Consider the following 72,089-nt stretch of genomic DNA (forward strand, 5'->3'; position numbering starts at 1 on the left):
CTAGCTGAGAGCCTAGCACCTTTTAAAGACCTGAATGGGACACATTTACCGTCTATTGTCTCTAAGGGCAGCCATCTGAGGCATCACATACACCATAAGAACTTTCGTCTCCCTAACCCCTTATCTTAACCCAGACAGTCTTTCTGTTGATTCTAGTTATGTAGATAATAACTTAACTCTTTTAATCAGTTACCAATCAGAAAATCTTTGAATCTACCTATGACCGGAAAGCCTCTGATTTGAGATGGCCTGTGTTTCTGCACTGAAACAACATAAATATTACATGTATTGCTTTAGTTTCTACCTGTAACTTCTGTCTCCCTTAAACGTATAAAATCAAGCAGTAATCCAACCACCTTTGGCATATGTTATTAGGACCTCCTAAGGCTGTGTCATGAGTCATGTTCCTCAAATTTAGCTCAGAATAAATTTCTACAAATAGTTTACAGACTTTGGCTTTCTTCATTAGCAGTAGTATACAGAAATGAGAGGAGTTAGCCAGCTTGCTTTAAGCAGACAATAAGGGAAGAGTTCCTGGGGAAGCTCCAACCCACCCAGGTCATTGCCCAATCCATACATACTACAAATGCTTCCACCAAATGTTTTGTGCAGATAAGGGAACTTGCACATGGGGCTTCCCTAAACATGCCTGCAGTGGAAAATTCCATCTTTTGTCACATTCACAGTAAGGGAAATAAATCAATATGGAGTAACTCAGGCTAAGGGTGTGCATGCACACTGAAAGAATGGGGAGAAGCCAGCAGGAATTTTCATCTTATGCAAATAAGGAACCCAGCCCCATCAGCTTTTCTGCAAAAGCCCTTGTATTCAACTGTGAAATGGCAATCTGCTTTCAGGACCCCCTCTTTGCTGAAAGCTTTCATTTTGCTTAATAAATTCTACTCTGCCCTATTCACTCTCCAGTGTCCATGTGCCTCATTTTTCCTGGTGATGGGACAAGAACTCAGACTTAGTTGAACTAAGGAGCAGGAAGACCACAATAGAGATAGATATGGACTACCCAGAAAATAACGTCAATAACAAAGTAGTAGAAAAAAAGTGAGATCTAAATACAGTTATTTTGATTCAGTAAAACTGTCAAGAATACTAAGGTGATTGTTTAAGACAGAAGTTGCTACATTTTACATTTATAAAGATCTTCAGGAAGTATGGGATTTTAATTAGTTGAACATAGGAAGCAAGAGATTTTAATAGGATATAAAACAGGCATCTTTTGCAATTTTGGAAATTGAGTAAGTTAATTTCATTTTTACTGTAAATATTGGGATGAGTTAGTACCTGCAAATATCAATGTTCATAGTTGAAATATTTAAGTAAACACAAAGATATATACAACTGGATTAAATTCAGAAAATCATAATATTAAAATCAGAAATATAATCCATGGATTGTTTAAGTTGGAAAAGAAAATAGGAGCCTGAGTATGGATGAAGATGAAAGTGAGAAACTGCTGGGACCTCGGTCTTGGGAAAGGAATTTCCACATTTCATGAGTTTTAACCAGTAGGTCCCTCACCATTTCTCACAAGAAAGACCTGAGAAAAATACTTTTGAAACTCTGGCAAGGGAAGGAAGAGTAATCATTTTAAAACAATCCAAGTATGCTGCCTAAAAAAGGTCTACTCTTTAGGACAAAAGGCATTATCAGAACCTCATCCCCTCTGAGAGAAGGGCATTCTTTCCACTACAGCTCTTGCTAGCCTTCTTAGTCTTACAACCTAAAGGGGAAATAGAAGCAAACAATGCCTCTGGATAAACATTTGTGAAAGTCATATCCAAGATTCTATGTCAAAAAATAAAAAGAAAAGAAAAAAAGAAAATCACATCCAAGAGATGCTGGAATAATAAAAAAGAGTTTTAATCACAACATTTCAGAAAGCTTCCCCTCTCTAAAACCTTATCCTGACACCTGTCCTTTAATATAAGAACAATATATTATAACTGAAAGTCTTCCACAATGAAGACTCTTTATGAAGAGTAGTTAGAGAAGCTCAAAATTAATAAGAATGACAAAAAGCAAAAACGCTAATGAAATGTGAAGTGTCTAGCACTAATGACTACAATAAACATTTAACATAGTTCAACACCTAGCCAGATTTACATTTAATCTCAAACTAAATACCTATCTAACTAATTTGCTATTACCCAATACAGGATATCTGGCATATACGTGTGTGTGTAAACCACACACTACACTTACGCATATCATATATAAACTTCAAATATCCAAAGAGAAAATATGAATAAAAAGTCAAAGAAATAAAAAAATAAACACCTTACCTATAGAAGAACAAGTTTAAGAGTTATAGCAACTTTTTGTCTGAAATTATGCTAGAAGGGAGTGGAAGAAAATATTTTAAATGTTGAAAGAAAACAAAGAAAAAACAACAAAAAATGTCAACCAAGAATTCTATATCCTTTTAACTACAAAAGTTCAGGAGAAATAGTTAATCTTGATGTATGAATGTACTTGCTTGAGCTGTTTTGTGAATCTGGCCAAGCACACACTTTTTGCTGAGCTAAAATAACTGGAATCCTTATGTCAGATTCCTACCTGTGATAAAATCAGGCATAGCCTTTGAAATGGTTAATGAAATGTGTAAAACATTGCTCTATGTTGGTAAGAATTTTGGTTCCAATAAATGTGGAACTGGGCTTCACAGACTTTCTCAGAACATTGTTTTATTGTTCTGCCTACTTCTTGAGATACATGCATTTTTATTTTATTTTTTTTTAATTTTTGGTGCTCATCTTTGCTTATTCCATTTTTCTATTTTTCATAATTCTTTAACTTCTTGTGTTTTCCAAGCTTCTCTTATACATCTGAATATTTAAAATAACATCTTAAGTACCAAATTTTGCATCTTTGGCCATTTATCTTACAAACTTGCAATATTTTCCACTACTGAAATATTTTAAAACTTGATTTTCCCAAGATTACTCTGTCAGCATTTTCTCTTGTTTCCTAACCTCTTTCTGCCTATATTGCTTCATAGTATCTTCTTCCTTTGCTTACTATACAGATGTTGAAAATTTTCAAGGGTCTATATTTCCCCTCTTTTGAACTACATATATCCCCATGTATTATGTCATACAGTCATAGATTCAACTAATATGTGTATTACTATGATTCTGAAGTGTATATTTCAAATCTAAACCTCTATCATGAGTTATAGGACAATATACACAAGGCAACTACAAAAATAGACTAACTATAAATTAAATAAATATTAATAGAAAAAAATGTTAAGTCCTAATAACACAAATCAGAAAATTGAGATAGGATGATGCTATTCGTCCCAGATTGAAAAACTTCATGCAGAAGAAGGATAGTTAGGTGCATAAATACATTATTAAAAATATTAAGTAATATTAGAAATATATTTAGCATAATGGAGTATCATAGATTATATGTCCATGAAGTTTGCCCTCTATTGCCCTCTGCTCTAGCAAGGCTGTCAACTTAGTTACCTATAAAAGATCACAGAACTCTTATAAATCTGCATATAATATAAATTGATAGATGTTTCCCAAATTTATAGATTGTGTGTTAATGGACAGAGGGATGGAGTAGAAGAAGCCACAAGGAAGGCTGGAAAGGAAACTGTCCCAAATCATGGTGCAATTCAGGGCAGAACCAGGAAAAGGTTTTGTTTGTTCTAATTCATGTAGACATTTGAATTACTTTAGAGACTGCATCCCTGGTGTTGCAGCCTTGATGTATAATATTGTGAGCCTTAAGAGCTATGAACGGAAAACTCATGTATGAGCATACTATGTTGAGTGTAATACTGAGAAAGAAGAATCTTTAATGGTGTTTCTATCTTTTAAATCACAAAATTGATCTGTGCTGGCAGCTGGATCTGCAAGATTTAGCTCTAGCATGGCTCTGATTTGTTGGGCAAATGTTTGAGGACCACATATAATAGCAATACTGTGTGCCAGTAAGAAGAAATAGCTGCAGCAAAAGCAGTAGGATGATAGATATTAGAAATTTTCTTTCTTTGTCCTAAAAATTTGAGGCATTGTTTGGACTGCAAATGTTCATAAGCAGTAGAAACTCAGCCTTATAATAGGTTTATTTTTCTCTTTTAAGTACATTTTATATGACAAATAGAGCCATTCATACTGGATGTATATGTAAAATTAAAGAATCAGAGCATGCCTATGAATGGTGAATTTTGTTAGAGAAAGATTCACAGTAATTATGCCTGGCCGGAGGAGTTCTGAATAATTTATAGTATGTTTGCCAAGTGAACATGGTGGTAAAGAGTATGCTACTAAAGAGTAGGAAAACTTGAAAAAACGCATTAAGGTAAGAAACAGCATGACATATTGAAGGAATTTGGAGTTTAGCAGCAGTAAGATGTGTGCTTCAAGATAACAATAAATACATTTCTTCAAGTATCTATAGCACCAAAGCAGTTTCAAACGAAGAATAGATCATTAATAAATATATAATGAATGAATGAACGAATGAGCACATAAATTAATGGAAAGTGGTGAGGGGAAATTAATCAAGTAAAACAAATAAGAAAATGTTTATTTATGAAGTTTCTTATAGGGCATATTATTTTGGGCTTTATCCTATAGTAAGAATTGTTGAGTTGTGATCAAGAAAGTGCTTACTTTTTTTTCAAGTTTTCTATGAAGGCAATATGAGAGAAGGAATGCTGTAGCAACAAATCTTGTTGGGAATGGGCCACCCGAAATCTGACCATAAACTGGCCCCAAAACTGGCTGTAAACAAAATCTCTGCAGCACTGTGACATATTCATGATGGCCATGATGCCCATGCTGTAACGTTGTGGGTTTACTGGAATAAGGGCAAGGAACACCTGGCCCATCCAGGGTGGAAAACCGCTTAAGGCGTTCTTAAACTACAAACAATAGCATGAGTGATCTGTGCCTTAAGGACATGCTTCTGCTGCAGATAGCTAGCCAGACCCATCCCTTTATTTCAGCCCATCGTTTTTTTTTCCCATAAGGAATACTTTTAGTTAATCTATAGTCTATAGAAACAATGCTTATCACTGGCTTGCTGTCAATAAATAAGTGGGTAAATCTCTGTTCACCACTTTCAGCTCTGAAGGTTGTGAGACCCCTGATTTCCCACTCCACCCCTCTAAGTTCTGTGTGTGTCTTTAATTCCTCTAGCGCTGCTGGGTTAGGGTCTCCCCGACTGAGCTGGTCTTGGCAAAATCTCATAAATCCATTTTTTTTTCTGCCAATTGAGACATTGATAGGTGTCTTAAAAAGAAATTGATTAGAGATAAAGTTTATTTAAAATTGTAGAAATGTCACAAAATATCAAAATCACATATCTTAAGGATCATCTTTTTGATTCTTTAAATTTCTTAAATCAAAATGAAATTTAAGATAATGCAATCGCAACTTAAAGTGTTTTAGTCTCATTTACTTCAACATTAATTTTCTCATCTCAATTACATTTCAATTGCAAATAGCTTTACCTTGATTTGTAATACATATTATATTTATATTGTGATAACAAAAATTAGTGTTTCAATGACTAAATCGCTTAATGTAACAAATTCACTACATAAATTTATATAATTGCTCTGACCAAAACTTATTTGTACACACAGCTGAAGACAAAATTGTCTTTGGTGATGATCCCATTTTATTTTAATGCTGTACGTTTACAATAACTTCTAATTAAGCGACACTGATTGAGGAATAAAATATGCACACAGACCTACACACAATGAGCTTACGTATGAGTTTATAGAAATTGAAATTTATTAAATATATTTAAGATATATATTATCGACACAAAGTCTAATGCTTAGAGTGTTGACATTGAAAAAAAAACTTCAGTTTTAAGGTCTCAGTTTACTCACAAACAATGCATTGAATTGACTTTAAAAGAGTTAAACATCTTAGTTGTTATGTGATAAAAATCTACCATGATGAAAGAAAGTTGCATAAACACATGTGAATAGTGATTACTCTGTAGAGCTCCTTAGCATCAAAAATGGGCATTTATGTTCAATGCTCAGATTAATTATCATAGAAGATTTATCCAAAAATTAATTAGTGAAGTTCAGTAATGGTAATATTATTTTTACCCCATTTTATGCATGAAGTAAAGGTGTCTCAAAGACACTAAGCAATTTTAATGGTGCTTTCATAATTGTATATCACACGATTAATAGCAGGGAATTGATTTTAAGTTAAGTAGGTAGTGTGCCACATCCTATTGAGAAGACCTCCCTTGATCTCTGACTTCTCAATTAGTGCCAGTAATTTTCTTTGTGCAATTTACTTTTCAAAATAAAAAGTAAGGTTTCATTTTGCTATCTTCTACTTATAGTAAACTTGAGAATATGTGCTTTCAAAGTAAACAATTTTAATTCAATTTTGATACAAACTAAATGCAATTAGAGGAGGAAAAAATTTTAAAAAAACTAGTACATTTTAATCTAAATATAGTAATCCTATAACACTGCTTAATTCTGTAAAACTGTGGTCAGCTTACTAGTAATTTACTAGTAAAGGACATTAACATACCTTTTAGTCTTAGACTCTGAAACACATAAAAAAGATTTTAGGTTTACACACAACATAAAATGCAAATTTTCAAATTTTTATGTGTTCATGACAGACTTCAAAGTAGCAATTTTTGATATTTCAGATTTGTAATTTCTTGTTTCAGTCACTTATGTTGTTTTCACCATGAGTGTTCGTGCCAATATGTTTCATCATTGTTATGCCTGTGAAACGTAATGTAATTTGAATTATGAGACAATTTGTTTAAAACTCCAAATAACGTAAACCAAATCTTAAAAATTGAGTTTTAAAATATTAACTATTTCACTTTGATATAAAATCATATTAAAAAGTGAAATATTTTTATTAATTGTTTTAAACTATGAAAAAATGTATTAAAACATTAGCTGTTTTCTCTAAATTAATCTATATTTAAAATAAATCTGTCTCTCAAATGGAAGAGAATACTCCCTGAAACTGATGACGTAGCTATTTCTTCTTTTTTGCTATTTGAAATATCTTTTGGAAAGTTTTTGTCAAATTCCATGAAAAAGAAAAGAAAGGTAGGAATTTTAATGAAAATATGTGGAATTTACAGTTCAAGATTTTTTAAAACGTTGTTTTTTTTTTCTATCATAAAATATAACTTTCCTTATTTGTCTTCTTTCATACGTGTCAACTGATTTTCATAGTTTTCTCCAGGCATATATCTCTTGTATATTTTCTATGATATAATTTTAGAAACCTTAATTTTCTTCCCTTGTTATTTAAGTTAATTTCCTTTAAGTTACATTTTCTACTGTTTGTTGAAAATTAACCACACTTTTAAATACTGATTTTTAAATACTAATACCTTGCCTATCTCTTTTGATAAATCTAATAGTAAGTCAAATAATAGATATTTTGTGTTTTTCTTTGTTTTTGGTGTGTATTGATATGTGTGTGTAAGGCTGTTTCTGTCAAAACACATTTCCCTGTCCAATTGTTATATCTCTCTATACATAAAAAGTTGTGTACTTTTCTATTTTAGTTTAGTCGATAGAGGCTTCAAAAATTTTAAATGATTATTTTGAGTAACCTTATTTTAATACTGATTATGAGTATGCTTTTAATTTTTTTTACATTGAACCCTCTAGATTTTGTGCTTGCTAATATTTTTTACATTGAACCCTCTAGATTTTGTGCTTGCTAATATTTTTTCAAAGTGAGCAAGTTTTCTTCATTCCTTAAGTGTATTTTTATTCCATGAAAAGTTTTTGAATTTCCTAAAATATTTTTTGCACCCAATTAAATAATCATTTGTATGTATCTTTCAATCAGTTAATGTGATATGTCAGTTAATAGGATAACTAATGATGAAATGACCTCAAATTCCTGAAATAAACTCAATGTGGCAATGGTTTATTAACTTCACTTATGGAATGAGGTGATTAATATTTCATTAGCATTTTCTCATCTGAGTTAAAGTTTGAAACACATTTTTGTTTTTAATTTTGTCCTTATCTTGTTTCTATGTTTAATTTATACCAAACTCATAAAATAGTTTGAGTGGTATTCTTTATCTCATATCTTAATTAAATACTATAAAATGTAAATAATATATTTCTAGGGTATCTATTAAAATCAATCTCCTTGTCTATGTGGCCTGCTGTTTTGTTGTTGTTGTTGGAAGACACTTAATTACTCATGTAAATTATAGTAATAGTACCATTTAGTTTTCTGTTATACAATTTTGTCATTTATGCTTTTCTAGGAAATTGCAGATTAGCCAATTGTATTAAAATAATTTACAAAAGATTATTCTAAAATTCTTATTTTATATTTTTAGTGTCTCTGGATACATTGATGTAATCTTATATATTAATATACCAATATAACCTATATGTATCATTTTTATAATTATTTGTGTACTTTTTTATTTATTACTTCAGCCAGATTTTTTTTAATTGTTATTTTACACAGAACCAATAGGATGTATATACATATATGTAAAGATATAGATATAGATTTATTATAAGGAATTGGCTCATGCAATTACAAAGTCTTCTAAGTCCTAAGATTTGCAGTTGGCAAATGGGAGACACACAAAAAAGCAGATAGTATAGTTCTAGTCCAAAGGACAGAAACACAAACAAAAAAAGAAAAACAGTGTCTCAGCTCAAAGATAGTCGACAGGTGGCATTCCCTTCTACTCACAGGAGGACCAGCTTTTTGCTCTATTCAGACCTTCAATTGATTATACCCACTCAAATTAGGGAGGACAATCTACTTTACAAAGTCTACCAATTCAAAAGTTAATTTCATCCAGAAACACCTCATAGCTGTATTCAGAACAATATTTGACCAGATGTCTGGCTACGTCATAAACCAGTCAAGGTGACACATAAAATTAACCATCATAACTCTATTTGTTTTCTGATTTTTTAAGTTTTGGTACTACATTTGCTAATCATACCCTATTTTCTTTGGTTTTATTCTGTTTTTCTAATTATTTTTACATTGGATTGTTAACTACTTAAAACATTTTTTCCTTTCTAGTTCAATTATTTATTACTAAAATTGCTACTTAATATTGTTGCTCTTCCAGATTCTCAGATGAATTGCTTTTGAAATGTGTATTAGTTATCTATTGCTTATCTATTGCTAAAATAATACTGAATATCAAAAAAGCAAAATACGTCAGTGGCATAAAACAATAAATATTAATTTTTTGTGTATCTCTGGGACCACTGAGGAAACTCAGTAATTTCAGCTGAGCTGGTTCAGGTAATCTAGACTCAGCTAAGCTGGGTGACTGTGTTAAAATCTGTGGGTCAAGCACGGCATGGATCTTCACTGTGGTTTGAACTCAGGTCTGTTCTACATATATTTATCCTGAGACCTTGAATAAGAAAGGGGTACTGGCGAGGGGATCTCGTCTCATGATGATGGCAGGAAGTTTAAGAGGTAACCCCCAACTGCACGATGTTTTTCCATTTCCCACTTCCGTGCATGAACCATCCCACTGGCCAAAGCAAGTCCTAACGCTGAGCAGAAAGAATACAAGTGAAAAAATCTCTACCCACCATGAGAAGCAGAGGAAGAAAAGTGAAGTTTCTGAATTAAAGTTAAAACTAACCTTTTTTGTTTTTTAACCACATTTTTTTTTTTTTGTCAGGTCAATGAGTTTAGAAAAGTACATTTTTTAAAGTTTTAAATGTATGTGATTCACATAACTTATACTTCTGTTATTAATATTGAACAATTGAACTTTGGTCAAAGAATGTGACCATATGACGTCAATTCTTTGAATTTCTTAAGAGCATTTTGATAACCAAAACTATGGTCAATATATGTAAATATTCCACATGTGCTGGAAAAGAATAAGTATTCTTAAATTATTCATTCAAAAGTTTCATTAATGTCCATAGTCAAGCTCAGATTTACGCTCTTCAGATCTTACAAAGCTGTTTTTGTTTGTTTGTTTGTTTGTTTCCAGCTCTATGAGCTGCAGACAAAGTATGTAAAAATCTCCAAACAAGTTTCATATTTTCATTTTCTCCTTGCTGTTATCACGATGTATGTTTTGTGACTGTGTTATTAGAAACATGCAGTTTAAAGCTGATATATCTTCACATTCAATTATATTTTCTTCTATTGATTTGATGACAGTGCTGTTTTGCAAACTATTTAACTGTTAAAGTCAATGATCATCAATAGATGATGAAACCCTTGGCTGACAAAGAAACGGAGGATTTTGTGATCATGATGTACCAAATGGTAGTCACTGTTTATGTCCTCATTAAACAACAACAACAACAACAAAGAACTTTAAAATGAAGGGATAAGGTTGTAAGGTTGCAGCTTCCTGAGTTCATTGAACAATGTTAGCATAAATACCAAGTTTCAAGCTCTACTGATATAACTTATCTCATACACCCTGCTCAAAACATGACATGATTGACATTTGTGGAATTATGGTTTAGGTCCCAATGTTTATTGGAAGTCTACAAGCACAGGGCCTAGATGACACTTTTATAACCAATTCATTTTTTTAGGATATAGATTATGATAGCTTGATAAGTACCTAAAATTATTTTTTATTTCTTTTAGAATCACAATGAGTTAAAGTCTGATAGACTGAAAGCATAATTTATTTGTACAAGATTTATTTCAATTAACCTAAATTAATCCCCATTTTCTGACGAGAAACAAATAGAGAGGTTACTTGCACATCCCCCAAAATAGAAAATTGTAAAGCTGAAGTTTTAACACCAGTCTGGCTCCGCAGTTTTATGCACTACACTCTGCTACCTTTCTCATTTAAATATTTGTCTGGAAGAGTGACATTGACATTTTCTCTAGTCCTTTCTTCCTTTAGAAACTTTTCTAAATTCCCAAACTAAAGAATAACTATAATTCTCTTCTATGTCTCAACATTGCTCTGTCTTTTGTAATAAAATTGCCAAATTATGTTTCAACATTTAAAAAAAGAAAAATTTGACAGCTATCTCACACACGTCAGCTTGGAGGCAAATTATAAATAATTAACAAAATACCATTTTTAAGGACAGAGAATCTGTTACTTGGTATCCTTTTTGGTTGTTGATTATGTTTAATAGGTGAAATTGTGAAACACAACATGACATACTGACTGATAGCTGCTTAAACAAGTTGAAAAACAGCAAATTAATCATGGAATATTTTAATGTCCTGTTTCCTTTCAATGAATCTCATTTTCAATATTTTATGATAATTCTGAATTTATCTAATACTTGCATCAAATCACTAACTTTTTACAACTCTCATTTTTTAATTTCTCATTATCTGTTTTCTGTTTTTTTGAAATGGTACTTGCCAATACTGAGCTATTTTCAATCTTCATATGCATTAATTCTTACAAAGATAAGAAAATACAAATTATATCTACATTATGTGTATACACATGGACACACACAATGATTCAAGCATTTATTATGCACTTATACTCAAAGGTCATTTTAATATGCCTAAGTAATTTATAGATTATTAAATCAAAGTAATGTTAAATATTTGCAATCTAAATTTGGCCTATTAAAGAACGATTTAAGAAATTAGGTAACTCTTTTAAGCTAATTAAAAATCTTAGAATGTTTAACACTTGGTTTCTCCATCATAAACTACACATAATTACCTTCATCTATTTTACAACAATTAAGCGTACTACACAGTATTTTTTATACATTAAGAATCAAAAGAATCAAGTCTAGTTTTTTGTGTGTTTTTTTTTTTTTATTTTTTTTTTTCTTTTCATGATGGCAGACTGGAGGGAGTGTTAGCATGCTTCTCCCACTTGGAAAGATAAAATAGTATATAAAGGTTCACACCATAAACTTTTTCCAAGAAGCAATGCAGGAACTTAACTGGAAAATAGGAAGAAATGACAGACACTTTGAAAGAAGCAGCAGGCTGCAGCCTACACTGTACACCAGGAAAAAGCTTTAAGTCCCCAGAGTGTAAGAGACTGCCTCAGGGATATACACCCCCACCAGGAACCTGGCAATCCAGCCTACAGGGAAAGGCCTTAAGCTTTCCCAGCACTGGAAGTGATACAGAGAGTGGTGGGGAATATAAAGTAGAAGCAACAGTGCACATTCCCAGTCTGTAGTGCCAGACTGAAGGAAGCCATTCCTGATTCTACATCACAGGAGACCTAGCAGAAGTCTGCCAACTAACTTAGGCAGCAGTCACAGGCTGAGAGAAGGTCCAAACTGAAATTCGTAGTATAATCTCAAGTGGGGATGAACACCCTTGGCCAAAACTAGGGGGTGTGTAGGAGGTGTGCTGCAGCCAGGGATGCAGGAGCTGGGTGCCCAGGGTTTGCAGGTTGACTGAGAGGGACATGGCCTGAAAGCCACGTTCCTATCTCTGCAGGAAAGGCTTATGGCCTGGGGCAGTTTTGAGTTCTGAGTGTTGACTCCTGGAGTTTAACTAGCTGTTGCTACTGAACTACTGTGGGGGAAAGACCTTAAAAAACTAACTTTAATAAATGAAGGAGAAATAAAATCATTTTCACAAAAACAAATGGCTGAGGGAATTTGTTACTACCAGACTGCTCTATAAGAAATGCTAGGGCCGGGCGCGGTGGCTCAAGCCTGTAATCCCAGCACTTTGGGAGGCCGAGACGGGCGGATAACAAGGTCAGGAGATCGAGACCATCCTGGCTAATACGGTGAAACCCCGTCTCTACTAAAGAATACAAAAAAACTAGCCGGGCGACGAGGCGGGCGCCTGTAGTCCCAGCTACTTGGGAGGCAGAGGCAGGAGAATGGTGTGAACCTGGGAGGCGGAGCTTGCAGTGAGCTGAGATCCGGCCACCGCACTCCAGCCTGGGCGACAGAGCCAGACTCCGTCTCAAAAAAAAAAAAAAAAAAAAAAAAAAAAAAAAAGAAATGCTAAAAACAGTTCCAAATCTTGAAACAAAATGTTAATATGTACTGGAATAGAACCTCTTGAAATCGTAAAACTCATGGGGCCTATAAAACAATAACACAATGAAGAAAACAAAGTATCTAGGTAACAATTAACATAATGGCTGGAATAGTGTGTCAAATCTCAATATTAACATTGGGTATAAGTGACCTAAATGCCCCACTTAAAAGATACAGATTGGAAGAATAAATAAAAAATTACAAACCAAATATCTGCTGCCTTCAAGAAATTCACCTAACAATTAATAATTCATACAAACTCAAGGTAAAAGGGTGGGAAAAGATTTTGTACATAAATGGAAACCCAAAAAAGAGCCAGAGTAACTTCTCATGTCAAATAAAACAGACATTACTGAAACAGTAAGGCCAATATATAATAATAAAAGGATCAACCCAACAGGAAGATATTCCATACCTACATGTATTATATACCTAACATTGGAGCTCCAATATTTATAAAAAAAAAATTACTACAAGGTTAAAAATGAGAAATACAGCAACACAAAAACAGTGGAATAATTCAATGCTCCATTGACAGGACCTAACAGATCATCAAAACAGGAAGAATTGCCAAGAAAGAAACAATGGACTTAAACTACATTCTACAACAAATTGACATAACAGATATTTAAAGAACATTCTACCCAAGAACTGCAGAATATACATCCTTCTCATCAGCACAAGAAACATTCTCCAAGACAGACCATATAATAGACCACAAAACAAGTTTCAATAATTTTTTTTTAAAAGATGCAGCAGCTCATGCCTGTAATCCAATATTTTGGGAGGCTGAGGCGGGAGGATCACAAGATCAGGAGATTGAGACCAACCTGGCTAACAAGGTGAAACCCTGTCTCTACTAAAACTACAAAAAAACAAAAAATTAACCAGGCATAGTGGTGGGTGCCTGTAGTCCCAGCCACTCAGGAGGATGAGGGAGGAGAATCACTTGAATCCTGGAAGCGGAGGTTGCAGTGAGCCTAGAGCACACCACTGCACTCCACCCTGGGTGACAGAGCGTGACTCCATCTCAAAAAAAAAGAAAGAAATCATATCAAGTGTATTCTCAGACCGCAGGGGACTAAAATTAGAAATCAATTAATAAAGAAATCATCAAAACTATAAACATACATGTAAATTAAACAATCTAATCTTGATTGATATTTTGTTTAATAATGACTTCAAGATAAAAATTAAAAAATTCTTTGAAATAAGTGATAATAGTGACACAAGTTATCAAAACCTCTGGGAAAGAACAAAAGTAATGATAAGAGGAAAGTTTGTAGCACTAAATCCCTACAACAAAAGGTCTGAAAGATCACAAATTTACAACCTAATGTCACACCTCAAGGTACTAGAGAAACAAGAACAAACCTAACCCCAAACTAGCAAAAGAAAACAAATAACAAATATCACAGCAGAACTAAATGAAATTGAAATGAAGGAGATACAAAAGATGGATAAAACAAAAAGCTGCTTTTTGAAAAGGTAAACAAAATTGATAGACCATTAACTAAATTAACCTAGGAAAGGAGAGAGAATATTCAAATAAGCTTAATTAGAAATGAAGCTGAAAACATTACAACTGACACCACAGAAATACAAGATTATTTGAGACTACTATGAACTCAACATACACACAAACTAGAAAACTTAGAGGAAACGAATAAGTGTTTGGAAACATACAATCTTATTAGATTATATCAGGAAGAAATAGAAACACTGAGCAAACCAATAATGAGCAGTGAGATTGAATCAGTAACTTTTTAAAAATGCCAACTAATATATATATTAGTATATATATATTAGTATATATATATATACTAGTATATATATATATTAGTACATATACACACATATAATATAATATATTATATGTGTGTATATATACACACATATAATATAATATATTTATATGTGTGTATATATACACACATATATAAATGTGTGTATATATATGTGTGTATATATATACACACACATATATACACATAAAATACCTAGGAATATACTTATCCAAGGAGGTGAAAGATCTTGATAAGGAAGATTACAAAACACTGCTGAAAGAAATAATAGATAACACAAACAAATGGAAACACATCCCATGTTTACAGATTGGAAGAATCAATATCATGAAAATGACCATATTGCCCAAAGCAACCCACAGATACAATGCTATTTCTATCATAATACCAACATCATTTTTTCACAGAATTAAAAAAAAAAAAAATCCTAACATATATATGAAACTAAAAACAAGTCCAAATAGTTAAAGCAAGACTAAGCAAAAATAACAAATCTGGAGGCATCACATTACCTGCCTTCAAATTATACTACAATGCTATAGACAACAAAACAGGGTGGTACTGGTATAAAAATAGATACACAGACCAATGGAGCAGGATAGAAAACTCAGAAATAAAACCAGTTACTTACAACCTCCTGAACTTCAACCAAGCATACAAAAAATATAAATTGGGGAAAGGACACCCTTTAATAAATAGTGCTAGGAAAACTGGATAGCCACATGTGGAAGAATGAAACTCGATCCTTATCTCTCATCTTATACGAAAATCAACACGAGATGGACTAAAGACTTAAATCTAAGACCTGACGCCACAAAAACTCTAGAGGATAACCTAGGAAAAACTCTTCTGGACATTACCCTAGGCAAATAATTCATAACTAGGACCCCAAAAGCAAATGCAATAAAAACAAAAATTAACAAATGGAAACTAATTAAAGTAAAAAGCTTCTGTAGAGCAAAATACATAATCATCTGAGTAAAAAGACAACCCTCAGAATCGGAAAAATGTTTGCAAATTATGCATCCAACAAAGGAAATATCCAGAATATACAAGAAACTTAAACAAATCAACAAGAAAAAAACAAATTCCATCAAAAAGTGGACAAATAACGTGAGTACACATTTCTCAAAAGAAGATACACTACTGGCCAAGAAACATATGAAAAAATGTTCAACACCACTAATCATCAGGGAAATGCAAATCAAAACCACAATGAGATACCACCTTACTCCTCCTGCAAGAATGTCCTAAAAAAGTAAAAAAAAAAAAAAAAAAAAAAAAAAAATGTTGGCGTGGATGTGGTGAAGAGGCAATGCTTATACACTGCTTGTAGGAATGTAAATTAGTGCAACCTCTATGGAAAACAGTGTGGAGACCTTTTTTTTTTTCCTTTTCTTGTTTTTTTTTTTTTTTTTTACTTTGAGACGAAGTCTCTCTGTTGCCCAGGCTAGAGTGCAATGGCACGATCTTGGCTCACTGCAACCTCTGCCTCCCAGGTTCAAGCCATTCTCCTGCCTCAGCCTCCTGAGTAGCTGGGATTATGAATGCGCACTACCACGCCTGGCTAATTTTTGTATTTTTAGTAGAGACTGGGTTTCACCATGTTGGTCAGGCTGATCTCAAACTCCTGACCTTGTGATCCACCAGCCTCAGCCTCCCAAGTGCTGGGATTACAGGCGTGAGCCACCTCACCTGGCTAGAGTAAAGGTAGATCTTGAAGTAAAGGTAGATCAAAAGCGAGATTTAATCCAGCAATCTCGCTACTGGGTATTTATTCAAAGGAAAAGAAGTCATTATATCAGAAAAATACTTGTATGCATATGTTTAATTGCAGCACAATTCACAATTACCAAGTTATGAAACCAAACTAAGTGTCCATTGAACAATGAGTGGATAAAATAAATGTGATGTATATACACCATGGAAAACTACACAGACATAAAAAGGAATGAAATAATGTATTTTGCAGCAACTTTGATGGAACTGGAGGCCATTATTCTAAGTGAAGTAACTCAAGAATAAAAAGTCAAATACCGTATGTTCTCACTTATAAGTGGGATCTCAGCTATGGGTACACAAAGGCATACAGACTGATATAAAGGACTGTGGAGACTCAGAAGGGGAAGGAAAGATGGAAGTGGGGGTGAGGGAAAAACTACATATTGGGTATAACATGTATTACTTGAGTGACAGGTGCAGTAAAAACCCAGACTTCACTATATAAAATTCATCCAAGTAATCAAAAACCAGTTTTACACAGAAAGCTATTAAAATTTTTGAAAATAATTCAAAAATAAAGTCTAGGAATATGTACCTAGAGAAAATAATAACCATTGCAACAATAGCAATATAAACTTAATACTGATATAGAGCTATATAGTTTATAGAACACATTATATTGATTATCTCATTTAATGTGTGCCATATTTATGTTAGAAAGAATTTTCTTCATCTGATCAAACAAAAATATGAGCAGATTGGGTTTTTATAATCTTTATTTTTTGTGGGTACATATGACAGATTTGGATTTTATGTCTTCAGACAACAAATTTAATATTATTTAAATTACACTTTACTTGCTTATCTTCTCATAAAAATATTAATGATAATGAACAAAAGTATTAAAATTGGTTCATTTAAACCCAATCTATAAATGCAGAACCTCTTCTTTCCCCTGAAAAATATGCATCCTAATTTGGCTAGATAAATAAGAGAGTACTGAAAGAGTGCTATGAAAAAAATTTCTAATATGAGAAACCTGAAAGCTTAGAAAAGGCAGATCTCTTTTACACCTTTAAACTAGAAACATAAAAAAGCATCTGGAAGTTAAATTTCCACAGTAGGGGCTGGAAAGGAAGAGTAAGAACATAACAATATAGTACTTAATTATCATAATTCACCCCAGGTGTGGAAATGCTGAGAAAAGTTATATTTATGATGAGTATCAAAATTTGTATTCACAAGTTGGTAAAGACTCTTGATTAAACATCATATGTATTATACAGGGAAGATAAAGCAAAGTTAATGTTTTCCAAGTACTCATTTATTTTCTGATATTCACCTAAAAATAAAATCTTATACAGTTGTATGTGTTACAGTCTGTTTACAAATTAGGTAATACATGTTTCTTAAAATCACACACACGGGATTGTTTGTTTTTTTCTTACTGATTTGTTTGAGTTCATTGTAGATTCTGGATATTAGTCCTTGATCAGATGTACAGATCGTGAAGATTTTCTCCCACTCTGAGTTGTCTGTTTACTCTGCTGACTGTTCCTTTTGCTGTGCAAAAGCTCTTTAGTTTAATTAGGTCCTAGCTATTTATCTTTGTTTTTATTGCATTAGCTTTTTGGTTCTTGGTCATGAAATCCTTGCCTAAACCAATGTCTAGAAGGGGTTTTCCAATGTTAACTTCTAGAATTTTTATAGTTTAAGGTCTTAGATTTAAGTCCTTAATCCATCTCGAGTTGATTTTGTATACAGTGAGAGATGAGGATCCAGTTTCATTCTCCTACACGTGGCTAGTCAATTATCCCAGCACTATTTGCTGAAAAGGGTGTCCTTTCCCCACTTTATGTTTCTTTTTTTTTTTTTTTTTGCTTTTTTTTTTTTTTTTTTTTTGCTTTGTTGAAGATCAGTTGGCTGGAAGTGTTTGGGTTTATTTCTGGGTTCTCTATTCTGTTCCACTGGTCTATGTGGCTATTTTTGTACCAGTACCACACTGTTTCAGTGACTATGGGTTTATAGTATAGTTTGAAATCGAGTAGTGTGATGCCTCCAGATTTGTTCTTTTTGCTTAGTCTTGCTTTGACTTTGTAGGCTCTTATTTTGGTTCCATATGAATTTTAGAATTGTTTATCTCTAATTCTGTGAAGAATGGTGGGGATATTATCAAAAAATGAGCTAAGGACATGAATAAACAATTCTCAAAAGAAGATATACAAATGGCCAACAAACTTATGAAAAAATGCTCAGCATCACTAATGATCGGGGAAACGCAAATCAAAACCACAATGTGATACTACCTCTCTCCTGCAAGAATGACCATAATCAAAAAATCAAAAAACAATAGATGTTGGCATGGATATGGTGAACAGGGAACACTTCTACAGTCCTGGTGGGAATGTAAACTAGTACAGCCGCTAAGGAAAACAGTGTGGAGATTCCTTAAAGAACTCAAAGTAGAACTACCATTTAATCCAGCAATCTCACTCCTGTGATTTACCCAGAGAAAAATAAGTCATTATTCGAAAAAAGATACTTGCACATGCATGTTTATAGCCGGACAATTTACAATTGCAAAATCCTGGAACCAACCCAAATGCCCATCAATCAACAAGTGGATAAAGAAACTGTGGTATATATACATATACATATATATATATATATATATATACACACACACACACACACACACACACACAATGGAATACTACACAACCATAAAAAGGAATGAATTAACAGCATTTGCAGTGACCTGGATGAGATTGGAGACTAGTATTCTAAGTGAAGTAACTCAGGAATGGAAAACCAAACATGATATGTTCTCACTGATACATGGGAATTAAGCTGTGAAGGTGCAAAGGCATAAGAATGATACAGGGGACTTTGGGGACTTGGGGAGAAGAGTGGGAGGGCAGCAAGGAATGAAAGACTGCAAATATGGTGCAGTGTATACTGCTTGAGTGATGGGTGCACCACAATCTCACAAATCACCACTAAAAAAAGTACTAATGTAACCAAATACCACCTGTACCCTAATAACTTATGGAAAAAAATCACACACATACAAAAGTCTTATAATAATTGCCGGAAGAAATAGTTACCATTCAGTAGCCATTTTATATAAAAATTTTAATAATCTTTCATTATTAGTTCTATTGGTACTATTGAATACCACAGGTAAATGTAAACATAATATTAAATACTAAAAATACACAATGCTGAAAACATACAGATTGACTAATGTCAGGAACTAATAATATAAAGAAAAATGAGAAAATCACATATTTCACATGAAATAAAAGAAATGGGTTGTTGTCTCAGAGCTTTAGGACAGCAATCTTCTAAATGATAGCAGTATTCTGTGTTTTTAGCCAAGTAGGGTTACCCAAGTATGTTCACACTGTGAAAATTTAATTGAAACTGTGCACTTTTTATGTTACTATATTTTAATTCAATACTAATATTGTCATGAAATATAAGAAATAAAATATTGAGACTACAAAAGAATTAAAAAGAAATTCTAAAAGATTTATTTCCCATGAATACAACAATTCTGAAAAAATATAAGGAAAAATTTAACTCTTAGGCTTTGGAAGGGCTGAATAACATTTATTATATGCTTTTGTGCTATTTGGATATATTACAAAGTGTATATTATACTTTAAATTTTTAAAATACCAACTTTAAATATCTTCTGTTTATATACTGAGTCTATTAATTGATTTAAAATTATAAAAATAGACATATGTTTTAACAATGACTAGATGTAATTGATGCTATTAGTTATCATATAATAAAGCACACACTCACACACACAGAGATACAAACACACACACACTGTCCCCTGGTATGTTTGTATTCAAAGTCATTGTGACTGAACCCACCACTAGAAGAATAGATTTTATGTTCCCAATGCAGTGTAATTTAATAACTTCCATATGTCTTTTCAAAACCAAGAGAGCTTTGAGAGGTCTGTGTTTTGTGGGTTTTTTAAGGTATATTAGCTATGTTTAAACACAAGTAGTTACTGACAGCCAGGTAGATTGACAAAGAATATACATATTATCATGCTATTTTCAGGATTTTCTGATTGCAAATTTTTAGAATATTAGAATTGCAAATGAAAGGTGTAAATTTGCTGAACAATCAAATCTAGATATAAGTGAAAATATCAGCGTAATATCCTGCTACAATTTGCAGAGTATATAAAACATTACAATCACATCGTCTTATTCTCGTGAAAATTCAGCAACCAAAAATTAAAATGAAAATGTAGTTATAGTATCTAGTTGAGATTTTATAATTTTGTAACAAAAATAAAAATAAAAATAATTAAACAAAATTACATTTACAATAATAGTTATAAAGTGTAGAATGTTTCCATTTTATATTAGTAGTATTGTGAGTTATTTTTTTGTTTCTTCTGATGGGCAATAATTCACACAAGAAATAGGAAGAAAGCCTAAAATTATTTTTTAGTCATTTTTTACCTCAAGTTCACCACAATATAACTGCAAACCTGAATGAACTCTACTTGCTTTATAAGATGTGAAAACTATAAAGGACAGAAATTAAACCTTGACATAAACACACAACACACACTTGGAAAGTGATATATCAACATTATATTTAAAAAGCATTAATATTTACATAATTTTAACATTTTTTAAGGCACATTGTCCTTTAGTTATAGCTAGAACAAAAATTGAACTATTTTTCCACTTATAAATTCAGTTACAAACAATTTTACTCATACTTTACAATTATTGAAATCCTTATATTGTCTTTCAACCAGGGCTTATTTCAAAATAATCTCTATGCCATTTTTCTGCAGTTTACCAATAGCACATTATGAAGCAATATACGCTTCCATAGGGAAAAGTTTTAGTATCACTTAATCAACTTAAATCAACTCTATTGCTTTTATCATTTTTATTAGTATCAAGATACAGTTTGTAAACTTTTGTTTGGTTTTTAGAAATAAAGTATAATTCTTATGTTTGGTTTATAGAAATAATCTATAATTCTTATGTCTAGTTTTGATATCAAGGACACTCTTGTTTTACACAATGAGATAAAAAAATTTCCTATTTTTAATTTTCTGGAATAGTTTGTATATGAGTAATAACATGTCTTCTTTAGTCATGGTACAACAATTACAAATAAAGCCTTGCAGGCCTGCTTGGAATCCTAGAGTTTTCTTCATAGGAAGCTATTTTTATTAAATTGTTCTGTATTTTCAATGGTTGCAGGAATAATTTGGTTTTCTATTTCTCTTTTAATCAGTTTTTATGGCTTATATTTTTAAGAATTATTCCTTCTCATGTAAACTTTTGAATGTAGAGGCTTAAAGTTTTCAATAACATCCTCTTTAATTTTTTGATAACTGCATTTTCTTTTTGATATCTGATATTATTGCTGCAATTATTCATGGATGTACCTTCTCTTTATCTTTTTTCTTGTCATATCGCTGTTTTAGCCAAGTCTTGGTTATGATATCCAACTATGTCTATGGATTTGTTATGTTTTCTGGTAGTCATTATTCCCTAATATATTTTGAAAACAACACTAGTAAGTATTTATGTATCTAGAATTATTGTACATTCATGAAGAATTTAATGTTTTATAATTATAAATTATCTTCATTATTTGCTCTCTATTATCTCTGTATAACAATTTTATTAAATGTAGATTATATTTAGAAGCCAAATTCTGATACATTTATTTCTGCTAATTCCACTCACGGTAGGTTATTTTTATTTGAAATTTGTCATTTTAGAGTTTGAATTCATTTTAATATGGAAATCATATGTTTCCTTAAGACTTAAGGGTCTGTCCTTTTTCAACAAGTTTGTGTTTCTATCTTCCAATCACCTGGGCGGATATCATAGTTCAGGATAATATTCTATGTTAATTGATTATATTGGGCTATCAGTTGAAGCCCCAAACACACTTAAGGAAAATCTATGGTTAGAAATTCTCAAAGGAGGCTTTTGGATTCCTACTAAAAATCGGATCAGTCTGCTTTGTCCACATTTTTTTTGCCACTGAGAGATATCTATTTGTCTGTAGTGGCCTGTCTTTAATAAATATGTATACTCTTTATTCAGAAATAAAGGCACTGTCCTAAGTGGAAAACTCATTTTCTATTTTCCAACTAGCTTCCACTTAAGACTTCCTCTCCTATAATTATAAGATAATGGGAAATACTTGCCCCTGTGACATTTTAATAAGCAACCTCACCTCAAATCTGCCAGGATTTAACTCTTTTTACTGTTCCTACTTCAGATTTCCTCTTTGTGTCTGGCTTTTGCAATCTTTATTGCTTGATAATTCAGCTACAGAATTAAAAGAATCATCAAATTAATTCAGCATTTCTAGATATTTTGCAAGGGATTTTTGGATTACTCATTTTGCAACGCTGCCAGTGATAGAATTTCATACTTAAATCCGTAAACCAAAAAATTATAACAGATATTTTGTGATTATTACAATTTGTAAAACTTTATAAACTATCAAGAAAATTGCCTAATACATTATAAGAACTTAATATATATTAGAGTCCCTTCACTTGGATTTGAAAACTGAGAACTTAAGACTTCTGAGTTGTTTAATTTCAGTTAGCAAGTGTTTAAAATCCATGAGGTTATTTATTTCGGTTACCAAGATTAAGCCATTTTTTACTGCTATTTATTATAGACAATGGCCTTAAGATTTCTTTAGACTTTATGATTTATATTCACAAAATGAGATAGCTGTCTTAGTAAGATATTTTATTCTAATTTCCATAACATTGTATAGGTCAAAAAGAAATTTATTTCTTTACCTATCACTAGGTGCAGATCTAAGGGTCCTGTAACATAAGACAGATGAATAATATGAAAACATACCAATGTATGTAATATAAGTCTTATGTGGCAAAGGAGCCTTCAACAGGAAATGAAGACCCAAAGAAACAGATTAATTTGTGTATTTTTATGTATAGTTTTGATGAAAAGTGGGCAGGCATGAAGAAATATTAGTGGAGAACAAAAGAGTACAATATACTAGTAATACTAGTAATAAACCAGGGGAAACAGCAAAGCCTGTTTATTCAGAATGTCCTTGAGTCTCTGTGTCTTTGGCCCCTTTCTACTGGGCATATATAGTGAAACTTGAATGACAATCTTATGATTTGGTTCAGGGGAAAATGGCAGGAGGCCAGAGAGTGACCTTCCTTATATTTTTTTAACCTGTATCAGGGGAGAGCAGGGGAAGGTAAGAGTGACTTTCTTGCATCTGCTGTTTTCTCAAACAGATGCCACATTTTGGTATAGCATGCCCTGCCCCCCATCCATTGTATATTTTTATGATTCTCTTTTCTCACATTTTAACTCTTCGGCATAGTTACCATGTGATTGAATGTGCAAAGAAGAGGTCTTGATAGACATTATCCTCCTTGAGTGAATTATATATGTGTACACTTTTGATATATTTTAAGTTTTCTTTTTTTCTAAAAAGTATTGTATAACTAATAGCCATAACGAATGGACTTCATGAAATTTTTAATTGGTAATAGTCATAAAATAATTGAGTTTGATCTTTTGAGAGTATCAGTTAATGTATTGCAAGAATGCATGACAAATATATTCAAATGTATTTTTGTCAGTAATCCTTAAAAGCCTTTTCATGCTAATATGTTAGTGAAAGAAAATGTGTAAACCTTTTCATTACATAATGAGTTACATGAAGTTTTAAATTTAATTAATAGTAACCTAATTCAGATAAATTTAGCCCAAAATTTCTGAGCAATTTGTAGCAGGTAGCTTTGGGGACCCTCTGCTAACTAACTGGGTAACTTTTATATTTGTTTACAGTTTCATACATGTTATACAGTAGAATTTTCAACTAGGCTGCTGATCAGTTTCAGACCATATGTTGGTTACCTGGATCCTAGTGAAATGACAATAAATTTTGAATACTCCTAGAACTTTGAAGCCAAATAACAAGATTCCTTGATATGGGTATATTCTTCCATCTCAATTTAGAATGATATTTGATCAAAGTTTTTCTCTACTTTGCTACTCTATAATCCTTTGAGAAATATGACAGAAACAAGTTAATTCATGTTTTACTAAAAATCTCTCTTTCAGATATCTTCCTTTCACATCCATAAGCCAATATTAGGAACAATATTGACATGTGATTAACAAAGAGAAAAATTATGATATAGATCATAAAATCTATCTGTATAAATGCTATAGGCCACACATAATGTCAACTGTTATCAAAGGAAAAAATATATAACCTGGATAAAACAAACATAGTGAAATCAATTCCAATGTGATAATTTTTTTGTTCCACAGCATATGGTTTTACAAGTGTAGACTGCACTGTAGAAGGAAAAAATGCCATATGTACTCTACTTATCTGAGAGACCAACTACAGAAGTAAGTTCTTAATTACTGAAGAAGTATAATCACCAGATGGGTTCTTCCTGCCTGAACAGACAAAACCAATTCACTATGACCATGGCATTGCAATAAAGAAAGAGTTTAATTGATGTGAGTCTGGCCCATGAGAAAGAACTGGAGTTATTGCTCAGATCAATCTCCCTGAAGGCTCAGAGGTTAAGGGTTTTCAACTAGAGTTTGGTAGACAAGTGGCTAGGGAATTAGTGCTGCTGATCCATTGGGGATGCCATCACAGGTGTGTGATGGGGTGCCACAAGACTGGTTGAGTTACAAATCACAAGTCCACTTGGAGTTAGTCCATTATCACAAATGGAAAAGTCTGAAAAGATATCTCAAAAAGGCAATCTTAGGTTCTACAGTAGCGATATTATCTACTGGAGTAGTTGGGGAAGTTACAAATCTGGTGATCTCCAGAAAAATGGCTGAGTATCCTATCATGTAACTATGCCTACATCTTAGCAGAATTTAGGCCCCTTTCATAATTCTGACTTTGTGGGCTTTCATGAGTTTTACAAAGGCAGTTTAGTTTTGGGAAGGGCTAATATAAACCTGGCATCAAGGTTAAAGTATTAACTAAATTTCTCCCCAAGTTAGTTTGGCCTGTGCCGAGGATGACAAAGGACAACTTGGAAGTTAGAAGCAAGATGGGCCAACTACATCAGAGTTCTCTTACTGTTATAATTTTGCAAAGGTGGTTTCAGAAGTTGTAGTTTATAACTTTAAGCAAAAGAAGCCAGAGACAAAATTTAATAAAAATAAATAGAGAATGAGAAAGAAAGAGAAAGAAGGGGGACCTGATAACACAATGCACCCAACTCTCAACAACTAGTTTATGTGAAATATACAGAGATACTCACTGGTATTCATGAAGCTACTCTGTATTTCTGAAACTGTCAAAGTATATTATTGATAAAATAAAGTTTACAAACATTAAAATAAAAAATCTAAACTATTGGTTCAGAATGCCTTTAGGAGTAAGGAAACTATGAAAAATGATTATCAGAAAATTCAGGGTAGTGGTTCATTTGGGAAGAGAGATAAAACTGTTGTCAAAGAAGGGCACACAGGGAACTTACAAGTGTTGATGTTATTTAATTTCTTGACCTAGTGCTGGTGTTTGCATGACTGTTCATTAAACTGTTCATTAAGTCTTTAGAGAAATGAAACAAAAATAAAACTTACTTGAGACCCGAACATATGGTTTATTTAAAAACGTGAATAGGTTTCCCTTGCATAACAACAAAAACAGCAAAATTCATATTGACTCATAGAAACAAGACCTTATTCTATTCTTTAAATAAAGTGCAATTGACTGACCTGAGTCAAAACTAGGGGGGAAAAGGATTAAGATATACCAACTGATGGAAATAATAAAGAAAAAGATTCAAATTCTAAAATTAGATAAAATAAAATATATGTTAAAAAGCATTAAATACAACAATTTAAAAGACAATTCTCTAAGATGATGTAGCAGTTATGAATTTGTGTGAATAATACAGCAGAAGATTCACATTATAAAGCTAAAATTACAAGAGAAGAGCATTTATTAAAAGCAGCAAAAAGGATACAATTCTTTGCTATAAATTTAAGAAATGTGCAAAACCCAAATGAAGAAAATTTTAAAATAATCCTAACAGATGCAACATTACACTTGAGAAAAAAAAGTAATGCATCTCTTATTTTTGACTAATTCCAAACTTACAAAAAAAAGCATAAGTTTTTCTAATTTGATTTCTAAATCTAACATTATCCTAAAAACAATATCAGCAATGTATTTTACTAAAGCCAGATTAGTTGAAACTTAAATTGCAAATTAAAAAAGAAACTTTTGAAAATAGTAAAATAAAAACATAGATTTCCAAAGGGAAGTTTAGTCCTATTAATATTAAGTCATAGTAAAGAACTAGTATAATTAAAGCAGCAATATATTGGTACATGCATACATAGAAATATCAGTAGAATCTAATTGAAAATATAGAATTAATCTATTCCATAAGGAAGTTTTGCATATGATAAATGTGGCATTTTGCATCAATAGGAAAAGACAGACTTTTAAAAATACAGGTTCAGAAAATGGAAAGCCATATGGGAAAAAAATGGATAAAATTGGATTGTACACAAGAAAATTTACAAACAGATGAAAAGTCTAAATGTTAAGAATAAAGTCATACAAACATTTGGTTAAAAAACTAGGACTAACTATAAATTGAGTAGGAAAATAAGTGTTATACATACAATTTGAAACCATATGCAACAAAAGATTGATACTCTTACCTTGATTAAAAATAATGATTAAAATAGTTGAATGGCAAAAATATCTTTATGCATATCTGAGAGAAAATATTTATAAGAGATACTATAAAAAGGGCGATATGCCTAATATATAATCAACATTTAAAATGAGGAAACAATTTAAAGTAAAAATTTGGGAGAAATGAACATGGACAAAAGACATAAATAGTAAACTTATTTAAAAATATCTGTGAAAATGACCTGGTGAAAAGTTATTCATCTTTACTAATAATAGGAGAATTTCAAATTCAACTCATGTAAGAGAATTTGATATATAACAAACTATAAAATCACACAGGTATTTATTTGTTAATTGAAGAAGCCCTATTCTAAGTATTTACCCCTAAGCTATATTTTCAACTATATAAAAGTACATATACATAAGTTATCCATTGCAATTGATATTTTTAATGGAAAAATATTGAAAGTATTGTAATTGCCCATACATAAGAAACTGCTTGAAAAACTTTGGTTTGACTGTAAAATTAAGCACTATGGCTTTGTAGAAAAAATGAGGAAGATATCCATGAAGTGAAATGGACAGATTACTAGGATTTATTGTTACATTGAAAAAGCCCAACAAAACAGACATAAAATGTTAATATTCAATAATATATATAATGTGCTTTTTGTGAAGATTTAAAAAATAAGAAAGATAGCATTTACTTCGCAAAAAGACTCAGGAAGGATAAGGAAGAAATTAATGAATTTGGTTAGCTACAGGCTCTACATAAAACTAGAGTATAAAAGATAAGACAATATTATATGATTAGCATAATTTTGCATACTATTGAGTTTTGGCAAGATATTAATGTTTTATATATTCAAAAAATAAGATTAAATCAACAAATATGTGGGAAAAACTAATACTGGATTCAAGTTTACTTCAAATGATTAATTATAACCACATTCAAGGAAAAAAAGTGTTGCAAGAACTCGTGAAAACCTTAATTTCATTATATATTGTCATTTAAAAGTAAAAATAAATGCAAACTAATCTAAAACTCTAACAAGTTTGGAACTTTTTTTTCCATAGGTAATAGTGTTGCCATTCTGAAGCTCTTTTATTTGGTTTGTACAATAAACTAATTTAGTAAATATTGAGAAGATGTTGGTAGTCAGGGCCCTCCCTATTGGAGAAAGGAGGTACAACACAGAATTGGGAAATACCAAAAAAAAGAAAGAAAGAAAAAGAAACGGTTGCACTGAATTAGAAATATTCCCATATATTGGACTGAGCCAATGATTTATTTTTTCTGCTCTCTGCTTGCTTAAGGGACCCAGGAACTCTGCTATTTAAGTAGCAATAACCACAGCTGGAACAGAGATATTGGTTTACAAATATCATTCATCAGTAAAGTAAACCTGAGTTTCCTTGGTCTCAGATAAATTTGTGATCCCAGGGCTGAGGTTATATATATATACAATATGACCCTCAAAATTATTGAGCCAGAAAGTAAGGAAACACTAGAAAAGAATTTAGGATCATGTAAAAGGAATATGGGAGTCAAGGGGAAGGGGCTACTACTGTCCAACCAGGCACGATTTGAACTTCAAATCATGAATAATGGTAGCAATGGTTTATAAGCCATTGAATAAATTAGTAATCTGTCAAACTATACTTATACATTTGTGATAGGTAGATGATAAATCGAAATAAATAGATGGATTGGTAAAAGAGAAGGCAAAAAATTTATCTTTAACAATGGAATGCAGTATAATGAATAGAGAAGAAATAATAGATTTAGAAATTCATTTTTCAAACACCAGAGTAATAAATGATTCAGGTAAGATTTATTAATGGAAACAATGATGATTGGATAAATGAAAAATTAAATGTAAATAAATATCAAAAATTACCTCACACATTGTTTAAAAAAGGAGGAATGCTTATTTTAACAAGGAAAAATCTGGTGGGTACCAAAATAATCAGAGGGTAAAATTTCACCCACAGTAGTGAACTAAAAATAATAAAATCACAGATATTTATTCTGTCAAAAATATGTAAGCTGAATATAATCATGAATTAATATTAGACAATTCAAAAAGAGATTCATTTTACAATGAATATTGTAAATGACCTGTACTCTTCAAAATATGTTAGTATCTTCCACACTCTTAAAAACCATAATAAAAATATATCAGTATCATAAAAGAGAAAGAAAGAGAAGAATTAGTTCAAGTTAAAGGAAATTGAAGAGACAAGAAAACAAAATGAATTTTGTGATGGTAGATTGAATCAGGAATGGTGATAGATTTCTATCAAGATCATCTATTCTTTTTTCTTTTTTTAAAATATTTTAAGTTCTAGGCTACATGTGCACAACGTGCAGGTTTGTGACACATGTATACATGTGCCATGTTGGTGTGTTGCACTCATTAACACATCATTTACATTAGGTATATCTCCAAATGCTATCCCTCCTGTCTACCCCCTCCCCCCTCCCCACAATAGGTCCCGGTGTGTGATGATCCCCTTCCAGAGTCCAAGTGACCTCATTGTTCAATTCCCACCTATGAGTGAGAACATGCGGTGTTTGGTTTTCTGTTCTTGCGACAGTTTGCTGAGAATGATGGTTTCCAACTGTATCCATGTCCCTACAAAGGACACGAACTCATCCTTTTTTATGGTTGCATAGTATTCCATGGTGTATATGTGCCACATTTTCTTAATCCAGTCTATCACTGATGGACATTTGGGTTGATTCCAAGTCTTTGTTATTATGAATAGTGTTGCAATAAACATACATGTGCACGTGTCTTTATAGCAGCATGACTTATCATCCTTTGGGTGTATCCCCAGTAATGGGATAGTGGGGTCAAATGGTATTTCTAGTTCTAGATCCTTGAGGAATCACCACACTGTTTTCCACAATGGTTGAACTAGTTTAGAGTTGCACGAACTGTGTAAAAGTGTTCCTATTTCTCCACATCCTCTCCAGCACCTGTTGTTTCCTGATTTTTTAATGATTGCCATTCTAACAGTTGTGAGATGGTATCTCATTGTGGTTTTGATTTGCATTTCTCTGATGGTGAGTGATGATGAGCATTTTTTCATGTGTCTTTTGGCTGTATGAATGTCTTCTTTTGAGAAGTATCTCTTCATATCCTTTGCCCACTTTTTGATGGAGTTGTTTGTTTTTGTTTTTGTTTTTGTTTTTGTTTTGTTTTTTTTTTTTGTAAATTTGATTGAGTTCTTTATAGGTTCTGGATATTAGCCCTTTGTCAAAAGAGTAGATTGAAAAAATTTTCTCCCATTCTGTAGGTTGCCTGTTCACTCTGATGGTAGTTTCTTTTGCTGTGCAGAAGCTCTTCAGTTTAATTAGATCCCATTTGTCAAGTTTGACTTTTGTTGAAATTACTTTTGGTGTTTTAGACATGAAGTCCTTGCCCATGCCTATGTCCTGAATGGCATTTTCTAGGTTTTCTTCTAGGGTTTTTATGGTTTTAGATCTAACATTTAAGTCTCTAATCCATCTTGAATTAATTTTCGTATAAGGAGTAAGGAAAGGATCTAGTTTCAGCTTTCTACTTATGGCTAGCCAATTTTCCCAGCACCATTTATTAAATAGAGAATCCTTTCCCCATTTCTTGTTTTTGTCAGGTTTGTCAAAAATCAGATGGCTGTAGATGTGTGATATTATTTCTGAGGCCTCTGTTCTGTTCCATTGGTCTATATCTCTGTTTTGGTACCAGTACCATGCAGTTTTGGTTACTGTAGCCTTGTAGTATAGTTTGAAGTCAGGTAGCATGATGCTACCAGCTTTGTTCTTTCGGCTTAGGATTGTCTTGGCAATGTGGGCTCTTTTTTGCTTCCATATGAACTTTAAAGCAGTTTTTTTTTTTTTTTTTTTTTCAATTCTGTGAAGAAAGTCATTGGTAGCTTAATGGGGATGGCATTGAATTTATAAATTACCTTGGGCAGTATGGCCACTTTCATGATATTGATTCTTCCTATCCATGAGCATGGTATGTTCTTCCATTTGTTTGTGTCCCCTTTTATTTCACTGAGCAGTGGTTTGTAGTTCTCCTTGAAGAGGTCCTTTACATCCCTTTTAAGTTGGATTCCTAGGTATTTTATTCTCTTTGAAGCTATTGTGAATGGGAGTTCATTCATGATTTGGGTCTTTGTTTGTCTGTTACTGGTGTATAAGAATGCTTGTGATTTTTGCACATTGATTTTGTATCCTGAGATTTTGCTGAAGTTGCTTATCAGCTTAAGGAGATTTTGGGCTGAGACGATGGGGTTTTCTAAATATACAATCATGTCATCTGCAAACAGGGACAATTTGACTTCTTCTTTTCCTAACTGAATACACTTTATTTCTTTCTCTTGACTGATTGCCCTAGCCAGAACTTCCAACACTGTGTTGAATAGGAGTGGTGAGAAAGGGCATCCCTGTCTTATATCAGTTTTCAAAGGGAATGCTTCAAGTTTTTTGCCCATTCAATATGATATTGGCTGTGGGTTTGTCATAAATAGCTCTTATTATTTTGAAATATGTTCCATGAATACCGAATTTATTGAGAGTTTTTAGCATGAAGGGCTGTTGAATTTTGTCAAAGGCCTTTTCTGCACCTATTGAGATAATCATGTGGTTTTTGTCTTTGGTTCTGTTTATATGCTGGATTATGTTTATTGATTTACGTATGTTGAAGCAGCCTTGCATCCCAGGGATGAAGCCCACTTGATCATGGTGGATAAGCTTTTTGATGTGCTGCTGGATTCGGTTTGCCAGTATTTTATTGAGGATTTTTACGTCGATGTTCATCAAGGGTATTGGTCTACAATTCTCTTTTTTGTTGTGTCTCTGTCAGGCTTTGGTATCAGGATGATGTTGGCCTCGTAAAACGAGTTAGGGAAGAGTCCCTCTTTTTCTATTGATGGGAATAATTTCAGAAGGAATGGTACCAGCTCCTCCTTGTACTTCTGGTAGAACTCGGCTGTGAATCCCTCTGGTCCTGGACTTTTTTTGGTGGACAGGCTATTAATTATTGCCTCAATTTCAGAGCCTGCTATTGGTCTATTCAGGGATTCAACTTCTTCCTGGTTTAGTCTTGGGAGAGTGTAAGTGTCCAGGAAATTATCCATTTCTTCTAGGTTTTCTAGTTTATTTGTGTAGAGGTGTTTATAGTATTCTCTGATGGTAGTTTGTATTTCTGTGGGGTCAGTGGTGATATCCCCTTTATCATTTTTTATTGCATCTATTTGATTCTTCTCTTTTTTCTTCTTTATTAGTCTTGCTAGCTATCAATTTTGTTGATCTTTTCAAAAAACCAGCTCCTGGATTCATTGTTTTTTTGAGGGATTTTTGTGAGTTGCTCTTCTCTAGGAGTATCTTTGTGGCATTCTTTGTATTTCCTGAATTTGAATGTTGGCCTGCCTTACTAGGTTGGGGAAGTTCTCCTGGATGTTATGCTGCAGAGTGTTTTCCAACTTGATTCCATTTTCCCTGTCACTTTCAGGCACACCAATCAGACATAGATTTGGTCTTTTCACATAATCCCATACTTCTTGGAGGCTTTGTTCATTTCTTTTTACTCTTTTTTTCTCTACACTTCTCTTCTCACTTCATTTCATTCATTTGATCTTCAATTGCTGATACTCTTTCTTCTAGCTGATCGAGTCAGTTACTGAAGCTTGTGCATTTGTCACGTAGTTCTCATGTTATGGTTTTCATCTCTATCAGTTCTTTTAAGGTCTTCTCTGCATTGATTATTCTAGTTATTCATTCATCCATTCTTTTTTCAAGGTTTTTAGTTTCTTTGCACTGGTTACGTAGTTCCTCCTTTAGCTCTGAGAAGTTTGATCGACTGAAGCCTTCTTCTCTCAGCTCATCAAAGTCATTCTCCGTCTAGTTTTGTTCCATTGCTGGCAATGAGCTGTGTTCCTTTGGAGGGGGAGATGTGCTCTGATTTTTTTAATTTCCAGCTTTTCTGCCCTGCTTTTTCCCCATCTTTGTGGTTTTATCTGCCTTTGGTCTTTGATGCTGGTGACCTACTGATGGGGTTTTGGTGTGGGTGTCCTTTCTGTTTGTTAGTTTTCCTTCTAACAGTCAGCACCCTCAGCCGTAGGACTGTTGGAGATTTCTTGAGGTCCACTCCAGACCTTGTTTGCCTGGCTATCAGCAACAGAGGCTGCAGAAGATAGAATATTGCTGAACAGCAAGTGCTGCTATCTGATTCTCGCTCTGGAAGGTTTGTCTCTGGGGTGTACCCTGCCCTGTGAGGTGTGAGGTGTTGGTCTGCACCTAGCAAGGGATGTCTCCCAGTTAGGCTACTCAGGGGCAAGGGACCCACTTGAGCAGGCAGTCTGCTCGTTCTCAGATCTCAGCCTCCGTGCTGGGAGATCCACGGCTCTCTTCAGTCGGGGCATTTACCTCTGCCGAGGTTTCTGCTGCTTTTGTTTAGCTATGCCCTGTCCCCAGAGGAGGAGTCTACAGAGGCAGGCCGGCCTCCTTGAGCTGTGGTGGGCTCCATTCAATTCAAGTTTCCCGGCGGCTTTGTTTACCTACTTAAGCCTCAGCAATGGTGGGCGCCCCTCCCCCAGTGTCGCTGCGGACTTACACATAGATCTCAGACTGCTGTGCTAGCAATGAGGGAGACTCCGTGGGTGTGGGACCCTCTGGGCCAGGTGTGGGATATAATCTCCTGGTGTGTCGTTTGCTGAGACCCTTGGTAAAGCACAGTATTAGGGTTGGAGTTACCCGATTTTCCAGGTGTTGTGTGTCTCACTTTCCTTTGGCTAGGAAAAGGAATTCCCTTGCCCCTTGCACTTCCCAGGTGAGGCGATGCCTCGCCCTGCTTCAGCTCTCGTTGGTCAGGGTGCACCCGCCGACCAGCGCCAACTGTCCAACACACCCCAGTGAAATGAACCCGGTACCTCAGTTGAAAATGCAGAAATCACCCATCTTCTGTGTCGCTCACGCTGGGACCTGGAGGCTGGAGCTCTTCCTATTCGGCCATCTTGGAGGACCATCCATTCTTAAGACAGTGAACAAAATTTGATTATGGACTTTGTACTAAATAATAATAGTGTGAAATTTTTAAGTGTCCCTAATTTGATTATCTGGCTGCTATATAAACAAACATCTTTACTATTAAAATATTTATGCTACAGCATTTGGGGATAAAGAAGGAAAATGTTAACTTGTTTGAATCTGGATGCAGGGTATATGAGTGATCTTTGCACTTTTCTTGAAACTCTCCTATGAATTTGAAGTTATTTAAAATATGAACTGCAAAAGATCTAGGCTGAAAATCAGAAACACAGAGTGGGATTTTTCTGCTCACTACTGATGCTGAGGAGAAAAATACCCATCACCTCTTTTGGAGCAGACACATTTTAATTTTTGAGGAGAATAGCAAACACTTTTTAAAAAGTAGTTTTCTTCCTAACTGTTGTCTAGTATATGCTATAAATAATAGAGTAGACTGAAAAAAAAAAATGCTAATCTTAAATCAGATCAATTGAATACAAAGTGGTACATCTAACAATATAACTGTTTATACTGTTTTATTTAAGCCTTATTTGTCTGAAGGTGTTTTGAAATGTCACTTTTTATGCAGCATTTTAAATAAAATACTTTCCAAATTATAACTTCTAAAATCTCAGAATCAGTATTCATAATGTTTTCTCATATTTACAAAACACATGTTTTTATATTAAGGCTGAACAGAAGAAATTTTGAAGCAATTGTGGTCTATTGATTTTACAGGAAATTTAATGAGAGTTCACAGTGTGCTCACTAGATGATTCTTCTGATCAGTGAGTGAATCATGACTAAGTAAACGAGGTATAAATGTAGACAATCAAGTGAAGAGGTAAAGCTCTCTCAGTATATGCAAAGCCCATATCTAAGGTATATTGAATAAATTCTGATAGTGACTGCTTACAAAAAGTATTCATTTCTTTCTCTTAAAAACAAAATTCTACTTCAAGGAAATAAAAGTATACCAGGTAATAAACAAGAAGTTTGTAACATAATTTAATTCAAGGCTACAATTTCAATCATGATTATGGTTAAAAACACAACCAGAATAATAGTATATATATGATATTTGATTGTAAGCAGAGAAACTAATTTTCACCTCTGCTTCCAACATACTTGAACTTTTAAAATGAGTATGCTCACTGCCACTCTGAGGAGGTGCTAGACAGTTGAGTTGTCGTACTTTAGGCAAGCAGGCCAGCCCCATATCCTTTGGACATTCCAGATATCAGCACTGGATATAAGAGCAGATGAGATAGGCTGGGAGACCAGTGAGAAGATGACCACAATTACTGGTAAGTGATGAATGAATACATATGCTATCTGTTCTGAAGTACCAGCAGTAGGAAAGATTTCCTAGCCAGAGTTGCATGCACTAACGGAGCCATTGGAACTGAAGGAAACATGTGAGCTTAAGTATTAGACATCTCCTCAACAGGAATCAATATATATTTACAAACAAGGGCCTCCTCAATCATTTTGATTTCAGATTTCTTATTCTTAGAATCTACACAAATGATTTACCAATATCAGACTACTGGGACCAGATTCACCAAGTTACCTATTAAAATTCAAATTCCTGGTTCCCCTCCCCAAATATGGACTTCAAATATTTATAGTGGAGTCCTAAACTCTGCAATGTTTAAAAGCACCCCTGGTGACACATACTACTAAATTTGGAAACTACTCTGCTATGTTCTACTGCACAAAGGATTCTTTCCTGGAGAACTTATTTGTGGTGACTCCTAAGAGAGGCTAAACTCTTTCTCAAAAACTGAGGCATAGATACCTCCTAGAAAACAAATGGCTACTTCATTCTGAATTAGAATAAAAATAATGTAAAATAGTGCAGTGTCAATAAATATTATAAACTTCAGGAATAAGAGTTTGAAAGCAAATAACCCAGCAACAGTGAGAAATGGAAGAACAAGAACATGCCTATTTAGTAGAGTACTTCCTTACATTCAAGTTTCTAACTACAAGGACATGGAAACAATAGTGTAATTCTAAAACTAATTGTGCATGCTAGTAGTAGCTTAAGAAAAATATATTATTTCATGAAATTGCTTACCTTCAGGTTGCCTTTTCCAGCTTTTTTAATTGGCACTTACAGTATGCTAAACTAATGGTAAGGCACAATTAAAGATTCCAGATGTGACTGTGATTTAGCTTGATGAAAGAAATTGGGAGACATTGATCATTGATGCTAATTTCTTACATTCTGCTCAAATCTTGGCAGTAACATGAGTAAATCCCACACAATATTACTGAACCACATTAATTTTTGTTCTTACTTTATTCAAATATCCCACACATTTAAAATCAATAGATTTCTTCAGGTAACAACAAATAGAAGAATATATCAATATATATGTGGTTTGTCTGAACAAGAGCCATATACCTAGAATAATTAGTAATAGCAACTGATTTATTCATCATTTTATAACTTAGAAACAATGTACATGATAATATTTTGTGTATTTGTGTGTGTGTGCAGTTTGCTATTGTTGTAAAGTAACCTAAGATAAGCATTACAAGTGAATGAGGATTCCCACAAATTAATATTTGAATATGAGAAAATGTTCTTAATCTTTGAAGTAAATGATAAATATCTCAAATTATGTTTTGCATCATGGATTCTCAATCTATTTTTTTCTGTAACTAGAACATTGAGCATCATATACATTTCACAATCAATCCAACGGAGAAGGAGGCAGGCGGCAGGGATATATTGGCTTAGCCAGATTTGAGTTAAAGGTACTCCACTTACTAGCTCTGAAATCTTTGACACCAAGTATCTCCAGGTCTGTGTTTTCATCTATTAGTAAAAATATGAGTATCCACAGGGTGTTCATGATCACTAAAGTATACAATGTACCTTAACTGTTATTCTGAGATTTCTATGTTTAACAACCAGTCAATTCTTACAAAGATGATAAGATAGATAATAGAAAAATAAAGGCAGTCAATAATAGAAAAATAGAAATATATTGGATTTGAATTTATTTATAGAAAAATCAGAGAACTGAAGAGGAAAAAGTCACTTTGGGAGGATGACCTAGCCATAGCAAACCTTAAGACAAGCTGAAAGGGAAGTCAACCAATCAGAGAATGTATTATAACTATATATACAGATGAGAAAAAGTCAATAAGGATTTGTCTTAATATTTTAAGATATTTCGGTACATGTACACCATGGAATACTATGCAACCCTATAAAATAACAAGATCATGTCCTCTGCAGGAACATGGATGTATCTGGAGGCCATTATTTTTAGTAAACTAATGCAGGAACAGAAAACCAAATACTACACATTCTCACTTATTATATATGAGAGCTAAATTATGAGAACGCATGGACACAAAGGGGGAACAACAGACACTGGGGCCTACTTGAGGGTGGGTTGGGGAAGGAGAGGATCAGGAAAAACAACTATTGAGTACTAGGCTTAGTACCTGGGTGATGAAACAACCTTGACAACAAACCCCCCTGATACGGGTTTACCCATGTAACAAACCTGCACATGTACCACTGAAACCAAAATAAAAGTTTTTCTTTTTAAGAAACGATCTCTATGTTCATGCTTGTTATTATCACAATGTCTAAAAGTTGGTGCGTAAAAATTCTTAGACTGATTTTAAAAGGATAGAGGCATTAAAAAATAGTTTTTGTGTAATTGCTGACGACACATATAGAAATCTTAGTGATTAATGAGGTTATAGTCAGACACAAAAATTTGTGGTAATTTTGAGTACACACTAGCAGACAAGATATTTTCATATTGAAAATAATTATATGATAACATCATATGCATTGCTCTATGGCAATGTAGAATTAGAGTTACAAAGAATATTCAATATGTCTTTTGACAAATTTTAAATAAGGTATTTGAAGCAGAGGTGTTAGGATCCCTACTTCCAGTGAAAGATTTTGGGTATCTTTAAAATGTAATTATTCATTTTTAGAGTCCTTTAAAATCAGAAAATGTGAGATATTCATTTACACTTGTTGTTTTAACACATAACCCCTCTAATTTTCGTTGTTTAAAATATGACTTTTTTCCTTGGTCTATTAAACTCCAATCTGCATTGTTGGGTAGTAGTTTCATAGAGTCATGCAGAAATACAGGCTGATGAAGGCTCTGCCATCTTCAACAAGTACCTTTCAAGGTTTCCCTGTTGGCAATTAATGACATTACCATGTCCACAGCTTCATGGAGCTTACCAATGCTATACATTTTACCCTGGCTTCCCCATCAGCATCTGTATCATTGCCTCGGAGCTTTCTTTGACAATATGAATCTACCCTTCCTGCAAGAAGCAGGCTGGAAGTATTGCCCAGTAATGCATATCTTCAGTAACAGTGTTCAACCAATAATTGATGAGAGCAGGTAACTAAGCACCCAATTTATTTTGTCCCTTTTTGCAGATAACTGGAAGTGCATGTCCCACACTGACACTTCAGTTTCACAAAGGTGTTAATCTTCAGTTACTTACTATGTTAATTTGCTTGATAAAATGTGCTTTATTGTCTGTCTTCCTTTCCTGAGTCTATGAGAATGAAGAAAAAAACTGAGAAGTTGCATATTCAATTGTTAATAAGGATGTCTGTATAGACAATGTGGCTTATGTGGGATTTGGAGGTTATATGGGAAAGTGTTTGTAGGTAAAATGACTAGAAAAAAATACCAAAATTAAGCATGCACATGATCACAATAAATGTATGTGAAGAAATTAAGTAAACTATAACTTAAAATTACTCAGATAAATCTAATATATAATACAGTAAAATTGCTATATTAAGTCCATTTCATTTGGTTATATAGAAGTTTACCATGTTGTAATCATGTTTATAAGAATGTACACACACACACACAAACACATCTTATTACAACATCTGTAAAATCTAGGTGAAAAACATGGTCTTAACTCTCTAATCTTAGCATTTAATATATATAAAAATCTGAAGTTTGTCTTGGAGGGAAGGTTTTTATAATCAATCTAGAAGCATGCAGAGCAAATTAACTTTACTTTAACTGTCCAAATATAGGCATACCTAGTCCAAGAAGTTATATCACTTTTAAGCGATAAGTAAAGACAGTAACAAATAATTCCAAATGTGCATAATAAAAGCAAATAAAAATATTTTAAATGTACTTCCTAAAAGCAATCATTTATATAAGGAATGAGTTTGATGAAATTAGGAGTTTTAGGAATCTGCTCTTATTATATATTCATAACACTTAAAATCAGGTAAATTGACAACTTGTTTTTTGAATTCATTTAACAATAATTTGGAAAACAAAACAAGTACATTACCGTGGACAAAAGATTTACTATTCTTATTTTACCAACAGAATCCAACACATGTATATGGCTTACTCTATTATTTACACATTTCACAAAACAAAATAAATAATCAATTTCTATATTACATATGAGCATTTATGTAAATGTATAACACAAAAATAAATCATTGTCGTCTGTGCATCTGTTCACATTTTGTTTTTTTAAAAAATATATTCTTAAAGGAACAGTTATAATTTTGAGATTTTTTAAAAGTGTTCATGCATACATGTATTTTTTATATTTTTACACTACTTTTATCTCTTAAAATTCTTTTAAACTTTTTTTTATATTTTCTGTACTTTTTCTTATTAATTTATATATTCATCTTTCTTACTAAACTCTGAACTTTTTGAGGATGCTGACTATACCTTAGTCTAAATAGCATAGATGAATTAAATATGTCTCTGTGGTTCAGAAAAGTGGAATTGTCATTAGAGAAGTTCACACTACACAGTACTTCATTCATCATTCATTCATTCATTTATAAACTTGTGTTAAGCACTAACCACAGGCTAAACCCCTGTGCTAAGAGCTAAAAATATAAATATAAAATATGGAGCATAAGTTCTATTACAAAACCCAATAAAGTCTTTAAATACTATTGAGCAATGGAAAGATGCGTTCATTTGTGTTTATATAGAACAATTTGGGAGCAGTGAGTAATAGGATCTGAGAGTAAAAAAATAAAGATGAATAAGCAGTGCATATTATAACATTCAAGATAAGGGAATTTGAGTTCCTAATGCTGTGTACGTTTGACACAAACATTATGAAGTTTTGCTATTGTAGCTGGTCCACAGACAGCACCCTTAATGAATGAGACCTTTTACTATTCACGCCTAGTGTCATCTCCCCTGACATTTAATCTGAGCTTGCCCTTTGATTCTTTGATCAATAAAGTGCAGCTGAAGTGACTCTTTAATTTCTGAAAAATAGTCCTCAGAAGAACTAAAGTTTCTACTTTCATCTTTTAAAACATTTCCTCTTAAAAACCAGCCATCAAGCTGTTAGACATCTGAGTCACATAAAAAGGCTACATTAAGAAAAAGTGTTGCTTTCACCAACATCCATGGAAGGACTCCAAGCCAACAGCCAGCATTAATTAGAATCAAATGGGTGAAATGTCTTGAACATTCCAGCCTAGTAGAGACTACAGATAGTAGCAGCACAAGATGACAATGACATGGAGCAAAACAACCATCCAGTTGAGCCCCAATCAACAAACAGAATAATGAGAAATAATAAAATGATTGTTATTTAATCCAGTAAGTTTTAGAATGAATTTGTCATACAGCATAGACAGTCTAAACAGATATTGGAAACAGAAGTAGGTTGTTGCTGTGACAAAAAGCTAAAACATGTGACATCAGCTTTGGAACTAGCTTTCAGGTACAAGCTGGAAGGGTATTGAGGAGGATATTAGTAAAGGATGAAAGGGAAAATAAGAAATTGTTATTAGAGGCTAGAGAAAAAAGCAGATTGTGTTTTGAGTTCTTGACAGCAGTAGTCACTGCAAAATACAAAAAATTTAAAAAAGTATCATTGAATTTGTAGGTCTGACTAATAATATATCCTGCCTTTAAGAGAGAACTCCTAGAGAGCCTCTTTGAAATTTGGAAATAATATATACAGTTGACCCTTGAACGACACAGGTTTAAACTATATTTATTTAGTGATTTTTATCTCCCTCTGCTACTCCTGAGACAGTAAAATCAATCTCTCCTTTCCTTCTCCCCCTCAGGCTATTCAAAATGAACAGAATAAAGTTAAAACCTTTATGATATTCCACTTTAAATTAGTCACTAGTAAATATATTTTCTCTTACTTATGATTTTCCTAATAACATTTTATTTTCTCTAGCTTACTTTATTATAATACAGTATGCTTGTATATAAATATATATAATTAAATATATAATTAAATTTTATATTTATAATTTGTGTATGATTATTTATATATAAACATATAGAGACACACACATATAATACATGCAAGCTAAAAAAGTTGAGTTTATGAAAATAGAGAGTACGGCCAGATGCAGTGGCTCACCCTTGTAATCCCAGCACCTTGGGAAGTCAAGGCAGGCCCATCACCTAAGATCAGGAGTTTGAGACCAGCCTGGCCAACATGGTGAAACCCCATCTCTACTAAAAGTAAAAAAAAAAAGTCGGGTGTGGTGGCAGGCACCTGTAATCCCAGTTACTCAGAAGGCTGAGGCAGGAGAATCCCTTGAACCTCGGAGACGGAGGTTGCAGTGAGCCGAGATCACTCCAGTGCACTCCAGCCTGGGTGATAGAGCGAGACTCTGTCTCAGAAAAAAAAAAAAAAAAAAAGACAATGGAGAGTAGAATGATAGCTACTAGTAGCTGGGAAGGATGCTGGGGGAAAGGAATAAAGAAGTTAATTAATCAGTACAAATATACAGATAGATAGAAGAAATAAGTTCTAATGTTCATTACCATGGTATAGTGACTATAGTTAACAATATGTTTAATATTTCCAAATAGCTAGAAGAGAAGATATGAAATGCTCCCAATTCAAAGAAATGATAAATGTTTGAGGTGATGGATATTCTGAACACCATGATTTAATGATTACATATTGTGAGCACATGTCACAATATCCCATACAAAATATGGTGTTAATTGACTGTTTAAGTTATCAGTAAGGCTTCCAGTCAACAGCAGGCTCTTAATCGTTATGTTTTAGGGGAGTTAATTTTATACACAAATTTTCAGCTGCGTGGGGATTGGCACTCCTAATCCTTGCATTGTTCAAGAGTCAACTACAGTTTATTTGGGCATGTAATTCCAATGCCAGTTCTGAGTGGGCTGTAGAAAACAGGTTATTTACCAAGTACAGGCTGCCACATAGGCTGCTCTGCCATTTATCCATGTTACCCAGATTTAAAGGTAACAAATTTAGGAATGATGTGTGAAATGTTTGGCAGGTCTCATGGGTGAATCACAATATATACCTTTATAATTTAGGGGCAAAGCTGTGCTATACTCTGCAGATTATTATTCTCATGTTGAGAAACAACTCCATGCTTGCTTTTGGGCCCTGGAAAAAGCTAAACATTTGATCAAATTGGTGATTTGGTCACCAATTTATCATAAAATTTGAGTTGTTCATCATCAACTGGGTGTTGTCTGATGTATGAAACCACAAAATTGGGTGTGCATAGCAGCACCTGATCTTCAAACTGAGGTAGTGTAAACAAATAAGACTCAAACAATTACTGAAAGAACAAGTAAGTTGCATGATAAATTGCTCATGTCTCCAAGACTCTAATTCCAGTATATTGCCGTCCCTTTCGCAACAGATATCTATAGTCTGTAGAGTTTCTTATGGTTTTTTCCCCCTTCACTATGGGACAAAAATTTGTCCTGGTTTATAATAATTCTACATAATATTCTAGTGCCAACCAGTAGTGGGCATCTGCAGTATTAGCACCCCATTCAAGGGTATCTCTTAATCAAAGTTTTTAGGGAAAATCCTCATATCATACAGTCAACCTTGTTAATGTAACCTGGAAGGAGAAATGACCAGAATTTCAGATCTACATTGACCCTCAGGCAGAGGCTAACAGCTTGGACTTAGCATGAGGAGCTTGGAGAAAACATAATTAGAAAGCTGTTGACAAAAATGACAGGAAAGAGGTATGTAGACAGACATTCCTAATAAAGGTGTCCGCATCTCCTGCCAATGCTTCAAAACAAACCGCAGAAGCAGAACAGAACCTTAATAATCAGGTGGACAAGATAAATGGCTTGTTGAATGTGAGTCAGTCTCTCACTAAGCCATCCACCTTGCCTGATAGTTCATGAATAATGTGGTCACAGGAGTAGGCATGGAGGTTATGAATGGGCTCAGTACCGTGGACTTCTACTTACAACATATTATCTGGTTACAGCTACTACTGAGTGCCAAGCCTGTCTACAGCTAAGATTAAAACTTATCACCCAGTGTGCCCCGATTCCTGTGAAGAATATGTCATTATTTATGTTTGTTACTTTTCTTTTTTTTTTCCTCAAGAAAAGGACCTCTGGATGAAGTCAAGTTGTCTCATATGGCTATCCTAATTAATGAATGACAACAGAAAACATTACCTGGCTGTCTGACCTAATCTGAAAAACATTTTTTTCACAAAACATGTGCAAATAACTCTAAAAGGTGCCAGAGCAGCTATCCAAGTTTTCAATTTGCTGCCTAATATGCATTATAATTTTACTTTAGCTTATTATTGGCAATAGCACGGAGTACTAGAGTTTGTGACACCACCCTTAGCAGCCCAACAATGCTTTCTTAGCTTCTTTATATTTGATCATAAAGAAGCAAAACATATTATAACTAACTAAATAAATGTCAAAATCTAATTCAATCCCATTAAAAATATCAACAGTATTAAAGCATTCTATAGTTTAAATTCAAAAATAATTGTCCGTTAAATATTAGTTTATTTTGATGGTAATTTTATGGTAATAACCAACCTAATGATATTTTAAAATATAATGAAGTATAGTAAAATAGAACAATGTAGTCCTTGAAATCTTCAAGCCAATTACTTCTTTTTATCCTGTGACTTGTGCAACCTCATACACATTGCTTAAATTTTTAAACCATTATATACTCAATTTTAAATGGGAATAATACATTTTGGCATATGATTGTGATAAGCAATGTACAAAATTACTTAGAATTTATCCTAAATAAATTGATTTTTTTAAAGTCAATCTGCAAAGTGTTCATGTTAAAAAGTTATTTCGAAAGTTTACTCTTACTTTGGTAACATGGCTTGAGTGTTTTCCTACTAAGTTTATGTCTGTTATTTACCATGATTTTTTTAAGAGAAATTCCAATTTGTCTTAATAGTTACATGGCAAAGTTTTAAACTATTTACTTAATTCATTCTTCAAAATCCTTCTATCTTTACTTTCAAAAGTAAGCATTTAATTATAGAATACCTTTTACATTTACAAAAAAATTACAAAGATATAATATGGAGAATTCTCTTCTAACAATATCCTGTTTTCCCTATTGTTAATAACTTACATTGTTAGTATAGTGTATGTACCACTCTAGTAAACTGATTTTATTACAAAATTATTAACCAAACTCCATAGTTTATTCAGATTTTCTAATTTTTACTTAATATCATTTTTTTCTGTTTTGGGATCCATAGAGGATACCACATTACATATCGTCATTAGGTCTCGTTAGGCTCCTCTTGGTAGTCACAATTTTGAAGACTTTCCTTGTTTTGATGACTTTGACCATTTTGAGGAGTACTGGTCAGGTATGTTTAGACAATTCTTCATTACAGGTCTGTCTGATGTTTACCTCATGATTAGACTGAGGTGTGCGTTCCTGATGACGTTAACCTTCATCACCTGGCCTAGGTAGTGTTTGTCAGGTTACTCCAGTATCAAGTGACCCTTTTCCTCCATTCCAAGCTCTTATTAGAAACCATCATCGGACACTATATGTGCCTACTGTTTATCTCTTCCTATATGTGATATGTATATCTCAATTAATATTAAATTACAATGAACTCATACTGAAGTATCCAACCCAAATTTGTGTCACATGGTTCATTTAACTTTCCAACATGGTTTACTTATGACCTCTCATGTCATGAGTCTGAAAGCTGGCTCCTACCATTCTCCATCCATTTACCTACTTGCTCAGCTGCAGCATATATGTATCATGTTAACACACACCTCAGTGGGAAACAATTTTACCATCTAGAGTTCAATGCTGCGTGTAGTTCCTTTTGTCCTTAGAGTTTTGATATGGTTTGGCTGTGTCCCCACCCAAAGTTCATCCTAAATTGGAATAATCACCAAGTATAGTGGAAGGGACCCAGTGGGAGGCAGTTTAATTGCTGGGGTGGTTACCTTCATACTGTTCTCATGATAGTGAGTTCTCACGAGATTCAATGGATTTACAAGGACTTTTCCCTCTTTTGCTTGGCACTTTTCCTTGCTACCGCCATGTGAAGAAGGACATGTTTGCTTCCCCTCTGCCATGATTGTAAGTTTCCTGGGGCCTTACCCCATAAGTCTCCAGCATAACAACAACAGATTACATTGAAAGAACTGCAATACACAGACTCTCCGAGTCTTTGCATCATGCCTTAGTCTTTGCATCATGCCTAAGTCTTTAATTGGGCCTGTGTCTCAAGTGCTTGTCTCCAGAAGTTTCTGTCTCTTCTTCAAGGATGTAGCTCCCACAGCCATATTCCCTAGTTCCTTCTCTAGGTGCAGCTCTCCTCATCTAATTTCTTGAATTCCTGTTCTTCTGTTGCGATGATATGGCCCCCACCATTGGCTGACTTACAGAAGACATGAAGATTGAAACTGCCTAGAGTTGGGCAGGAATAATTTTTCTAGTTGCAATGAAGGTTCAGAATTGCCCTCCAAGAATTCGTTACTCCTAGAGGCTGGGCCTTTGCTAGTGAAAAGAGGCTAAGAGAGTTTCATGGTGGCTACTGTAGACCCTCTCCTTTCAGGACTAGACAGATATTTTTCTCAGATCCTCACCAGGAAATTGCTTCTGTTCCAAGAGGGAAAGCTATGAAAATATCGGGGTTTCCACATGGCTCTAACACCCTGGGAGCTTCTCAGCATTTAGACTCCAGCAATTTGTCAAAATTACCATTGAAAGATTCATACCAGTTTGTGGTGGTTAGTGGCTTTTGCTCTAGATAAGGAAATCTCCATTACTGTATCTTTCATAGTGCACCCATCTCTCCAAATATCAGGGCTGTAGTTTGCTATACAACCACAGTTTACTCAAGGATCCAAGAAAAGAAATTGATTTTTATGTTGTTCAGGTATTCTTATATGAATAGAGGTGAGGACTTCCAATGCTTTTACAAGTCAGGACTCTCAGCCTACTGGTATGCTATTATTATTTGTAATTGCTTTTCAATTATTATTAAATTGTTTTATTTTCCTAATTGCTATTCTACTACCAGAGATATAATAGGTATATTCATATTCTTAAGATATATTGTATTATAAATACATGCATTTATAATAGTTTGTAGTGATGTCAACCAGCATTTACAGTTTACCAAATAAAAGACATTAACTTTAGCATACAATCACTTCTTGTTTTTCCTTTTTTTTCTTTTGTGTTATTTTATTTCCTGTTTCTTTTTAATTTTCATTGTAGATAAAATGTTATTCACATAAATGTGTACTTTAATAGTTTTTGCATGCAGTCTTTATTTTACCTATACCCTCTGCATCCTTTTTCTGTATTTACTTGGTTGACTACATTTATTTAGTTATTGTGCTAGAAAGATTCTTTCAAATATTAATTATAAGTAATAAATGTTGTAGATCACCACATAATACATTTAAAAAACTTATCTTAACTTTGAATAATATTTTGTCTTAATATTAAATTCTAATTTAATACATTCTAAATTAAAACTAATATTAAAACAAAATATTACATTTTTTATTACATGTTTCTTATTTCTTAATTCTTATTTCTTAATATGGGCATTTACAATTATAAAATCTTCCTAACATATTAATCTACTGATTTCTAGCCTACTTTATTAATTATGAGAATGACGCAATTAAATTAAACTTTATTTGTAGGTATTACTGTATTTTTCTTGTTAATGTCCTGGAAATTTTTTTTTCCTTCACCCTAAACTTCTGCATGTTCAACATAATTGTCTAGATCAAGGCTTTTTTAAAATTAATTCAACTTATATTAAGTCTTTTCATTTGAAAAATTTGTAATTTTTTCTGTTTTAGGAAATGTCTTTTGTAGCTCTTGGTTATTTCTTGTCCTCTACTTTTTTTTTTCTTCTTCCTTTCTGGAGATCCACATAGAATATAGGAAAATAATATAGAAACTTTTTTTCCTTATCCTTTATTTACTTATGCTCTAGTACCACAGTGATATTTTGTAGTCCTTTATATATTGATATCCTGGATAAATGTTCAACTGACCTATTTCTTGGTCTAACTGGAGAAAGGAATAATAGGTAAGTGTCGAGTCTAGTCTAGTCCTGTTGTCCATCCTGACACTCAGCTGCCCATGCATCTGGCTTAAATGTGTCACATGTATATTTCACTAGTGTGAATTAAAATTATATGAAAATGCCTAAATATTGAAGTGAATGTAAATATTTTAATTAATACAATTTTATCTTATCCTATATATTTTCAATGTTTTATTCATTATTTTTGAATGTACATTTTAGCAGATATTTACTAAAAATGGTTGAAAATATATTAAGCATTATAACCTTTCCAAACAACACTTACATTGATCATTTTTCTATGAAGAATTAAGAAACTAAGAAAATTCTAGATTTTTGTCACATAAAATAGTTATTAGTTTCACTTGCACTATTATAATCTATGAAGCAGAGGGCCGAGCATACTGGCTCACACCTGTAATCATAGCACTTTGGGAAGCTGAGGTGGGAGGATCACTCGAGGCCGGGAATTTGAGACCAGCCTGGGTAACACAGTGAGACCCTATCTCTACAAAAAAAAAAAAAAAATTGTTTTTTAAAATTCAGCCACTCATGATAGCACACACCTGTAGTAGCCACTTGGGAGGCTGAAGTATGGAGATGGTTTGAGCTCAGGATTTCAAGATTGCAGGAAGCTATGATTGTGCCACTCCACTCCAGCCTGGGCAACAGATCAAGACTCTGTCTCTATTAAAAAAAAAAAAAAAAAGTAAAGATTTGGGCAAAAAGTAAAATGAAAAGGCATGATGAGCACCCTTAACAGACTTCTACTGTTGGATATACTTAATTGAAAATATTACCCTAGAAATGCAACAGTATTTCATGAGTAAAAGCTCAAAATCTATACTCATTTAGAGAATTATAACTATTATTCTCAAAACAATCAAGCTTTGATCTGCCTGGATATGCCTGTTTTCTAAAATGTTCTACATTCCCATAGCCAAGTATGAGGGTTCCAATTTCTCTACATCTTTGTCAACACTGTTAATATCTTTCTTTCAAAATTATAGCCACCCTAGTGCTTATGAAGTGGTATATAATTATGGTTTTGATTTGCATTTCCTTCATGATTAATGACGTTGAACATTTTTTATGTTCTTATTGGACATTTGCATATCTTCTCTGGAGAAATATCTATCAGATCATTTGCCCATTTTTAACTGGGTTAATGAGTTGAAATATTTTTAAATTTCTTAGTATAGGCATTTACAATTATAAAATTCCCGCTAAGCACTGCTTCTACTGCATCCCTCAGTTTTGGTATGTTATGTCCCTATTTCCATTCACCTTAAGTGGTTTTCTGATTACTTTCTGATTACTTCTCATTTCTTCTTTGATTCATTGGTTTTTTAGGATTGTCTGGTTTTACTTACACATATTTGTAATTTTCCAAAATTTTCTCCTGTTACTAATTTCTAATATCATTCCATTACTGTCAAAAGTACTTTGCATTATTTTAATCCTTTTATATTTATTGAGGTTTGTTTTGTAACCTTGTAAATTGTCTGTCCTAAAGAATAATTCCATATACTATTGAGAAGGACATATATTCAGTTGTTATCTGGTGGAATGCTCTGTAACTGTCTGTTAGGTATCATTGGTTTATAGGATTTTTAAGTTTTCCACCTCCTTGTTGACATGTATCTAGTTGTTCTAACCATAATTGAAAGCAGAGTATTCAAGTTTTCAAATATTATTGTTGAATTATCTATTTTTCCTTTTCTGTCAGTCTTTGCATCATGTTTTTGGGGCTCTGGTTTTTAGTGTTATGTATGTCTTTAATTGCTACAGTTTCTTGACATATTTCCCCTTTCATATTAAAGACCATCCCTCTTTATCAATAGTTGTATTTCTCAAAGTCTACTTTGCCTGGTATTAGTATTGCTACAATTGTTACTTTACTATCTCTAGTCATTTTCCTAACCCAAGGCAGCTCTGCTCCCATGTGTCCCTTTTGTGTTGTTATTGACAAATATTTTGCATATGTCTTGCATTTCTATATGTTATGAGCCTAACAATAAATCATACATAAATTATATATTATTTATTTTATTTAAAGGAATTATATATCATACAAACATGCATACTATATATTAGTATTGTATATATAATGAATATCTGTGTATTACAGGTATAATTTTATACAAAGCTTTTTAAATCAGTTTAAAAAATAAAAAACAATATTTATTCTTACTGACTTAGATAATTGCATAATGATCTTTACCAGTGTGTATTTGAATTATCATCTGTAGTCATTTTATCTTAGCCTAAAAAACTTCCTTTAAGCAAGACTAATAAAGAAGAAAAGAGAGAGGAATCAAATAGATGCAATAAAAAATGATAAAGGGGATATCACCACTGACCCCACAGAAATACAAACTACCATCAGAGAATACTATAAACGCCTCTACGCAAATCAACTAGAAAATCTAGAAGAAATGGATAATTTCCTGGACACTTACACTCTCCCAAGACTAAACCAGGAAGAAGTTGAATCCTTGAATAGACCAATAGCAGGCTCTGAAATTGAGGCAACAATTAATAGCCTACCCACCAAAAAAAAGTCCAGGACCAGATGGATTCACAGCTGAATTCTACCAGAGGTACAAGGAGGAGCTGGTACCATTCCTTCTGAAACTATTCCAATCAATAGAAAAAGAGGGAATCCTCCCTAACTCATTTTATGAGGCCAACATCATCCTGATACCAAAGCCTGGCAGAGACACAACAAGAAAAGAGAATTTTAGACCAATATCCCTGATGAACATTGATGCAAAAATTCTCAATAAAATACTGACAAACCGGATTCAGCAGCACATCAAAAAGCTTATCCACCATGATCAAGTGGGCTTCATCCCTGGGATGCAAGGCTGGTTCAACATTCGCAAATCAATAAACGTAATCCAGCATATAAACAGAACCAAAGACAAGAACCACATGATTGTCTCAATAGATGCAGAAAAGGCTTTTGACAAAATTCAACAGCCCTTCATGCTAAAAACGCTCAATAAATTCGGTATTGATGGAACGTACCTCAAAATAATAAGAGCTATTTATGACAAACCCACAGCTAATATCATACTGAATGGGCAAAAACTGGAAAAATTCCCTTTGAAAACTGGCACAAGACAGGGATGCCCTGTCTCACCACTCCTATTCAACATAGTGTTGGAAGTTCTGGCTAGGGCAATCAGGCAAGAGAAAGAAATCAAGGGTATCCAGTTAGGAAAAGAAGAAGTCAAATTGTCCCTGTTTGCAGATGACATGATTGTATATTTAGAAAACCCCATCGTCTCAGCCCAAAATCTCCTTAAGCTGATAAGCAACTTCAGCAAAGTCTCAGGATACAAAATTAATGTGCAAAAATCACAAGCATTCTTATACACCAGTAACAGACAAGCAGAGAGCCAAATCAGGAATGAACTTCCATTCACAATTGCTTCAAAGAGAATAAAATACCTAGGAATCCAGCTTACAAGGGATGTAAAGGACCTCTTCAAGGAGAACTACAAACCACTGCTCAGTGAAATAAAAGAGGACACAAACAAATGGAAGAACATACCATGCTCATGGATAGGAAGAATCAATATCGTGAAAATGGCCATACTCCCCAAGGTTATTTATAGAGTCAATGCCATCCCCATCAAGCTACCAATGAGTTTCTTCACAGAATTGGAAAAAACTGCTTTAAAGTTCATATGGAACCAAAAAAGAGCCCGCATTGCCAAGACAATCCTAAGTCAAAAGGACAAAGCTGGAGGCGTCACGCTACCTGACTTCAAACTATACTACAAGGCTACAGTAACCAAAACAGCATGGTACTGGTACCAAAACAGAGATATAGACCAATGGAACAGAACAGAGTCCTCAGAAATAATACCGCACATCTACAGCCATCTGATCTTTGACAAACTTGAGAGAAACAAGAAATGGGGAAAGGATTCCCTATTTAATAAATGGTGCTGGGAAAATTGGCTAGCCATAAGTAGAAAGCTGAAACTGGATCCTTTCCTTACCCCTTATACGAAGATTAATTCAAGATGGATTAGAGACTTAAATGTTAGACCTAATACCATAAAAACCCTAGAAGAAAATCTAGGTAGTACCATTCAGGACATAGGCATGGGCAAGGACTTCATGTCTAAAACACCAAAAGCAACGGCAGCAAAAGCCAAAATTGACAAATGGGATCTAATTAAACTAAAGAGCTTTTGCACAGCAAAAGAACCTACCATCAGAGTGAACAGGCAACCTACAGAATGGGAGAAAATTTTTGCAACCTACTCATCTGACAAAGGGCTAATATCCAGAATCTACAAAGAACTCAAACAAATATACGAGAAAAAAACAAACAACCCCATCAAAAAGTGGGGAAAGGATATGAACAGACATTTCTCAAAAGAAGATATTCATACAGCCAACAGACACATGAAAAAATGCTCATCATCACTCGCCATCAGAGAAATGCAAATCAAAACCACAATGAGATACCATCTCACACTAGTTAGAATGGCAATCATTAAGAAGTCAGGAAACAACAGGTGTTGGAGAGGATGTGGAGAAATAGGAACACTTTTACACTGTTGGTGGGATTGTAAACTAGTTCAACCATTATGGAAAACAGTATGGCAATTCCTCAAGGATCTAGAACTAGATGTACCATATGACCCAGCCATCCCACTACTGGGTATATACCCAAAGGATTATAAATTATTCTACTACAAAGACACATGTACACGTATGTTTATTGCAGCACTATTCACAATAGCAAAGACTTGGAATCAACCCAAATGTCCATCTGTGACAGACTGGATTAAGAAAATGTGGCACGTATACACCATGGAATACTATGCAGCCATAAAAAAGGATGAGTTTGCGTCCTTTGTAGGGACATGGATGCAGCTGGAAACCATCATTCTTAGCAAACTATCACAAGAACAGAAAACCAAACACCGCATGTTCTCACTCATAGGTGGGAACTGAACAATGAGATCACTTGGACTCAGGAAGGGGAACATCACGCACTGGGGCCTATCATGGGGAGGGGGGAGGGGGGAGGAGGGAGGGATTGCATTGGGGAGTTATACATGATATAAATGATGAATTGATGGGTGCTGACGAGTTGATGGGTGCAGCACACCAACATGGCATAAGTATACATATGTAACAAACCTGCACGTTATGCACAGGTACCCTAGAACTTAAAGTATAATTAAAAAAAAAAAAAAAGAAAAAAAAAAAAAAAACTTCCTTTAATACTTCTTTAAGGTGGGGCTTCTAGTAACACATTCTTTCACTTTTTTTTTATCTTGGGAGGTCATTAATTTGTCTTCCTTTTTTGAAACATAGTTGTACTAGATACAGTATTCTTGTTTGACAAGGTTTTTTTGGTAAGTACTTTAAATATGCTATCCCACTGTTTTCTGACTTTCACTGTTTTTACTTAGAAATCAGCTGTTAGTTTTATTGGTATTGCTTATTTCCTTTAGTTCTGTGAATATGATTATAATGGCAAGTAATTTTGCTGTTAAATTTGACATTTGATCACTCACGGACAGTGTTTATTGCCTGCTTTTTATTCAGTGTGTGAATCACGCTTTCCTGTTTCTTTGCTTGATTTGTATCTTCTTGTTGTAGTTTTTTGTTGGAAAATGGACACTGTAGATAATACAATGTAGTAACTCTGGTTGCTGGTTCACCATATCTTCCAGATATTTTTATTGTTATTTGCATGCTTATTAGTTCAGTGACAGACCAAATTGTTTTAGTGAAGTAAAACAATTACCCGCCTCTCCTCCCAACCTGCCACACACACATACTCACACTCACACAAAATACTGAGCCTCTGGTTGTTCCTCTGGAAGGCACAGGGTTCAATATGCCCACAGTCACCCAGGAATACAGTGGTTTGGTAGATCTCTCTTCTTCCCTTTTCCTCCCCATATGCAGCTGTGAAACTCCACTAATTACCAGCTAATTTCTCTATCCTTTTCAACAATGCCCCTGGGTACAAATTGATTGATAAACTCATCCAATCAAATTCTGGCTCCTTTGAAGAGACAGTTTCTGAAGTCAGTGATGGCTGCAGGGAAGAAGGGCACTTCTATCTTTAAAGTGAACACTGCTGAGACAGTCTCAGCAACTAATAGTTGGGACAAGATAGAAGCACTGATACCCTTCTGTTTCTAGAAGGAAAACTCCAAATGGGGCCCGGGTACAGAAAAGTCTTCTGGAGTGGAGTCTCTGCCTTGCCAAATTGAGTAAGAGTCTCTGCCTTGCATAATTGAGCAGGAGAGGGTGAGGAGTGATCTTGGTTCAAATACCAATGACATTTAACTTTACTAAGGAATTTTCATAGATTTTCTTGACTAGATATTTTTTTCATTTTCGTTTATCCTTAGGACAATTTCTATAGGCTTAAAAATATTTTAAAAATTTTCACCAGTTTCTTTGGAGAGAAGGTTCACAGAGTACATCACATTGTCACTCTGTCTACATTATCTATTTTTAATCCCTAAATTAATTGGTAGTCTCAATTGGTGTCTATAAGACTCAGTATATCAAATAAGAAACTCCAGTGTGATCAAAGGATAGACTGTCATGCTATATATTAATAACTTTGGTAATAAGCCAGGAAAAGAATGATATATATAAAATATTGTCCCTGCCTATATTTTTTATTATTTTGGGGGCATGTTCTAATAAAACATGCTTGATGAAAGAAACTGACCTGCACGTTATAGAAATGTGATTTGTCAATTAGATGCTAATATCAATATCACTAACTAAAGAAAGACAACAATTTAAGACACATTACATTCACATTAGATAATTACTTTATAAGACTTTAAATTAGTTTAGAAAGAGATTGTCCCATATCACCTTGAAATGATTTCAGGACAGAATTATGTGCAATAAATAAAGGGCAACAGGTAGACTGAGTTTGAGTTTCAGCTCTATCACGAAGTATTTAGGTGACTATGGTTCAGGGTTTAACCTCTTAGGTTCTCAACTCTAGCCTTTCCCATTCTACACTATGATGATGCAGAATAATATCAGCAAAGGTAAGGTGATAGCAAAGAAAAGGTTTGTGATTGAGCCTCATGATACATTTAGTATATAGCAAAATTTGGTGAGAATGAAAATTTGACATTTACATTTTCTACCAATCTCATGATTTACAAATATTTTATTTTTATCAGTCATATAAAATATAACCATGCTACAGATAAGCAACAATACTTCTTTTTCTTAAGAAGTGGAGTGGGCCCGGCGCAGTGGCTCAAGCCTGTAATCCCAGCACTTTGGGAGGCCAAGGCGGGTGGATCACGAGGTCAGGAGATCAAGACCATCCTGGCTAACATGGTAAAACCCCGTCTCTACTAAAAAAAAAAAATACAAAGAACTAGCCGGGCGTGGTGGCGGGCGCCTGTAGTCCCAGCTACTCGGAGGCTGAGGCGGGAGAATGGCGTGAACCCAGGAGGCGGAGCTTGCAGTGAGCCGAGATGGTGCCACTGCACTCCAGCCTGGGCAACACAGCGAGACTCTGTCTCAAAAAAAAAAAAAAAAAAAGAAGTGGAGTGAAACAAAGCAGTGTGCTTGGGAATTAAAGGGAGGGAAAAATATATAAAAGTAAAAGAAATAAATAGACCTTAAAAATTAAAACATGGAAAAAGTAAAAATAAGTAGATGTCATATTAAATCTTAGTAAAACCCAAAGTAATTTGAAAAATAATAGCCTATATAGAATCTACTGACTTCCTGATTTTTTTTTTTTTTTTCTGCTGAGGTATATGCTGCATAAAATGACAGGCAATGGGCCACAGCAATTCACTTTTCTCAGCCTAGGGACCTGGCTGCAACTTGCTAATAAACTAAAGAAAAGAATCAAGACTAACACAGAAACATTAACTTCAAGCACTTTCAGAATTATATGGAAAAACTGATAATCTGAAGAATAAGAAAACTGATTGCTTAACCTCTGATGTTCATAAAATTTACTTCTTATTTCAACATATTATTATTAAAATGTATGTTTAACATAGTCATTAAAATTCACTAGTGTAGTTTACTGGTTTATGTGTGTGTGGCTGTGGATCATCTATATTTAATTGTTCTTATATATTTTCATTCTAATATTTTTAAAATGTCAATGAATATACTTGTGAGAAACTTGAAATGCTTTAATTCAAGATTAATATATCTTTCATGTTGCTTGCCAAGAAAAAGGCCCATACATCAATTTCCTTTCAAAAACTATAATTGAATACATATAGTGTCTTGTCAAATCACAGAAGACAAATGATAAAAAAAAAAAAAAATCAGTTGCATAATTAAGAGTTGATGATTATGTAGATTCTTTCAGTGGTAACTCAGCCTGTCCCTAGTTGTGTAGTTTTAAAGTTCCACGTTAATCTATCCAGACTTCAGAAAACTCTTTTATTGTTGTTGTTGTTGTTTTGAGATGGAGTCTCACACTGTCGCCCAGGCTGGAGGGCAGTGGCTTGGTCTCGGCTCACTGCAAGCTCTGCCTCCCAGGTTCTCGCCATTCTCTTGCCTCAGCCTCCCGAGTAGCTGGGACTAAAGGCTAATTTTCTGTATTTTTAGCAGAGACGGGGTTTCACCATGTTAGCCAGGATGGTCTCGGTCTCCTGACCTCGTGATTCGCTCCGCCTCCCAAAGTGCTGGGATTACAGGCCTGAGACACCGCGCCCGGCCAGAAAACCTTAAAGTAACTGTCACTTCTATTAAAAATTATCTCTTATGTAACTTAAAGAGTAGAAACAACATGTAAAAATGCTTTATTGGTAATAAAGAACACCGCGTCTTGTAATAATGATTCAGAGCTATGATCTTAGCATCTGGAACATGTTTATTTTAAACCTCATTGGCTCTTACACAATAAAAGAAGATCATAAAGTTCTGTCTTTGTTTTCTATAGTTATAATTACTATACTTTTATGAATTCGAAGTATAGGAGAATATAGTGAAAGATAATGAAGTTTTTTCACTGACTATATCATATATCACAAATTTAAGTATATAGGAAAATATGACGATTACTCCATTATTGGCAACAGTTTGGCATCAGAGGTCATTTCATAACTTTTCTGCATTTACCAAACTGTGTGTTGTAATGCTGGAGCAAGATAAGAGAAGATAAAATTGTCAGAATCCATTATTATTAATCCAACAATAAATCTAATTCTTTTATAATAAAAATAATATGGATAATCAATTGAAATTAAAATTAGTTTCCTCTAAGACTACTAAACAAATAATATTTCCATTTGTTTTTGTTGTTGCTAGATTATATAAAGAACACATTACGTGTGTTCTTATTTTTCTTATTTTTAATATTTTGAACAATAGTTGAAAACATTTGTGATAAGCATATTCATTTTGTTATATTTACCTTGTATAAGATTAAGTTTACAATAAAAACAACTGCTTTAATCATTTAATATCATATAATTTTACAAATGTGGATATATATGAATAAAATAATAAAAATATCAATTTTTCTGGCATCAAGAATATGAGATATACCTAAATACATGTTTAGTAAAATATTCAGAACCACATAATTTTAAGTTAAGCACATTCACCTTGCATTTGCAACTTAGGCTGTTTCCACAGAAACAGCAGCTGGCGCTCAGAAGCAAGAGTGTTTATAACTTTGATATTTCAGCTGTGCTTGTCAAGTAGATGATGAAAATGTCATTTTTCAAAGAAGCACCTGCAGCTTTTGGGTTCCAACAGGTTCGTGGAATATAACATTTTAGCTTTTGAAAAAGTTTTTGTTCATAATGTTTCTGTATAAATCATAACCATGCCTGCTTTTCAAAGAGGCTTAATTACCCTAGGTCTATTTTAGAAAATGACTTTTTAAGCGTAATAACTGATTTGAGGTAACTTAGAATTATAATGGTCTGCAGGTCTCTCAGAGTCACAATGAAAAAATTATCACAATAATTTGCCTTTGGTCATATGTCTACTGGAGTTAGATTCTGTGCAGAGCCACTTTTGTTCTGATACAACATCTCTATTCCAGGAGCCCATTTCTATTCAACTATAAATTCATGACTCTGGGAGTTTCATTCCCAGTGGTAGATCACACCTGGATAGTGGGCTGGCCACAATTTCTCCCACTACTAAACAACAAATTCAAAAAAGAACTGTCTGATACCTGTAATCTGTTGTGCTTGACATATTTCTGCCATAGATAGGGTATAAAGTGCTAATGCTGTATTGATTGAAAAATTCAATGAAGTACTTATTAAGATGTCATCATAATTATCTCCTATCAATCTATTTTTTAGATGCCAGTGCCTAAATATTGCCAAAGACAAAATAATAAAGTGGAAGAGAGATGATCTGTGGCAAGAAGTTCTTGAAATTATTATTTCAATATTTTATTTTCAGTTCAATAAAACACAGTAGTTTTAAGAAAATGAAATGATATCCTTTAAAAACATTACACTCTTAGTTTTATGTTAAGGATTCAGGCAAGATAAACTAAAAGATTTCACAGATCAGAAAAGCAGGTCAGCATGACAGAAGACACCCAGAGCCTGTAAACTTATTACCAGAATACATTTAGTCAAAACAACCCAATCAATGGCCACAGCAAGCTGTGGCTATTTTTAATAGAAACTTACTTGCTAAGGGCAAGTGATCAATTTTTAGTAACTCAGTGGAACTTATTGAGCAACTGCAGCATGTAAGACATTTTCAGGCTGTTGAACAAAACAAAATAATTAAAGAAAAATAATGCTAGCTGATAACAACCCCAGAAGTCTGCTTCTGAACCCAAGCCATGCCAACGATCTTCATGAAAAACAGTGGGCACCAACTTATGATTATGCTGAAATCTTAAATTCTGTGTTGGCTTTAAAATTGTGTGTTCTGTTTAAAAAAAAAAAAAAGGCAAATGGACTAATTCAAACATATTCTTTGGATTAATAAAAGAATCAAAACATTTAACATAATAATAAAGGTTAAAAATGCATATACACCATTACCAAGTAATCCCTATTGTGCAATCCATACCAATAAAAATACTGCAACACAACATATTTTTCAGTGGAGAAAAAACAACTTATTATTGGCAATTTTATTGAAATAATGTTAACTTATATAATGTATAAATGTTATATTTATACATTCAAAACACTACCTTGTTAAATAAAATAGTTTTCACTGTTTCTGCCTAACTGGATGTTTTTTCATGAAACTTTGCCGATACATCAAAAAGTTGTAAACAAATGTAAGTAATATAAGCTTAACGTTTTGAAAATAAAATCAGAGCAAACAAAGTGAATATATGTGTGCATCTATAAATACACATGTAAGAGCATCAGAAGAAAACTCCCATAAATAAGTCAGGTTGGAATTTCAGCTAATTATAGAGAGAGAAGATTGGAAGAATAAAGGAGGAGTAGATGATTAATATATTTTTTGTGTATTTTGTGAGTTTTTCTTGGTCTCCTTTAACAAGCACTACTTTTTTAGCTAAAGAATGTGAAGAAATACCACAATATACAAAACAAAAGGAAACATAGAACCTGGTTTGCTGATTTCACTCTGTGAGTATCACAAGCAAAATGTGCCCTAGACTGACGTATTTCAAAATATCAAATATATTTTGGCTTACTTCTGGATAGAATTTATTTTTCTTTCCATTTTTAAATTTCTTTCTTTTCTTCTCTTTTCTTTCCTTTTCTTCTCTTTTCTTTCCTTTTCTTTTCTTTTCTTGAGATAGGGTTTTGCTCTGTTCCCCAGACTAGAGTGCAGTGGTATGATCATGACTTACTGCTCCCTCAATCTCCTTGGCTCAAGAAGAAATCATCCCACCTCAGCCACCTTAATAGCTGGGACTACACGCATGTGCCACTATGCCTGGATAATTTCTAAATATTTTGTAGAATTGATGTCTCACTATGTTGCCTCGGATAGTCCCCATTATGATACTAGCTGTGGATCTATTATTTATGGCTGTTGTTTTGATGAGATGTGCTCCTTCTATACCCAGATTTTTTAGGGTTTTCTACGTGAAAGAACATTACATTTTATCAAATGCCTAAGCATCAGTTAAAATGATCATTTTTTTTCCTTTATTCTGTTTATATATATCACATTGATTGATTTACTTATGGTGAACCACCCTTGCATCCTTTGAATAAAGTCCACTTGATCAGGATGAATAATTTTTCAATGTATTGTTGAATTTAGTTTGCTAATATTTTGTGGAGAATTTTTGAGTCAGTGTCCATCAGGGGAACTGGCTTGTAGTTTTTTTGTTGTGTTTTGTTTTGTTTTGTTTGATGTGTCTTTCTCCAGTTTTGGAATCAAAATATCTGTTGTAATGTTTCCTTTTTCATCTTAGATGAAAAGACAAAATCAAAGATGAAAAAGGAGACATTGCAATAGATAATGCAGAAATTCAGATAAACATTAGAGGCTACTATGAGCAACTATATGCCAATAAACTGGAAAACCTAGTAGTAATGAATAAAGTCTCTCTTGCTACTTTTAGGATCCATTATTTTTCCTTGACCTTGGAGGTTTTGGGGTTTTGATTATTAAATTCCTTGAGGTAGTCTTCCTTGAGTTAAGTCTGTTTGGTGTTCTATAACCTTCTTGTACTTGGATATTGTTATCTTCCTCTAGGTTTGGGAAGTTCTGTGTTATTATCCCACTGAATAAACTTTCTACCCCTCTCTATCTTCTTTTTAAGGCCAATAACTCGTAAACTTGTTCTTTTGCAGCTATTTTCTACATCTTGTATGCATTCTTCATTATTTTTAATTTTTTTCTTTTGTCTCCTCTGACTGTGTATTTTCAAATAGCCAGTCTTCAAGCTCATTAATTCTTTCTTCTATGTGATCAATTCTATTGTTAAAAAACTCTCATTAATTCTTTAACATGTCAATTTCATTATTCTACTGCAGAATTTCTGCTGGATTGTTTTTAATTGTTTCGGTGTCTTTGTTAAATGTTTCTGAGAGGATTCTAAATTTCTTCTCTGTATCTTCTTGAATTTCATTTAGCTTCCTCAAAATAGCCATTTTGAATTCTCTGTCTAAAAGGTCACATATCTCAGTCTCTCTGCAACTGGACACTGGTGCCTTATTGAGTTCATTTGTTGAAGTCATGTTTTCCTGGATGTTTTTGATGCTTGTGGATGTTCATCTTTGGCCATTGAAGAGTTAGGTATTTATTGTAGTCTTCAAAGTCTGGGCTTGTTTGTCCCATCCTTCTTGAAAAGGCTTTCAAAGTATTTGAAGGTACTTGGGTGCTGTAATCTAAATCTTTGGTGACTACAGCTCTATCTGCATTAGGGGACACTCCAAGCCTGGTAATTACGTGGCTCTTGAAACCTTGTAGCAGTACTGCCTTGGCGGTCTTGCGTAAGATCTGGAAGAATTTTCTGTATTACCAGGCAGGGACCTTTGATCTCTCCTCTTTTCCTTTACCCCAAATAGTCTCTTTCTCCATGCTGAACTGCCTGGAGCTGGAGGCGGGGTGACACAAGCACCCCTGTAACCACCACCACTGGAACTGTGCTGGGTCAGCACTATATCTTGTCCAAAGCCAGGAGTAACCACTGTCTGGCTACAGTCTATGTTTCATTCAAGGCCCAAGGGCTCTACAATCAGCAGGTGGCAAAGTCAGTCAGTCTCATATCTTTTCTTTCACGTTGGCAAGATTCCTTTGGCCCTGGGCAGATCCAGACATGCCATCCAGGAGCCTGAGCCTCAAGTCAGGAACCTTAGCAATCTACCTGGTGCTCAGTTCCACTGCATCTGAGCTGGAACCCAGGCTTCAAGGTGGAATTTTTCTGTTTTCTGGGGTTTTTCTGTTTTTGTTTTCATTTTGAGATGGAGTTTCACTCTTGTCTCCCAGGCTGTAGTGCAATGGAATGATCTCGGCTCACTGAAACGTCTGCATCCCAGATTCAAGCAATTCTCCTGCCTCAGCCTCCCAAGCAGCTGGGATTACAGGCGTGCACCACAACACCCAGCTAATTCTTTTTGTATTTTTAGTAGAGATGGGATTTCACCATGTTGGCCAGGCTGGTCTTGCACTCCTGACTTCAGGTGATCCACCCATCTCAGCCTCCCAAAGTTCTGGGATTATAGGACTGAGTCACCGTGTCCAGCCCAAAGTTCTACCTACTCTTTTCTCACCTCTCCTCAAGCAGAGATTTCTCTCCCTATGGCCACCACTACCCAAGGACCACAGTGTGTACTGCCTGGCTGCTGCCAATGTTCCCTTGAGGCTCAAGGGCTCCTGAGTCAGCTTGGGGTAAATGCTGCCAGACCTGGGTCTCTCTCTTCAGCACAGTGAGCTTCTCTGTCCCAGGGCAGGTCCAGAAGTGCCACAGAGGAAACAAGACCTGGAATCAGGGACCCAAGCAGCTGTCCTGGTGCTCTACCCTACTGTGGCCAAGCTGGTATGCAAGATACAAGACAAAGTTCCCTTTACTCTTCCTCTGTTTCATGAAATAAATGGAGTCTCTATCTCTATCTAGATACCATATCTGGTAATACACTGGGTTACACCTCAAGCCAGCAAGTCTCTGAGTTTCATCCAAGCCCTGAAGATGGTACTGCCTGACTACCACTCCTCAATTTTCAGGACTCAAGGATTCTTTAGTCAGCAGGTTCTTTCAGGACTTGGTCTTTCCTTTCAAATCAACAGGTTCCCTTCTGGTCCAGGCTGTGTCTAGAAATGTCATCTGGGATCTAAGGCCTAAAATGAGTATGTCAGAACTCTTCCTGGTGCACTCCTTTACTGTGACTAAGCCGGTATCCAGGGTGCAAGACAAAGTCCTCTTTACTCTCCCCTCCCCTTTCCTCAAGAAGAAGAAAAGAATCTCTCCTGGAGCTGCAAGCTGAACTTCCTGGGGTTCCGGGAAGGGTGACACAAACACTTCCTCGGCCACCTTGGTTGGTGTCTCACTGGGTCACATGTGCTACAAGTCCATTGGATCTGAGTTCAGCACAGTACCAGGAGTTGCCCAGGAATTACAGTTCTGGTGACCTGGAGTGCCTCGCAAGTGTATTTAGAACCCCAGAGCACTTTAACCTGCTGTGCTAGAGTGGCAGGGCTTGCTGAAACTCAGTTTCTGACTGCTGGAATAGACTATTCACTTCTGGCTAGAGCTTATCTTGGAGGACATCAGCTGGGTTGTTCCCAGTGTTGCTTTCTGTTGTGATAAGGTAGCACTGATTTCCAATGTGAAGTCTTACAATCACTACATTCTATCTCCCCAAAATGCACAGTTTCTTTCTCCATGACCCATGGCCACTGCTAGGGGATGGGTGACCTATGGTGTAAGCAATTCAAGACTATTTTTTCTACCCTCTTCAGTGCCTGTTTCCTTAATATGATGTTAAAATCAAGTACTGTGATAGCTCACCTGAGCTTCAATTCTTATGATGGTGCTTTTGTTGTATGGATAGTTGTTCAATTTTGTATTCCTGTTGGAAAGGATAATTGTTGGTGCTTCTTTTCGGCCAGACCTTTGGTGTAGGCAGTTCAAGAGTGTTTTATCTACCTTCTTCAGTGATCTTCTCCTTAATATGATGTTAAAATAAAGCACTGCAATAGCTCACTTGAGTTTCGGTTATTATGATGGTGCTTTTGTAGTGTGGATACTCTTTTGATTTTGTGTTCCTCTTGGGGAGGATAACTGCTGGTGCTGCTATTTGGCCATCTTGCTTCACCACCTCCCGGCATCTCCTCATCATTTTAATCTGACATTACCTATAAATTTCTTCCATTAGTTAAGTGTGATGGAAGTGATTCAGTATAACTTCTTATATTTGATCTCAATAGTTCTGTAGCTTCCTCTTCCATACATAGAATACTCCCTCTTAGAAGCTACATGCCACATAAGTTTTCTGAGTATACTGAGAACAACATAATGTGTGGAAGATCAAGATAACTATGTGGAGAAACAGAAACATTGCAGAGGTACACTAGCATGCCAAGCAGGTAATTACACCTTTCTTGAATTCTTCAGTTCTCTTCAGTAGCTAACTGAGTGCTGCTGAAGAATGATACCAGTTGGTGCCACGTGAACCAGAAGAATCGCACAGCTAGGCTTTCCCCATATGCCATTCAAAAAATTATGCTGTATTGAAGAGACTTTTTTTTTTCACTTCAGAAAAACACATTCATTTTCATAGAATTAAACAGGTAAGGAACACAACTAAACATTTTTAAACCCATAAGGAGTGTGTAAAGATAAAAATCTAGAACAAACATACTGTTTCGTAGTGTTTTAGAAATACTTATAGAATACTATGTATCATGTGCAATTCTAATGACGAGTCCCATCAATCCAATAAGGCAAATAAAAGAGAGAACAGGTGTGAGAATTTAAAAAGAAATGTAAAATGTGCTGCATTTGTGTACAACATGATTATATGTATGAGAAATTTCCAAAGACAGTTTTGAGAACTATGAAGAGCACTTATCAATGTGGTTGAATGTTAAATCACTGTTCAAAATTAGTAACATTTTTATATATGACTAATAGCCATATAAAAATGCAATAGAAAAACAAATGGTTGAAGAGACTGATCATAAAAGTAACTAATAATTATGTACCTAGAAACAAATCTTAAAGATGTGTGACATGTTCACATTCATATGTGGGCGCTAAAAATGTTGATCTCATGGATACAGAGAATAGAAGGATAGATACCACAGGCTGGGAAGAGTGTGTGGGTGGCAGAGGGGATAAAGATGTGGGTGGAAGAGGGGATACAGAGAGGTTGATTAGTGGGGCACATACATACATTTGAAGAAATAAGCCCCAATGTAGCAGAGTAGGGTGACTATATTTATCAACAATGTATTGTATATTTCAAAGTAGCTAGAAGAGAGAATTTGAAATGTTACCAATACATAGAAATGATAAATATTCAAGGTAATGGATAGCTGGAATACCCTGACTTGATTATAACACACTCTATGCATATAACAAATACTAACATGTACCCCGTAAATACACAAAATGTTTTGTATCAGTAAAAAAAAAAAAAAAAAAAAAAAAAAAGATGTGTGAATATTCATATGGGTTAAATCACCAAATGCTGTTGAAGAACATGTAATATAATTTAAATATGAAGAGCTATATATGCTTCAAAAGGAGGATAAATTATTACTATAAAGATGTTATTTTACCCTAAGTATGTGTATCAAATTTAATAAAATTTTACTACATATTTCAACAACATTTTTTATCAAGGTTGAAAAATTAATTCTAAAGGTAGTATGAACAATTATAATATGCTGTAAGGATGTTCATGTTAGTTTTGAATAAAACAACAAGACAGCTAACTCTGCCAAGCCAGATAACATTATTCTAAATCTATACTAGTTAGGTAAAGGCAAAGATGAATAGATCAATAATAATAACAAAAAGGCTAGAAACAAAGTTAGTTATTGTCAGGATCCAGACAATAAAATAGAAAGCACTCCAGGTATTTCAAACAAAAGTGTCTCAATACAGAGAAGTGGTTACAAGGTGTTGTAGTGTGTAGAAGAAGAAAAAAGAGAATGAAAAGTCAGCCAAAGAGTCTAAAATTAAGAATAGTGATGCTCTTCTAAATGGATGTTTTTATCTATTGCCTGCTGCTGCATTGTTAAAGGTGCTGTTTCAGTCAATTCTGATATCACTCAAAAGATGCTGCCGAGAACAGACCCTTACCATGCTGCCTTTGCCTGTACTCCGTGGAGTCTGGAGACCCTGTATACTCACTGCCATTTCAGCAACTTCCTACAACTGCCAGAAGCAAGCATCTTCTTTCTTTCTCTTGCATTCTGATTATTTTCAGTGTATTTTAATGGTAAGAGTCTAAAGCAAACCCCTTAGCCAATGAGACTCAAAACTGTATTTTGAAGAACCCCAATCTCAGCAAAATAGGGTAGCGTATAAGAGAATTTGGGACAGAGTGAATACAAACGAGCTTCACAGTTCAAATGAGTAGAAAAAGAGAACAACGCTCCAAAATTGACTGCTGAGGATCTACATAAATGTTATAATTCTCCCTTTTCACTCTATATACAAATAACATTTTTTACACATCTAGAAGGTAAGACTGTAACTTTAAAACTATTAAAAGGCAATTTAGGGACAAATCTTTAACGTCTTGAAAACTGGGAAAATTTCCCTTAAAATTACAAAGCAGAGTAATCAAAAAGAGAAAAGACTGGTATTTGAATACAATAAAATTCTGCTTAACAAAACGAATAATAAAATATTAAAATACCATCCACAGGCTGGGAAATAATATTTTAAAGCAAATAATTGTCATAGAACTAGTAGTAGACAAACTGTATGGATTTTTGACAAGTCAGTATAAACACACAATACAATTTAATTTTTTTTTTTTTTTTTTCAGTTGGAGTCCTGGTCTGTCACCAGGCTGGAGCGCAGTGGTGTGATCTCAGCTCACTGCAACCTCCACATCCTAGGTTCAAGCAATTCTCCTGCCTCAATCTCCCGAGTAGCCGGGACTACAGGCGCGTGCCACCAAACCGAGCTACTTTTTGTATTTTCAGTAGAGACAGGGTTTCACCGTATCGTCCAGGATGGTCTCCATCTCTTGACCTTGTGATCTGCCCGCCTCGATCTCCCAAACTGCTGGGATTACAAGCATAAGCCACCACACCTGGCCACAATAATTTAATTTAAAAGTTTGTAAAGATTTTATAAATTAGAAAATCAGAATGACCCATACGAATAGAGAAAGTACTCAAAATAGTAGCAGTCATGTAAGCTATAATACTAGTTACAATTTCATATTGATCAGTTTGGCTCAAAATTAAATGTTCAACCTGCTGTAGCGTATGAAACAATGGAGAAAAGAGAAACCTCAGGTACTGATAGTTAAAAAGGAAATTGCGACAAACAATAAAATAAATGATGCTTATACCTAAAGTTAGAACTTGCATACATATTTTAGTACACTTTTCAAGTACTTTTATTTCATTTAAAGAATGTTAAATAATAATACTAGGTTAGATAAATCCAATCAATATCCTAAATTACAATAAAACAATAACTTTGAAGTTATCTTTTGTCAAAAAAATTATTTGCAGTTTTACCAAAACAAAATTAACTGCAAATAATGACCTACTAAATGTTAAGAAAACTGTAAAAAAGAAAAGAACATGAGAAAAATTATTAAATCATGAAAGAACTTTCTTGAAGCATGATGTTTAGATACAAATTATGTAGAGACAATGCTTAAAATATGTGAAATATCAATGAGAATTATCCATATTATTTATACAAATTACTTGTGTAGCTAAATTAGAAATTGAGGAAAGGTCACTGCAGAAATTTCAAACAGGTTATATTAATTACTAACAAACATCTAGAAATGTCAATCTAATAGGAAAAGAAATAAAAATAAAGCACCACAATACCATTTTTAATCTAGCAAATTAGCAAAGATATTGAAAAATGATAGCAAGATTTAAATTATGGCTGTATTGAATATGTATGATTTCCTGATTTCTAACTTCTAGCAATCTGAGGTAACTTAAATGCTTAACACAGGTGAGGTTTCAGTAAATTGCATGTCATTATTTAACAAGAAAATTAGTTTTTAAAACACTAATTTCTTAGGACAACAATCAGGAAACAAGCATTTTAAAGAGGGACTGAAAAACTTGATGTTTTGCCTATTAACAATTTAGAAAATAAAATTGAAATTAAGTAATTTAAAAATAGACAGGAATCTACTATAAATATACATTATATATTTCTGTGTTAGAGTCACTATTATACATTTAATTTTTAATATTTATTAAATTATCTAAAATATACATTTTTATCTTTTTAATAATATGAATATACACTATTGAATAAAATAATGAAGGAAGGATAATCAGTGCAATACTTCTATGTTTTGAGGACTGAAGATACAACAGAATACTATAACTGTATCTTGAACTATGCATAGAAAATATATTCTTCAGGTCCAGCAATAAAGTTTTATTAATTTTTATTTTTGCATTTTCCCAAATTCATTTTTACTTTAGTCCTATGGCCATTTCACGACCTCACACAATATTCCTGCGTTTGCAATTGCAATGCCCTCATTATTAGTCTCTTGCTTACATATTTTTAGCACTGTCATGAGCTGATCTTACAGTGCTACCTACTGCCAACTCATTCAAAACCTCCCCAGTCCCTACTAAATAAAATTTAAATTACTTTGTCTTGCACTCGATGTCATGATATACACAATCTAGACTCACATCTATTTTTACATATTTTTAAGTCTTCCTACAGATTGTCTAAACTTGACAAAACTAGTTAGATATCTATTGTAGTCACTTATTAAATACATGTTGAGTGACTGATATTTTATGTCTTGAGGGCATAAATTCCCTGCATTTCATTGACAAGAAATACCCTCACAATCTCCCTACCTCTTTTCCCAATCCTCTTATCACACACATGCATTTAAATCTCTTGGTGGAATTTATGACTTCTTCATGATCCCATTTAGATAATATCTCAATCAACTCAGGCTGAAGTGTACTCTCTTTTTTTCTAAGTCATTTCTTGCATCTCAGGCCTTGCCCTTAATCCACTTCTCTTTGTGCTGCTTTTTGTTTCCATATTCTAATTTCTACTCTAGTGGATCAGGTTCATGAAGCAAGATAGTCACAGCCATTTTAATTTCCTCAAACTTACATACAAATTACTTACCTGATAAAGGAGGCCAGGATTCAAACATACTGCCAGTAAAAATAAAGCCAGTACTACAAAATAAATGAGAGAAATGGGGTAAATAGACTTTTTGGTATGTTTTAAGAGTTTGAATATGTAAAGCAAGTAGATCATACTCAATTAAAAGGTATATTTAATCACTTTCCTTCACCCATTCTCAGTAAATAGTTCTACTGATTATCACATTTTTATTGATTTATGTATTACTTGTAACAATAATACTAACACACAGCAATAGCAAACCAATGGGAAGAAAGGGTATTTGAATTCAGACACACACTATAGCTCAACATTGAAAACTGACACACTATCTTCTCAAAATTCATAGTCAGCAAAAATCCAAGGTGCACAATAATTTTTCCAAAAATACTTGTGAGTGTAGTATCACAAAAATAAATATATCCATTATAAAATAAGTGCTGGCCAGGCGCAATGGCTCACACTTGTAATCCCAGCACTTCCGGGGCAGGAGGATCACTTGAGCCCAGGAGTTTGAGACCAGCCTGGAGAGCATAGCAAGACCTCATCTCTACAAAGAATTTTAAAAATACGAGTCAGACATGTGGCACATCTGTAGTCTCACCTACTCAGGAGGCTGAGGCGGGAGAATCACTTGACCCTAGGAAGTTGAGGCTGCAGTAAGACATGGTTACACCAGTGTACTCCTGCCTGGACAACATAGTGAGAACCTGTCTCACAATAAATAAAACAAAATTAAATTAACACAAGCATAAGCAGACTGAGTAAATGAAGGAGTATATAGGGAGAATGGCAAAAGGACACATCAGGAAGGGTCAAGGATGACAGTGATTCAAATAAATATACTAGCAAACTTCTGATTTGCAGATTTACGGTTGTTTCTTTTTGTTTGTTTGCTTGTATAAAGACTGGCATTCCTGTAGTTCTCTATTATGCATGGTAATTTGAATTTTGATTTTTTAAAAAGTCGGCATTTTACGTTATACTTCTAGCTGCCAGAACTCAGCACAACTGAACAACTTCGAGTTTTCTTAAAGGTCCATTTATTCCAAAGTGGAGGAACCCAAGTTGAAGCCTGAAAACAGGAAGCAGTAAAACTTGGGAAGTTAAAGTTTTATGTTATCACAGTCACTCACAAAACCATGCTTGTTAAACTGAATTAAAATAATCATTTATATTTTCTATACATTGTAAAAGATTCCTAAAAATCAGCCAAGCTTATTATTGCATTATTTCCAACACCATCTTGTCATGTTTCCCTACAGTTAATTTATCATTTATTAGCATAGGCGAGAAACAGGAAAATACTACATCAAAAAGAATTAAAACTTAATCTGGATAATATAGAATGCTATATAATTAATGTATTCATATAAAAACTATTTTAAAATAAGTTATTTTTATCTTTTGTCATGAACAGCTAGTAAGAAAGTTTGTTAAATCGTTCCAGAGATTCACCGTTACACTGTAGTTTTCAGGTAAATTAAAATAGTTCTTATGTAGAAGCTTAGGTAATGGGGCAACTTAAAATAGGGTAGTCTCACTATGCCATCCACAGAAACATGGGGGCTGTTGACAGTCATAAAGAACATAGACAAGATTTGATTTTGCTTAAACATTAGCTCTGTCTGTCACTGGATAAGTGATGTTGCATGTGTTGCAACAAAATAAGTAGTCAAATGTTGTTCTGAACATCCTTCCCATTGAAGTTTTAAAAATTGTTTGTGTTAGTTTGTTCAAGCTACTACAAGAAAGCCCCATAGACTGGATGGCTTATAAGCAATAGAATGTTATTTTTTGTAATCCTTTTATTTCAATTGTTCTTGGAAAACAGGTGGTTTTTGGTTACACGCATATGTTTTTTAGCGGTGATTTCTGAGATTTTGGTGCATCTGTTGCCTGAGCCGTGTACACTGTACTCAATGTGTAGCCTTTTATCCCTCAGCCCCTGCCTACCTTTCCAACTTAGCCCCCAAAGTTCATTATATCATTCTTATGCCTTTGCATCCTCATAGCCTAGCTCCCACTTATAAGTGAGAATATATGATATTTGATTTTCCATTTCTGAGTTACTTCCTTTAGAATAATGATCTCCAGCTCCATCCAGGTTGCTAAGGAATGAAATGCCATTATTTCATTCCTTTTAATGGCTGAGTAGTATTCCACAGTGTATATATACCACATTTTCCTTATACACTCATTGGTTGATGGCCATTTAGGCTGGTTTCATATTTTTGCATTCACAAATTGTGCTGTTATAAACAGGTGTGTGCAAGTATCTTTTTCCATGTAATGACTTCTTTTTCCCGGGGTGGATAACCGGTAGTAGGATTGCTGTATCAAATGGTAGTTTTATTTTTGATTCTTTAAGGGATTTCCATACTTTTTCCCATAGAGGTTGTACTAGATTACATTCCCACCAGCAGTGTAAAAGTGTTCCCTTTCACCACATCCACACCAACATCTCTTATTTTTTAGTTTTTAAATTATGGCCATTCTTGCAGGAGTAAAGTGGTATCTCATTGTGGTTTTAATGTGCATTTCCTTGATAATTGATGATGTTGAGCATTTTTTCATGTTTGTTGGCCATTTGTATATCTTCTTTTGAGAATTATCTATTCATGTCCTTTTCCCACTTTTTGATGAGATTTTTTTTTTCTTAGTGATTTCTTTGCATTCCTTGTAGATTCTGGATATTAGTCCTTTGTCAGTTGCATAGTTTGTGAATATTTTCTCCCATTCTGTGGATTGTCTGTTTGATGATTATTTTGCTTTGCAGAAGCTTTTAGTTTAGTTGGGTCTTATCTAGTTATTTTTGGTGGTATTGCATGTTCTTTTGGATTCTTGGTCATAAGCTTTTTGCCTAAGCCAATGTCTAAAAGAGTTTTGTCAATGTTTTCTTCCAGAATTTTATAGTCTCAGGTCTTAGATTCAACTCTTTGATCCAACTTTAGTTGATTTTTTTATGAGGTGCGAGATGAAGATCCAGTTTCTTCTAAATGTGGCTAGCCAATTATCCCAGCACCATTTGTTGAAAAGGGTGTCCTTTCCCCACTTTATGTTTGTGTTTGCTTTGTTGAAGATCAGTTGGCTGTAAGTATTTGGCTTTATTTTTGAGTTGTCTATTCTGTTTCATTGGTCTATTTTTAAAACCAGTACCGGGCTGTTTTGTTGACTATAGTCTTGTAGTATAATTTGAAGTCAGGTAAAGTGACGCCTCCAGATTTGCTCCTTTTACTTAGTCTTGCTTTGGCTTTAATGAGATCTTTTTTGGTTCCACAGGAATTTTAGAATTGTTTTTTTCCAGGTCTGTGAAGAATGATCACGGTAATTTGTTGGGAATGGCATTAAGTTTGTAGATTGCTTTGGCAATATGGTCATTTTTACAATATTGATTCTACCCATCCATGAGCATGTGATGTGTTTCCATTTGTTTTTGTCATTGTTGATTTCTTTCAGCAGTGTTTTGTAGTTTTCCTTGCAGATATCTTTTACCTCCTTGGTAGGTATATTGCTAAATATTTTATTTTAATTTGTTGCAGCTGTTGTAAAAGGGACTGAGTTCCTTATTTGTTTCTCAACTTGGTCATTGTTGGGGTACAGCAGTGCTACTGATTTGTATACATTGATTTTGTATTCTGAAACTCTACTGAGTTTATTTATCATACCTAGGAGCTTTTTGGATGACTCTTTAGGGTTTTCTAGGTATGCAATCATATCATTACATGATATGA

Source organism: Rhinopithecus roxellana, chromosome 5, assembly GCF_007565055.1.
Source record: "Rhinopithecus roxellana isolate Shanxi Qingling chromosome 5, ASM756505v1, whole genome shotgun sequence".
In the NCBI taxonomy this organism is placed as follows: Eukaryota; Metazoa; Chordata; class Mammalia; order Primates; family Cercopithecidae; genus Rhinopithecus; species Rhinopithecus roxellana.